Raw genomic sequence first — 66,334 nt, 5'->3', positions numbered from 1 at the left:
CTTTAAAATTGTGAATATAGAGCTTCGAAGATTATGAATGTACAGTTATGCAGTTATGAATGTACAGTTATAGAGTTATGAATCTACAGTTATGAGATTATGAATCTACAGTATGGAATTATGAATGTACAGTTATTGATCGAATTATGAACAAAGAGCTCTAACATTATGAACTTACAATTATGAACATATAGTGATAAAATTATGAACATAGAGCTCTAAAATTGTGAACATAGAGCTTCGAAAATTATGAATGTACAATTATGGAGTTATGAATATACAGTTATGGAGTTATGAATGTACAGTTATGGAGTTATGAATGTACAGTTATAGAGTTATGAACGTACAGTTATGGAGTTATGAATGTATAGTTATTAACATATAGTAATAAAATTATGAACATATACTATTACAATGAAGCGGTCTGAAATTTATAAAAAAAAAAAAAAAAAAAAGGAGATAACAGTGCCTAACGGCACTGTTACCCGTGTCCAGCAAGCATGCTGGACACGGGTCCAACGCATAACGATTGGATAGTTATGCTGTGGGCTCGTGCCCAGCGTGCTTCATGGGCACGGATAACGGTGCCGTCAGGCACCGTTATCTTCCCTCTTTTTTTTTTTCTTTTTTTTTTAAATTTAATTTCAGACCGCTTCGTTATAGGAGCATATATTCACAGCTTTGTGTTCATAATTTCATAACTGTACATTTATAATTCCATAACTGTACATTCATAATTCTATAACTGTACATTCATAATTCCGTAACTGTACATTCATAATTCAATAACTGTAAATTCATAATTTTCGAAGCTCTATGTTCATAATTGTAAGTTCATAATGTCAGAGTTCTATGTTCATAATTTCATAACTGTACATTCATAATTCCATAACTGTACATTCATAATTCCATAACTGTACATTCATAATTCCATACTGTATATTCATAATTCCATACCGAACATTCATAATTTTCGAAGCTCTATGTTCATAATTGTAAGTTCATAATTCCATAACTATACATTCATAATTCTATAACTGTACATTCATAATGTCATAACTGTATATTCATAATTTCATAACGAATATGCCGTTAACGCCGTTAACGGCGTTTCGAACAAATTTTTTTTTTTTTAGTTAAAACAGCGTCGTTTTCACGGAAAACGACGCCGTTTTAGCGCCGTGCGCACCTTGCGCACGTGCGCATAGCATAATTTGCCGTATATCCGTGTCTACCATGCATGATCCACACGATTGCAAAAACGGCGTCATTTTACTTAATAGAAAAAAATTTGATTGATGTTAGTTATGTAAACATATATTCATAATTTTATAATTTCACATTCTGAATGTATAGTTATGAAGTTATTAGTTATGGATGTGTAGTTATGCAATTCTGAATGTATAGTTATGAAGTTATGGATATGTAGTTATGCATGTAATTCTGAATGTATAGTTATGACTTATGAAATTATGGATATGTATTTATGCATGCAATTGTAAATGTATAGTTATGAAGTTATAATTTCACATTTTGAATGTATAGTTATGAAGTTATGGATGTGTAGTTATGCAATTCTGAATGTATAGTTATGAAGTTATGGATGTATAGTTCAAATTATGCACAACATAACGCCGTTAACGGCAATCGAAACTGTATTTTTTTTAAGTTGGACGTCAAAACGACGTCGTTTTTGCAACCGTGTGTACCATGCATGGAGCACACGATTGCACAGCATAACGCTCCTCTGAAGTCTATGGTACGAATAATTCAATTGTTTTTTTTACAAACAAGGAACTTTCATTAGCAACTCTCAACTCATCAACACAAACCGTCTGAAGTGTTGGATCTCCCGAATCCACCAGCCACGGCCACCCCCATATCAACGTATCTCTCCCATCTCTCACTCTCCATATCACACCCTCACGAAGAATACCTTGCCCAGCAAGGATACTACGCCATATATAACTCGGATTATGAACCAAGTTTGGCATCTAAGAAACACTCATTTGGAAAATATATTGCCTTCGGAATATTGCTAACCAAGGAATGGGGATTGGTTAAAATGTGGCACCCTTGTTTAGCCAACAAAACAATATTAAAATCATGCAACCTTTTAAAACCCATACCTCCAATACACTTCGGGACTATCAACCGTAATCAACTTAACCAGTGCATACCCCTATTCCTCGGACCACCATAAACGATTCATTATTTTCTCGAGTCACATACCATGCATGCAGTAAAAAAGCTGACATGGCAAAAATAAGCATGGTTTGAGCCGCACTCTTAAGCAACACCTCATTCCCGGCTCTAGATAAGAATTTTTGTTGACACATACTAACTCTATCCCTAACCCTTTGCTCAATATATCGGAAGAGTGATGCCTTATTACGCCCAAAAAACGAAGAAGGCTCATAAACCTTCCAAAATCTCTGGTCTACCGTACCCCAAAAATACATGCAACATGTAAACACATCACACTCTCAGTGTTACTACAAACATAATATTCGACTTGTCAAAATTAACCAAATGTCCCAAGGCATCACTATACCACTTCAAGCATTTCTTCACCTCCTATGCTTCTATATCGTTTGTCTTGAAGAAAATCAAATTGTCGTCTGCAAAGAACAAGTGTGAAACATAAGGCACCCTCCTAGCCATCCTCACACCATGAATAATCACACTGGCATCCTGCTGTTGTAGAAGCAATGACAAACAATAAACAAGTAATGTGATAAAAGATCCCTCATGCCTAATACCCCTGGTAGGCGTTACAATGCCAATTGACTCCCCATTTACTATAATGTTATACCTAACCATAGACACACATAACAACACGATATCAACCCACCAACGGGCGAACCCCAAAGATATTAACATGCCCTTCAGAAACTCCCACTACATCCTGTCATACGCCTTAGCCATATCCAATTTCAGCACTGCCCAACCCACACCCCCCGACACGCTTCCTCCTCAAAGAATGCCCAATCTCCCCTGTCACAAAAATATTATCCGAAATTAGTCTATCTGGAACAAGTCCACTTTGGGAAGAGGAAATAATTACATTGAACACCTCTTTCACATGGTTGTCTACCACCTTCGCAAGCACTTTGTATGCTACATTACACAAAGCAATCGGTCTCAAATCCGATACCTTTTCAGGGACTTTCTTTTTTGGGATCAAGACCACATTAGTATCATTCAACCCCGACGTCAAACTGCAACTAGCTATACAACCCGTCACAAACATGATAAGATCAACAACCACAATTGACCAAAAAGAAAGGATTATATGAATTATATATATTGTATTCTATTATAAAAGAACTTCACAATCAAAGAAAGAGATGTTCAAGCTTGATAATAGTATCTCTAAACGCTTCAAATACTCCATCATGGACTTTACAAATAAAAGTATACTAATTTGGACTCTACAACATACATGTACTAATAGATCCATAACATATAGTGAAATTTGACTTAGTTTAACATAGAACAATACATTATTTTCACACTTTAATTTCAACATTAAAATTTGTGTGTCTTATTTACTTTATGAATACAACCCTTCGTTGAATTAGTTCTATCAAATCTATATTTTTTCATGTTTCTCTTTAAACTTTATTACCACATTTTACTTCTAAAATATATTTAACTTTGTGTGTGCGTGATATATATATATATATATATATATATATATATATATATATATATAGAAAAGTAGAAAAGTATTCTAGTGCAAACTAGTGTTAATGTCCACACGTGCACAAACATCTTGGCCGTGCACCCTATATATATATATATATATATATATATATATATATATATATATATATATATTACATGCACTTTTTATTAACTCATATTAGGGTCAATCAATTCACGACTAGTTAAGAAAATTTTTAAAAAATAAAAAAGTTTTTAGATAATTTGACGTTAAAGATTGAGGTTAGTAGCATCAGAGTGGCTGAGTAATCCTCATCAGTCATCAATAAAGTGGTTGGCAAGCAAGGCATGTTACAGGGAGGGAGGGTTATGGGTGAAATCTTTGGATTCTAATCCCTATTCAATATTCATTATTCATATATGGGACCACACTTCTAATTATATCATCCTCTAATCTTTTGCCCATACGTTTACGCTCTATTTATGCTACATATTTGAGTGGGTGCCTATATACCATGTGCAACTCTTTCTCATTTTTACTATTTTTATTATTATTTTTTTCACAAGGAAAAATCCTGTTGCAATTATATTGTATCTCCACGGCTTCTCGGTTTGGTAAGGGCATTTTAAGAATTTATGATTATTTACTTTTAGTTATAATTGTTGTGAATTGTGACCTTTCCGTATAAATGATAGTATTGATGATCTTCTTCCCGACTACAATCAGCAACAATAATATTACGTACAAGAAAAAGACAAAGGCCCTGTTTGGTAAAATAGCTGTTAGCTGATAGCTGTTAACTGTTAGCTGATTGTGTTAATTAGAGGGTATAAATAGTTGATAATATTGGCTGATTGTAGAAAAGTGTTTGGTAAATTAGCTGTTAGCTGATAGCTGTTTGGTATAATTTCTTTTCTCAAAAAGCTAATTGAAAAAGTTGTTTGGAGTAGCTTTTTGAATTTTAGCCTTTTGGAGTTGCAAAAAGTTAATTAACCAAACATTTATTGATATTTTAACTAGGCCCTGTTTGGTAAAATGGTTGTTAGCTGATAGCTGTTAGTTGTTAGCTGATTGTGTTAATTAGAAGGTATAAATAGTTGATAACGTTAGCTGATTGTAGAAAAGTGTTTGGTAAATTAGCTGTTAGCTAATAGCTGTTTGGTATAATTTCTTTTCTCAAAAAGCTAATTGAAAAAGTTGCTTGGAATAGCTTTTTGAATTTTAGCCTTTTGGAGTTGCAAAAAGCTAATTAACCAAACATTTATATTGATATTTTAACTAAATCAAACAATTAATAGTGGTCAAATAAGCCAAATTGGCCTATAGGCCAATTTTTTACCAAACAGGGCCTTAAATCAAATAATTAATAGTGGTCAAATAAGTCAAAATTGGCATATAGGTCAATTTTTTTACCAAACAGGGCCAAAAAGAGAAGAGAGAGAATCGATAATCAATCTTTATTATTCGTTATCCAACTTTGACAGAAGGGAAAATGGTCAAATAGACCATTGAACTTTACTCAAAAGTACAATTAAATTCTTGAATTTTTAAAAAATGTAATTAAACACTTAAACTTTTTATTTTTGGGCGTCTAGACCCAGTAGCCGGTTATTCACCTGGAATAACCAGTCATTTAAGATTTCGGCGATTAAAAAAAATATGGTGGCCTTTTCAAATGGAGAAGACGACCGGCTAGTCATCTTCTCCACCGGATAAGACAACCAGTTGATCGTCTTCTCCGATTGAGAAGGCCACCTGATTATTTTTTTTTTTAAATTTTTATTCGACGAATGTCGCCGGAATGACAAGTTCAAGTGTTTAATTGCACATTTTTAAAGTATAAAGGTATAATTGCATTTTTAAGTATAGTTCAATGGTCTATTTGATCATTTTCTCCAATATATATAATGTTCTCTTAGAGTTCTAGTAAACTAAAAAGAGTATAAGGATGAAATATTTTAATTTATGAGGATAAAAAGTTCTTAGCAATGTCCATACATTTTTTTTATTTATAATTAATATATTAGATTTTAATTTTTTGTCGGAAAAATGGTTAAATAGATATTTAAATTTTATTTTAAAGTGAAATTAGGCTAATAAACTTTAAAAAAGTGCAATTAGAAATTTGAACTTGTCAAAATGATTCGAATAAGTCTGATTTACCGGTAACCGGTAAAATTATCATCGTTGATCGTCGCTGACCACTGTTCACTGCCATTAATAAAAAAAAATTCAACCACCGGTGGAGAAGATGACTGGTTCGTCATCTTCTCCGGTGGAGTAGGTGACCAATTTGGTCACATTCTCCGGTGGAGAAAAGGACCGATACTTCTCCACGAGAAGGTGACCGAATGTGGTCGACATAAATTTTTTTCAATTCAAACGGTCGTCAAAATTTTAATGACCGGTTACTTAAGATGGATAATTGGATATTGGGTTTAGATGCACCAAAATGACAAATTCAAGTGTTTAATTGCATTTTTTTTTTCAAAAAAAAAAAATCATTTTTAATAAGTTTAAAGGCATAACTAAACTTTCAAGTAAAGTGTAATAGGGCCAGTAACATTCAAAAAAAAAAAAAAAAACTTTCAAGTAAAGTTCAATGGTCTATTTGACCATTCTTTTTTTTCATTTTTTGTCTTAATTTCATATATTACTCCATGTAATGATTGAGGGAAAAACTTTGAATTTTCATTTTTTTTTCTTTTACCTATTTTATGTTGTATCTCGACTCTTGAGTTTATAATAAGAAAACAAAATTAATGGAAAAGAGAACACTTCATGCACGTAACTTCATATACTTTTTTTTTTTTTTTTGGAATAAGGATCAAATAGGCCATCGAACTACACTCGAAAATGCAATCAGACCATTGAACTCAAAAAAAGTGCAATTGGGTCCCTCAACAACACAAAATGTTACAATTAAGCCAAAAATGACTTGTTTACCTAATGAGTAGGTTACCATATTAAAATAATATTTTTTAATTTTATTTTAATAATTTAAAATAATAAAACTAAATTAAAAATTAAAAAAAATTTAAAAAAATTAAAAAAAAAAAAAGATTTTCAGTTTCGTCTCCGCTGCCGGAGACGAAGAACCAGTCTTCATCTCCGGCAGCCTGGAGACGAAGACCAGGCTGCCGGAGACGAAGATTGGTTCTTCGTCTCCGGCGGCAAACCTGTTTTTTTTTTTTTTAAATTTTATAATAAAATAAAAAAATTATTATTTTAAAGTGATAACCTCCACATCAGTAAGTTAACAAGTAAACATGTCATTTTTGGTAGAATTGCAACATTTTGCGCTGTTCAGTGGCCCAATTGCATTCTTTTTTAGTTCAGTGACCTAATTGCATTTCCTTGTGTAGTTCGATAGCCTATTTGACCCTTATTCTCTTTTTTTTTTTTTTTTTGGTCTCTTGATTATAGTGATATTTTCATTGTTGATTTTTGACTTTAATTTGTTTTCAATTTAGTTTTTAATTTAACATTTTTTAATCTTAATTAAAAATATCTTAAATATCCTTAATTTATAAAACTTTTATCAAGCTTTATCCTATTACATTTGAGGACATTTTAGACTAAAAGTAAAATATTTTAAAGTCGAAACAATTGGAAAATAAATCAAAATTGATAAACAAAAGTATAAATAATATCATTATAATCAAAGAACTAAAAGTGAAATAAACACATTGTTATATCACATTTTTTCATGTGTGTTTGCATATATCAAATATTCAAATTATCAAAAACTAGTTAATTTTATAAAATAATTCATTCTAATCTCAATCGTTTATTCAAACAATTTTGAACTTATTTATTAAGCTTTTAGTTTAATGTGTGAAAGAAAGTCTAAGACTTCCATTAACGAATTAAATATTTTAAATATGAGTTAATACCATCTGAGGTCTTTCGTGTATAGTGATTTTGCCACGTTTAGTTCTAAATTTTCAAATTGACCATCTGTGGTCCTTCGACTTTCAAATTTAACCATTCGTGGTCCAAGTTAACCACCCATGGTCATTCAAGTTTCGAAATTTAACCAGTCATGGTCCTCTTGAAAGGACCATGGTTGGTTAAAATTTAATAGTTGAAGGACCCTGGGTGGTTAACTTGGACCATGAATGGTTAAATTTGAAAGTTGAAGGACCATGAATGGTCAATTTGAAAGTTTAGGACTAAACATGGCAAAACCACTATACTCGGAGGACCTCGGATGATATTAACTCTTTTAAATATTTACAAAGTATTAGAGTAGTATAGTATCTTTGATTTACTGAAAAATTTAAAATCACTACTTGAAGATAAAGGTTGTTCCGATTAAAATAGGGCTCATGTACAATATTTAATTTTAATTTAGACATTTGACCCTATCTGTTGAGTCATTGAGGCACCCTAATTTACATCTTCCTAAATACTCTGTCGGATCGGTGTGTGTGAGGCCCTTATGGTTGGGGATTCCACCTTTAGGGAGAAGTGTCTGCCACAACTCTGAAAATATTAATGCTTCGAACCACTTGAAGGGAATCTGTCTCTATTTGAATATTATTCATGTTGATCACCTTTATCAGGGCTTCTTTGATGAAGTTGCTTCAGCCTCTCTAAGAGAGAAGATAGCACTCCATTGAATACCTTTAGCAGCGATGAACTTCCCGTTCTCATCTCTAATCACACTAGTAAATCCCATTTTAACATTGACTTTGTCAATTGCTTTGGTTTCAGTTTTCAATTTTCAGAGGACCGCGAAAGGACTATTTTGCCACTGTGGTTTCCGGTGCGCAACATTCTTGTGACTTGTGACTTTGTGTATTTCTTCAATCCCTGCACCCTAAACCTAAATCCGACGTACACCAAAATACGTGGGGTTGTTATTATGTGTCCTTTTTTGTCCACCAACAAAATTAATACACCCATTAACTTCATTAACACCTACTTCTAAACCAAATTATAATACATTAATCACTTTAAACACTTCCTAGTTCCTACTGTACAAAAGGTATTATAAATGCTCGCACGAGTTTAACTCAATGGTTCAGTAGGGAGTATTTTAGGGAAGATATACCAAGGTTCGAACCTCGGCGGCGGCAGTGTGAGGATTATGCTCAAAGTGAACAGATCTCTTGTGCGCACCGGCATTTGACCACGTCTGCTGAGTCATTGAGTCATCGTGATTTACATACTCTCAACCACTTTGTCGGGTCGGGATTCAAACTTCTGGGATAAGAAAAGTATTATACATGGTTTAATAAAAGATTAATCGAAAATAGTAAATTTTAAATAATTTGAGTAAAGGTGTAGTTAATAGATACGAACTACGAGTCTATGGTGTACGGTACTAGGTCGGTTCTGGGTTCGGATCGTGTGCCTAGCCTACTTGTTTGTTTATGTCTTTAGGCTTAGATTACGTGACAGTGGATCAGAGGTCCCCGAACTAAAGATCACTTAATGGAAAATGCCAAAATTACATTTCCCCGCAATTAATGCGGTATTTATAGATAAAGTCGGAGAACAGGTGCTGGGCCTTCGGCATGGCTAGCACATGGAGTCCATGCAGCAGTGCAGTTCGAGGTCGTAACAGGCCTAACCACGTGGAGCTAGATTCCTGGTTCCTTTAGGCGCGGTCTCCCACGTCCAGTCACGGAAACTAGTCCGGTAAGAAGTCCCGACCTCTAGGGGTCGGGGCGGAACTGCATTTACCAGTCTCTAACCCGCCTACCCCCGACTTAGCACATGCTTGGGGCTCAAGGTCGGAAAGTTACCTATTTTAGCCCGGAGGTGGTTGAGTCAGACTCTACTCGGGTCGGAGGTCTGGACCGACCGAAACACAATGAATAGCTCGTAGGGAGATAATCCTCATTAATACATTACGGGTATGAATTCTGTATCTGGTTGTTTTGATCCATGGTACATAATACAATATGGACCTGGTCCATGATATAAATTGGCAGGTTGATTACGCAACGATAGATGAAGATAGTAAAGTAGAGATTAGGATTATGAGTGGAATTTAGTGAGTATTAATGGCAAATAATGCAGACAAAAGCTAGAAAATGCAGTGAGTCAAAGGAATTAAGGAAAGGTTGGTTGAGGCTACTAATGGTAATGGGGGGAGGTACAACAGTATTAGGATCAGAATTGCCATTAATTTACCCAGTCCACTAGAGGTTACTGTATTTATTACCCACATGACTCTTAAGTGGGGTCACCACTCTGCACCAATCTCAACCATGGATGATTAAGATTAGAAACAGAAACCAACCAGGGTCACAATCCACAATTTTTTTTTTTTTTTTTTTTATGTCCACAAACACCCAAGATTTTTTTTTTTAAATTTTAATTTTATCTGCACTCCACATACACTATACAGCTATACAACCTATACTATTCTCCCAAAAATTGAATCCCCAACTCTAAAGTCTCTCACATTCTAACCTGACAGAATATGTAGAAGAGACCAAGGTTCGAACTTCGACGGCGACATGGAAATTTTGTCTAAAGTGGGCAATTTCTTGTGCGCACCGGCATTTGGTCATGTCCGCTGAACCATTGAGTCACTGTGATTTATATCCTCTCAAATGCTTTATCGGGATGGAAATAAGTAAATTACAATAACTCAACTCAGCAACAAGACCAAATGCCAATACATACAAAGAATTTATCCACTCTAAACATAATATGCATATTGTTGCTACTAAATTTGAAACATTTATCCCTTTTATCTACACTCCACATACACTATACAGCTATACAACCTATACTATTGTCCAAAAAAACTGAATCCCCACAACACTAAAGACTCATACATGACCTGACAGAATATGTAGAAGGAAGTAAATTGCTATAACTCAACGGTTCAACAGGCCAAATGTCGGTACGTACAAGAAATCTGTTCATTTTAAGCATAATTCGCATACTGCCACTATTGAATTTCAAATTTTAATACCTTCTCTCAAATATTACCTACTAAACTATTCGGTTAAGCCCGTATGGATCTATACAACGTATACTCTTCTCCCAAAATATTGAATCTCCCACCCCAAAGATCCATACACCTCAGTCCACAGAGTATTTGAGAGGATGTAAATCATGATGACTCAATAACTCAAAAGACTTGACCATTACCGTTAATGTTCGATCCCAAAATACTGTTTAATGAACCATTAAGTTAAGTTCGTGTGCCTGCTGTATATCATCAGAGTCATCCATCTACCCCTCACCCTGTTCCCTTTGGCATCATCAACTTCCCCAACCCAAATTCCAAAGTTAACCCATTCCTTCATTTCCTTCATTTCCAATTCCCTTCTTCCTTTCTCTCTCTCTCATGGTTGGTTTTCCTGTGCAATCTTAACCCTACGTCTAATTGTTCGGTGTTAAGGATTAAAAGTAAAAAGGTTGGGGGCTGAGATATCTATCTATCTATCTGGAACTTAAAGTAAAGCACCCACCTCGTTCCAGCGCTAGATGTTTGAAGAAGAAGCATGGAGGTAGGGGGTGTAGGGAGCAATAATATTGTGAAAACCCCAGAAGCTGAAACCGAGACTCCCACTCGCCTTCTCCACCATCCCAAGCCCTTATCTTTTAGCAGCAACGGTGTTCTGAAGCGTCATAATCCCCTTCACCACCACCACCACCACCACGCCGCCACCTACAAAGAATGCCTCAAGAACCACGCCGCTAGTCTGGGTGGCCACGCCGTGGACGGCTGCGGCGAGTTCATGCCCTCCCCAACCGCCTCCTCCAACCCCACCTTGCTTAAATGCGCCGCCTGTGGATGCCACCGCAATTTCCACCGCCGTGAGCCGGAGGAGACGAAACCCACACCCACTCTCGAGTACCAATCCCTCCACCGCCACCACCCTCCGCCGCCGAATCACGGCAGCCCCAATTCCCTGTCTCCGCCGCCTATTTCCTCCTCCGCCCCCCACATGCTCCTCGCTCTCAGCACCGCCTTTTCTGGCCCCCCCACAGACAGCAACACCCCAATCTCCGCTAGCGGGAGAAAGCGATTCAGAACAAAATTCACCCAAGATCAGAAACATAAAATGCTGGAATTCGCCGATAAAGTTGGGTGGAAGATTCAGAAGCGAGACGAAGAGCTTATCAACCAGTTCTGCTCCCAAGTAGGCGTGGAAAGAGGGGTTCTAAAGGTATGGATGCATAACAACAAGAACACCCATACCCTCTGCAAAACAGATCAATCTCAATCTCAATCCCAATCCAACGCCACAAACCACATTGATAACGTTAATGGTTCGGATTTTCACATCGCCAGTAGAAACCCAGAATCCCAATTCAACCTCCATCAAGAAAGCAACGGCAATGACAACCACAACCACCAGCCTCTCCGTAACAGCGAAGATACCATCGCCATTAATGGGTCATCTTCTTCTTCGTAATCTAAGCTCCTGTCAACCCGAGAATGGTAAAATTGAATAAAACGTGTTAGCTAGAATAGTCCCAGATAAAAAAAGAGAAAACACAAGACACCCAGGCTGGTATTGTTCTTGATTAGCTACAGATTATTATTATTAGTAGCAGTAGTGTTTCTTTGTTCTGCTGTATTAGTGCTCAAATTTGCTAAGGATAACAGTATAATGGAGAATTTTCTTGGTTCTGATGCGGAATTTAATTTGTTTATTTTTGTTTTTGATTCGCATCTTCATCCAATAAATTTGCATATGTGTTTTCCTTGTGTGATTATTCGAGTTTTGCCTGCAGATCAGATATGCAATCAGATTTGGTTCTGTGACTGTGCATTTAAAAAAACCAAGGAAGAAGAGAGCATAGTGATTCTTCTGATTATATTCCTGTCTCAGAAGAAGCAGCACAAAGTAGACTAAACATTCATTAAAAGTTGAAGTATAATATTCTTAATCATGTTACTTTCTTCTTAATAAATGTAATTGGTTTGTTGATTTTTTTTTTTCTTTCTTTCTTGAATTTTGTTATTGGTCTCTAAAAAAGTTGAATCCCTAATCCTGGCCCAACATAGCAGTATTTGGGATGATGCTAATCAGGTAATTCTTATATCGTGCACCAGGGCGGGCGCACAATGCATTATGCGCTCTGCACAGCGCAAAACGACGTTGTTTTGTTAAGTTGTGTGGAGAGTTGACGTGACGGAATTTGTGTATTCTGTTATACAATTATGTATATTTGAAACATGTGATTTTTTTTTTTTTTAAGAAGTTAAAGCAAACACGGGAATCAGAATTTCCAAAAAAAACAAAAAACAAAACGACATCGTTTTGGGCCAGGGCACACAATACATTTTTGTGCCTTGGTGCACAATATAATTTGCCGTAAATCAGGGTAACTCAATAACTCAGCAGACAGAACTAAATGTTGATACCCACTTTAGATATAATCTCTACATGATCGCTTACTAAACCATTAAACTAAGTCCGGTGAAATCTTTGTTATTCACTTAAATGTTTTATTGATGTTTTTGTTGTCATGTTAATCAGGGAGCAGGCGAGCAGCATAGTGTGTGTAGTACGGAGCTGTGAAAAATAAAATACACAAATTTGGGGAGTTTGCCCCCACGTCTTATATGCTCAAGTCTTGTGTAAATCACCAAAGTTTGGACTTTGGAAAATGTCATTTTTTTCACCCACTATTTTACTCCATATCTGCACATATAACATTGTATCTTCAGTTAACATATTATGTGTCTATAGTTATCATATTATGTGTATGTAGTTAATATGTTATGTGTCTTCAATTTATTTATAGATACATAAATTGTTGCCTGTCAGCATATGTCAATTGCAAACAAAGAAGGTCCACAATTTGTGTTCGATGGTATAATTTGCCCTAAGGCTTGTGTAAATCACCAAAGTTTGGACTTCAGAAATTGTCATTTTTTTTTTCACCCACTATTTTACACCAAATCCGCACATGTGATATTGTTAACTATGTTGTAAAGTTATGACATAATATTTGGTAAAATCAGTTTTGCCAATGTAGCTTTTTCTTTTTTAATTACTTTGTATTTAACTTTTAAATATTATATTGTTTACATTACAAGTTCAACTTTTAATAGGAGTAACTTATTGCATGATCTTTTTAATTTAAATCGATTATTTAAAAGTAACTTAGGTAACCTATGTTGATTTATCTCTTTGTGATCTTTTACCGACGATGATTACTAGACGAAAATTACTCAATGCACACCCTCAGTTAGTGACTGCGTACGAGTTTCCTTCGTTATTAAAAAAAAAATATGAAATGACTAAACTCTTTACGAATTAGTTACGATGTTACAATGGCTAAGTTTGTTTTTATTTTGTTTAGATGTAATTAATAGGGGTATTTCTTTTATGCAGAAAGAAAAAAGAAAAATATTATATTATTAAATGCTTTTTGTAGAAAATAATATAATATAGACAAAGTTTTGAACAAGTGCTAATTGTGGTGGATTAAGAAAACATCCCTTTCTCATAAAGTTTGAGTACTTAGCTTGCTAATAAAACAAGTTTTATGAGCTTAGTTTGTTAAAATATATGTTTACTGTTTGCATAATAATTAAACTTAGGTACGGAGTAATATAGAAATGATGAATTTGCCCAAAATAAGCCACGTTGACGATGTACAGTCCACAGAATGAAATAAGGAAGTATATTATTTGTGTATTAAATGTATATTATATAATATAATGTATATTTAGTACACGAATAATGTATTTTTATAAATATAAGATATATTTTTAATATATTAAAAATATATTATTTGTGTACTAAATTAATAATATTTGATATTACATAATGATTTTTTAAATTAGGTTTCAAGCATTCTTGGATTATTGCCGTGTTAGTGATGTTTGGTGGGATTGATTTTGGTAATATAAACCTCTATCTATTAAGTCATAATCTATGCATAAAAGAAAAGTTGGAAGAATTATCAGGAATCGAGTCTTACCAGCAGCAGTGTGGGAGCTATCTCTCAAAGTGAGGGAGGCTCCTTGTGTGCAGTAAGCAAAGGTCTAGCCTCTGTGATTCATGTTCAGTTGAGTTACCATGATTTACATGCTCGGATCAGAATTGAGTTATCATAATTTACATCCTCCCAAATACTCTGTCAGGTCGGGTGTGGAGCCCTTAGGGCGGGAGTTCAACCTTTTGGAAGAATTATACTATATACCAACATTTATTGTGATTCATTAACTATCTAATTAAAAGAATTCGTAATTTGACAATTAATCACAACACAGTATATAAGATGAGATTTTTATTGATATTTGTAACTTTATCATTGACTTAAAAAAATCAATTGTTATCCCATTAACTAGACTTCATATTACATTGTGAACCCTGATACAAAAATTATGTACATTCAGTTAACACATTTTGTATTTACAGTTAATAGTTTTTGTACATATAAACAAATAACTTGATAATTGCTCACACATCTCCCCTATACTTATATTTAGGAGTTGCCATTTGCCCCTCAAAAATGGCACCCCTTGCTTATCATTGATTTCAAATCTAATGGATGAAATTTTTTGATCTAATTTTTGATTTATTTTTTCATTTTAATTGCCCTCAATTTTTAAAGAAATAACAACTTTACCATTACTTTTTTTTGACTTCTTCCTCTTTGCCTTGATGTGATCTTTGTCTTCTTTTTTCTCCATCATTCCAACACTCCATTCTTTTTTTCTTTTTTTTTTTGAACATTTTTTTTAGAAAACCACTACATTATTCTTGCTAACATCCCCATTCTCTCCCTCAAAACCAAATATAATGTCCTCCCGCATGTTCCTAATTCAATTCTTGTATATCATGTTGGTATCTAAATAACTTAATTATGTATTCTTATTTATTTTGTCATATAACAATTATTAAAAATTATATATATTATTATTTAAAAATTAGAACACACTCGTTTTAAAAATAAAAATAAAAATTAGAACATATATAATAATTGACTGTTGGGCATGGCGTTTTGCGCAAAGCGCGTGTCCTCGACTAATAATATGATAGCTACAGGTCCAGAAACTATCAACTGCAGGTACATAACGTGTCAACTATAGATATAGAATCTGAAAGTTATTTTTAGATAATTGTTGACACATAATATGATAGATACATGTACAGAAATTATCAACTGTAAGTACCAAATGTGTTAATTCCCACCCCTATAATTACCGTGTTTTTAGACACTCATAATTTTTTAGAAAAAAAAAACTATTTATTTTCATAGATTAGTAGTGAATTGACTAATCCACATTGAGTTAATAAAGAATCTCTCTATTCAACAAAAAATATATATTAGGGAGTGAAAATTGTAGGGGTTTCAAGAATATATATATACTGGACTTACTTAATACAAGTGGTTTGAAAAGAGTGTATATTTTTAAAAGTATATACACTTTTTAAATAGAAATTATACATTTAAAAATATACACTTTATGTTAAACTGTTAAGCACATTGTGCTTAGATGTCATGTAGTGACTTCTCTCATGTGGGAGGTCATAAGATTGAGCCTCAGTGGAATCGTTGTTGTCTCTTTAAGCTTCATTAGGTTGAACAGATACTACAATGTAATAGAGTCAGTAACATTCAAAAAAAAAAAACATATTTAAGTAATACTTAATAAAGTATTATTGTTGTGTAGGACTATATTTGTTATTATACCTATTATTTTTTATCATTCTAAATTCAATCAAATAATGAAATTTGTATTCTCAATAATTTTTTTCATACCAATCAAATAATAGAATTTATTTTTTTTTAAATTTATTTTTTTATAAAATTTCAATTCCATTTATCTTTAAATATTTTCTAGCGAACTAAACGTGGTTTAATAGTAGCAGACTAGCAGCAGCTAGGAAAATAGACTCAACCAGTCAACCTCCTACTGGGACTGGGAGAAATGTTTTTAATTGGTAATATCACTTTCCTTTCAAGTGAAGGAGTTATTAAGTCTTTGGTAATTATTAGAAGGTGACGAGAGATCACATGTCTTGTCCATCAACCACTGGGAAGGTACCTAGATTTAATTTATTATTTTATCTCATTAACTAATCGTTTTGAAGGTACCACTGGCTTGATTTTTTTGTTGATTTTTTTTTTTTTTTTTCAATACATGAAGGAGAGAGAAGAAATTAAAGAAGAGAAAAATGAAAAAAGAAGAAGCAGACAAAAAATAAAATAAATAAATAAATAAATAAATAAATATCAAATAGGCCATCTAACTACACACCAAATTGCAATTAAGTTATTGAATTCAAAAAAATTATAATTGGATCCCTGAATAACACAAATTCTTACAATTTAACTTAAAATGACCTTTTTACCTCTTAATATGTTGACATGTCAGTTCCTTTATTTAAAAATAATTTTTAATTAAATAATTATTTTAAAATTAAAAAAAAAAAAACAGCTGGAGATCCTCCGTCTCCCGGTAGCCACGGAGAAGCTATTCCATGGCTGGTCGGAGACGAAGGGGTCCCCTTTGTCTCCATGGTTGGACAGAGAGGAATAGGCATGCAAAGCAGAGGACTCTGAGGGATGCAAAGACCATAATCCATAGTACCCTTTACATACATTAGCACACGCTTCAACTGTACCCCGTGTGCTGTAGATGAAGAGTGCATGTGCTGACACAACTGGTGCACTGCAAAGAACAAGTAACGCCTATTAACTGTCAAATACTTTAGAGCACCTACTAAGCTCCTATACTCTGTAGGATTCTCATATGATGAGTTGACGATAAAGAAGTTGGAGCAATCGCAGAAAGATCACCAGTCGTAACGGTGCGCTCGGAGGATGCATCAGAACCGCCACCGTGGGAAGCCATCACCAAAAATAAACCAGACTAGTTGATACCAGATGAATGTTTAGGGTTGAAGTAACGTGTGTATTGAATGAATAATAATCATTGATAACACAATAGTCCTATACATATAGTATAGAAGTAAAACTACACTAAGACACAACTTATAGAGTCCTAATAAAGATTGACAAGTGCTGAGAGATAAAATTGTTAAATAGAGACGGATAAACTCAATAAGGGGGCGTTTGGTTCAGGTTATATAACATAACCAAGGGAATGTGACATTCTAAAGCTCACATTCCTATGTTTGGTTCACATTATCTCAGGGAATCTAACATTCCCTCCACATAGGATTTTGAAGGGAATGTGATTCTCTTCAAAATCTTAGGTAATGTAAGATAATCTTGGTTATGTTAGTTTATTATTATTATATATATATATATATATATATATATATATATATATATATATATATATATATATATATATATAAAATTATTTTTGTAATTATATATATTTTTATTTTTATTATGTTATGTTAGCATATAAAATAATTTTGTTTCTCAAGTTCAAGATTTTAGTTAATATTTTAAAATCATGTAATTATATATGATACCGTTATCTTATTTATTTATTTTAATTTTTAAATTTATTAAAATATATAAAAATATGTTAAGGATATTATAGTGTGTATAAAAGATAACCCTAAACCAAACATGATTATATTACATACCCCAATTTTAACCAAACATAGGAATCTAACATTCCCAACAATCTAACATTCCCTAAGGTAATCTGACATTCCGTGAACCAAACGAGCCCTAAAGGGTCAAATCTAATATCCTACTTCTAAAAAATGAGGTAGTAAAAATTCACATATTTGTATCTGATAAAAAAAAATTATGGACCACGTGGTGGGATGAAGCATATGCTTCATTTATAAATATAAAAATTGACCCTTAATTAGCTTGGAAAATCGAAATCTGATTGCTGGGTTAAGACACTACAGGACCACCGTACCCTATCGCATACAAAAAGGGCATATGTGATATATGCCATTTTCAAATCTCTTGCATCTTCCTACCCTGCATACGTTTTCACTTTCCCATTAGTCATTACATAATCGAACATTATTATTGAATGGAATTTATAACCACAACCTAAGGGAATGATCTATTAAATTGAATGGAATTATCCGAACCACCTCTCACGTCATCATCATCACTCTTATTTATATTTCATCATTCGCGCATTTAATTTATTTCAACTTCTAATTATAATCCCACTTTTTTTAAACTATACCAATAAATATTACTTTGTTCCCTTCCAAAATTTTTTCCTCCTAAAATCTTTCCTGACATAACTTATAACCGATGTTATAAATTAGTTTACCCCACTAATTTATTATCAAAGACTAAATCAATCAATAGAAAAGTACATTATATTGTTAATGAGAAATTAGTTAACAAGTGGAGGCGTTATTACTAATGGTACCCGGGTTGGACTTCCATTTGGAGGATTATGAGTTCAAGCCTCAGTGGAGGCGTTATTGGTTCTTTGTGTTTCAGTAGGTTGAGAAAGTATATGAACACATACTACAATACAATTACTAAAGTCTATTCCTTCAGCCAACCAAACTATAGAATACAATTCTTATTCTATTCTTTATGTATTCCATTCCCAAAGCCAACCAAACTATAGAATACAATTCTTATTCTATTCTTTATGTATTCCATTCCCTGTGGAATGACATTCCTATTCCCTTCAAATTCATTCCGTGAACCAAACATACTGTTTAAGTTTTAACAACTATTCACATTAAGCACAAACCCACGCACATTAAGCACAAAACTCACGCACATTACGCACAAGACTCACGCACCTTATATACAAAACTTACGCACATTAATCACAAAATCATTCACCTTAATTTTGACCTAGATGCAAAAATTATAAAATTGCCACCGTGTTTTTTTTTTTTAAATTTTGGTAATCTTGGACATTGATTGAAGCGAGATGAATGGCTCAGATTAAATCGCACAACCGCACCTGAAGCGCTCACCCGCACGAGATGAATGGCTCAGATTAAACCGCACAACCGCGCCTGCAGCGCTCCCTTACCTTTTGTTACAATTTCACATTTAGTCCCAAACTATTAAATTTAGGACACTTTGTTCTTTTGGTACCTTTTTTCAACGAAGCTCTATTTTAGGCAAGGGTAATTTGGTCTCATTGTCATTTTTAAAAAAAATCTTTTCTAGTTTTGTTCATCTATTTTGCCTGTTCAGCCCCAAAACCACCTTAATCCCAGTCAACAGAAAGAATCGATAGAAACCTGGCGAGAACAGGAGCGGATTCTCATACCCCTAATTCATGTTTGAGCTCAGTCCAAGCATGGTGAAAGACAAAGTTGTGGTGTACGTAAACTCTCTCTTGAACTTAGAGTTTCCAGAAGAAAAGCAAAAGCTCAACGAAGGGGAAGTTGTTAGCTTGATCAATAAATTTTTTAAGGGCAGAACTGATACAACTGCCATCGCGTTGTAGAGGATCATGGCGAATCTAGTTAACAATCCGTTAATTCAAGAAAAGCTCTACCAAGAAATATCCCCCGCCATAGGGCCACAAGAAATTCCACGAAGCCCCTTTGAGTGGAAAGCTTCTAACATTTCTCAAGTTGAGTATGTCTGAAATTTGGACATGAACACTTTGAATCTCGATGATTCAAGTTGAATCTTTGAATGTTGGATATAGCTGAGTAAGCTCGTTTATTGATAAGTTGTAGATGTAGAGGTGGATGGAAAATAGGTTGGGAAATGTGGTTTTTCAGGAATGTCGTTCTCAAAGGATGGACACTTGGAATTGAATGGTGTGTGGTTAAGCACAAGCGTACATTTGTGATAGAAAGCTAGGCAAGATCATGGTAACAAGAGCAAGGAATAAAGTGTAGAGTGCAATGTAAAGTAAATTGTGCAAGCAAGTAAACTAAAGTAAACAATGTGATTATGGGGTGAATTGGATTGACATTCCCTTGGTCATATGCAATGAAGAAACCTTTGTGAGATCAAATTGAAGCTATATGTTGATTTGTGATCTTTGTGAGGTGATTGCTATTGCCATAACCATTCTAGGTATTGATGGCTTATCATGGTGTAACAGAGCACCCAAGTGATAATGTTACACCTATGAGACATTTTAACAAATACTTTTTCTACACCTCATTCCAGACTTTGTCCTCTCGGATCTAAGGTGGGAAATGAAATGGAAGGAGCTGAGGCTAGAATGTGCCTCAATCTCTTGTAAGCACACTCATCCCTAGGCTAATTGCATGATGTGCACACTCCTCATACAAGAGTCCCTACAAATTCCACTTCCAATAAAGTATTAACACATAGTCAATTCTACCTCAATCAATTCATACACAATCACAAGAGAATATAATCCAATTCACAAAGCAATTTTAGCCAAGAATGGTCTAGATTGAAAGTCAACAACAATTGAGCTTAGCAATAGAGATGGATGATGAAATTAAAGAGAGAAATGCAGGAATTATACTTAGCTCAAATGCAATTCACAATCAATCCACAAGATTTATCCTATCAAGCAAGAGGAGATCCAAGGATTGAAGAAAAGTTGTCAATTCCTTTTGAACCCTAGAAAATATATTCTCTCTCAATTGGAGAGAGTTTGAAACTTGGTCTAGAAGTGAGAGAAAGTAACTCTAAACTAATGGAATGATCCCCAAAATAAATCTCGTCAATCTCTATTTATAACCGCGATCTAGAGCCGCCACGAACCCTGCATGGTCGTGGTAGCTGCCACGATCATGCCCCTGTCGTGCAACTGTTGGCCTCCTTGTGTACGAGGGCATGAACGGGCATACAACCACTCGTACAGCTCCCAGATTTTCATGTTTTTCTTCACTTGCCCTTTTCTTGCCTCTAAATGCCTTACAACCACTCAAATGCCCTGAAAATGCAAAAGTGTTCCAATGTTAGTCCACAAATGCAACTTATATGAAAATAAATCAATTAAGCATACAATTCAACCCAAAAAGACTCACACAAGGCAATAATGACCACTAAAACACCCTGCAAAATAAAGCATAATTGACACTCATCATTTATCTCTCTAGAACGCTGAATATTCAAGAATACAAAAGTTATTCTTCAAGCTTTAAGCAACAAGTGCATTTGAGGGATTTGAAAACCTTCAAATATGCCCATTAGTGATTTTGGTAGGTGAGCAACTATGTCCCAAAGTTGTCATCTCTTAAAAATAGCTGTAAAGTTCTTCTTGAATGCATGTTTTCTTTTTACAAAAAAATGTGCTTTATTATTATTTAAAAAAAAAAAATCTTTTTGCCTTATTGTCAGGATATTGTGGATCTTTCTTGATAGTTGTGTCCAATGACCATTTTTTTTTTCAGTAGATCCATGATTGTTATCGGTAGACATTCTCCAACATTCTAGTACTTTAGCTCTTCTAGAAATTTGGGAATACTTTAGTTTTTCTTTGTTATTATTGACTTTAAGGTATGTTTCGTTGTTCCAAACTTATACTTACTTTGTTGAGATACCGTTGGTAGATCTCATTCGCTCCATATATATAGCTCTGCTAGTAGACTTTAACTCATCATGAACAAGGTCTTTCGAAACTCCTCCCCTACCGAAGCTTTAAGGTTATCGTTGTTTTAGGTCTACTGAGCATTATATTCATATCTACTGTTTCTTTTTAGACCGTCTAAGAGCTAGTTCAGCCAAAAAAACTAAGTTTTCTATTGTTTGATTTAAGCTTTGCTAATTTACTTCAATTAGACTTCTAGCCTTGCCAATGTAGGGTTTGCTAATTTTGGAGCTATGATGAATTGTAAGCTCTTCCGAGAATGATCAAGATTTTCCATTTTAAAGCTTTATTGTTTTACTTCAATCAATAAGCTCTTTGCTACATGTATCTCAAGTGTTTTAGGGTCATATGAACTAATGTCTTCCATTTTACACCTTTGCCATTAGTATATCTTTCGACTTGACCTTACTAAATCCTATTTTGGCTATTACAAATAATATTAAAAATTTTTAAATAATTTTGGAGTTCTTATTTGTCTATACAAAATGCTTAATATTATCGATCAAAATCTATCTAAACAGTCATTCATAAGAATATTAACCCAATAATTTATTGTTAATATAATATTATAATAATAAGAATATTAACCTAATAATTTATTTTTTATTATTATTGGGGATTTAGGAAAGATTAACCCAAAATGTATATGTGTTGTTTTAGTTTTTAGTAGTTTGGAGTAATGCTGAGTTATCAAATAATATTTTTGGTATTTTGATTAACGACAAAATGTTAAAATGGTGAATTTGTTGAAATTTTGACCAATTTGTCAATAATCAAACAACGCCATTATCTAATAATAGTTATGACATTTAACAAATTAAGATATTAAAGTTCTTTGGAAAGTAGGAAAATTATTTCTGGAAAATGAGTTATTTTTTATTATTTTTTTTTTATTTTTAATGTTCGGCTGCACAACAGAAAATTTATATTATTATTATTATTATTATTATTATTATTATTATTATTATGTAATATGTAATAATAAAATAAAATAACAATAATAATAATACTAATAAATAATACAATAATAATCAAAATAAAACTATACACAAAATAAAATTAAAATTAAAAAAAAAAAGATGCAAAGGGGAACCACGGGCTCCCCTTTGTAAATGATGTGGGATCATTTTGATACCACATCAAAAATGTTTGGAAAGAGGAGCTATTGAGCTCCTCTATATAAGAGGAGCAATGCTCCTCTTCCAAACATAATTGATTGCCCATCAACGTGGGCAAATATTGAGACGTCAAAAGGCTATTATTTAAGAAGCCTTTGCTTAATGACTTCTTATTTTAATTTTTTTTTAAAATTTTTTTTTAATGTTTGGCTGCACAACAGAAAATTGTCTTAAAAAAATTATATTATTATTATTATTATTATTATTATTATGTAATATTGTAATAATAAAATAAAATTTACAATAATAATAATATTAATAATAATATAATAATAATCAAAACAAAACAATATATAAAATAAAATTAAAATTTAAAAAAAAAAAGAAAAAAGAAAAGATGGAGCCCTTTGTAAATGTGGGGGATCATTTTGATCCCACATAAAAAAAAAAATGTTTGGAAGGAGGAGCTCTTGAGGCTATATAAGAGGAGCAATGCTCCTCTTCCAAACATATTGCTCATCTTCCAAACATAATTGCTTGCCTATCAACGTGGACAAGTATTGATAAACAAAAAGGCTCTTATTTAAGAAGTCTTAGCTTAAGCTTCTTGTTTTAGTTTTTTTTTTTATTATTTATAAATAATTATTTATTAGGGGTGTCTGGGAAATATTAACTCAAAATGTATATGTGTTATTTTAGTTTTTAGCAGTTTGGAGCAAATTGGTCAGTTATTAAATAATATTTTTGGTATATTGATTAAAGATGAAATGCTAAAATGACGAATTTGATAAAATTTTGACGAATTTGTCAATAATCAAACAAGGCCATTATCTAATAACTATTATGACATTTAAAAAAATTAATTGTATAGATATTAAAGTTCGTTTGGAAAGTAGAAAAATAATTTTTGGAAAATGAGTTATTATTCAGAAAATATTTTTCTTTTTAATGTTTGGCTGCACAGTAAAAATGCTCTAAAAGAAAATTTATATTATTATTATTATTATTATTATTATTATTATTATTATTATTATGCAATAATGTAACACTAAAATAAAATTACAATAAAAATAATATTAATAATATAATAATTAATCAAAACAAAACTATATACTAATTGACTGAAAATATAAAAGGAAATGATATTAATAATTTACTGCGAATAAAAAAATGATTCATAATTGACTAAAATGAAAAAAGAAATTGTCAGATCATTACGTTTTAATTAAAATGGAACATAAATTAAAAATTAGACGAAATATTGCAATAAAAATATTCTACATCATCAATTAAAAATGGAACAAAACTTAGGTAAAAATATCACTGCATCTAATTTCTAATTGACTGAAAATAAAAAAGAATATTTGGCTAAAAATGAATCTGATATTACCAAATATAAAAGGATCACTAATTGATTGATCTACCATTATATATTTCACCTGAGTCACATATTGTGATGGACGGACTGTGTTAGCTCTAGATGAAGATGGACATGATTGTGTTGCTACTACCAATGTTATCTACAAAGAGGTTTCAATAATGTGTAAATACCATATGTGATATTATTTATTTTTAAATGACAAAATTGTTATTTATCTAGACAAAAAATATATTTTCCATACAAATGAATTAGGATGTGAATTCATTCTTATAACTGAGCTGTTAGAGAACGTGCACATTTGCCTAATTTAAAAAAAATACTAAACAATGATAAATAAAATCTCCGAAGTTACAGCACCGCATGCGTACATCTACACATTAGCTATCAATTTGAGCAATTATTTGCTCAAATTCAAGCAATGATAACATAAAAACACATGAACGATCCAAACTATACATTCAATTGCAGTATGTAATATTTGTTGTTCTAATTTAAATAATTATATATTGATCCAAATATTTTTAATATATTATAACAAATACATTCTGTGCATCACACGGGTGAAAATACTAGTTAATATCAAAAGGGTAGTCTCTTGCTTCAATTAGCATATAACCCGTAAGCAAAGTGTTGTTTTATGACACAATTAAGGCTAGAGTTAGCATCTAAAGCTACGCGGTTTCCTTTCATATCTCATTGTATTAAACTTTTTGATATCAAACTCTTACATTCAACGACTTCAATGTTCTAGCGGGACCTATCCCATTATAAAAATCTTTCTGTGTTTTAGAAATACACGTTCCAAATTATACTTATAAACGTAAGTAGATGGCACCATTATTTTATATGATGCAGATAGAGCATTAAGAAGGGACATACATATCATATCATGTCCGAAAACAACTAAACGGGGAAGGGAAAAAGAAAGTGGTGTGAGTGAGGATTAGGTTTAGTTACTAATTATCGGAAACAAGGACGAATATCATTGTTCCCAAAACGATGGGTCAACGTCAGAGGACAAGAAGCTAAAACACATTGAGCTGTTAAACGTTAATGTTGTCGATGGGTTAGGTCTAGATGAGATGGAATTGGCTTTACATGGTTTGAGCCACAACCAAAGTTTTACTCTCTCTTCTTTCTTCGTTGCCTTTTTGAGTGATGGGAAAATGCACAGACCAAAAACATCAAGAAAGTTGACAATTAAGATAGCCACCACCTAGGAGTCCTCGTGACCACAAGAGAGTAACAAAAGGTCGGAATATATGATAATGTTAATTCTTAATCACAATGGAAAAATTGTATTGGTAATATAAGTTGTATTAAGGGTGTGTTTGTTTCGCACTTGGAATCGGAATCGGAATGGAATGAGAATTAAATACTTAGCAATGATAATGAGTTTCGGTGAAAGTATTTTGAATGTTTGGTAGTAGGGCAGAATTAGAATGATTACCAATACTATTGTTTGGTTATGTATGATCCTATAATGGGAATAAATTTTTTAAAAATACAAGAACAAAAAATCAAGACAATTTATTCTAATATAAAGACATCAAAACACCAATATTGATGGTTTTATTGGGACCATATCCACCATAAACCGGGTATAGAAATATAGAACGGGGGTAGGCAAAGAATAGCTTTATGATCCTGGGCGCCCCCAAAATAATACGTACAAGCCTAGAATGGCAACCCACGGAGTGGCCGCTCTATAGCTACTAATAGGAATCGAACCCAGGTAGCTGGGTTAAAATTATAAACTAAAGACCACTAGATTGTAATGCTTGTCTTGTTTTTGTTGCGTGCCCATTGCTAAGGATCCAGGACCCCTATTTATAGCATACCCCTCCTCCATTTATCGCTACGCAAGCGGGTACGTTTGCCGTAGCGCCACACCAAACCATCCGCACCACGCGGCCCTAGCAACGCACACCGCCCCGCACCCTCTCGGGAAAGAGGGGGGGGGGGGGCACCACCCCGCCGCCGACCCGGTGGTCAAAGGGCTGCCAACCCGAAAATGTCGGAACAAATATAAGCTGTCGCGCTATGGTACATAATTGTTGTCGTGGGCTGGTGGGTTGAGGTGCACTTGGTTATGCCAGATATCCTGGGTTTAATCCCTTCTGGCAGCCTCTTTCCTTCCATTTTACTCCAGCCAAGTGCCAACCCCATCCTTCACTAGGCACCGCCGGCACGACGGGCCGCGCACCGCTCCCGCCGGGAATCCGGTCGGCTACCTAGCCGGTCAGTTACCGGCCGGAAACTTATTCTCTCTCCTCTTTTGGACCACTATACCCCCTTGTCTTCTCAACCCAATAGGACTTGGGCCAACTTCCTTCCCTCACCACCCCCGTTTGGGTCAAATACTTTGCTAATAAAATGGACCCCAGGGTCCCATATCCCCATCAAATATGAACAAAAAAATTTTTTTTAAAAAATCTTAAAGCGTTAATCCAAACTTAAAAATCAAATTACCAATTAGGAGGGGGAATAATGAATGAAACTCTTATTTTATTAGGGAATTAATTTTCTAATTAATGGGGTAATCAAATCCTATAGTATTGCCTTAAAAACAAATAAAATCTCATAGTAGTGCTCTAGAAAACTGTCAACCAAATAATAGCAATAACTTTGATTCTCATTCCTGATAGTTAAACCCATGAACCAAACACACCCTAATTGTTTGTTATTTGTGTTGTTCCTTTATACTTTATTTTCAATTTTATCTTTTAACATTAATCCTTAACTGAAATTAAAAATTTATTAGTTGTATGAGTAGTACTAAATACTTTCTTTGGTGCTCTTTGTGTTGTACATTTATGGTGTGTTTGGTTCGTACAAGGGAATCCGAACCGGAATGAGAATCAAATACTTGGTAATGGTAATGGGTTTTGGTGAAAGTATTTTGCATGTTTGGTAGCATGGTGAAATTGAAATGATTACCAATATTGATGTTTGGTTATGTATGACCCTATAATGAGAATAAAGGTTTTAAAAATACAAAAATAAAAAATTAAGACGATTGATCTTAATATAATGACATCCAAAGCACCAGTATATATGAACAAAAAAAATAAAACAAAAATCTAAAAGCACTAATTCGTACTTAAAAATCATATTATCAATAAGATGAAATGATACTCCTTTTTAATTAGGGAATAAAGTTTTTAATGGAACGGATGAACAAATTCCATAGTTGTGTTTTAAAAAGTTGTCAACCAAACATTAACTATACCTATTCTTAGTGTTTAAACCCATGAACCAAACATACCCTTATATTTTTTTACGAAGTTAACATTCAATATATATATATATTTTTTTGTTTTTGTTAGTTATAACCTCACTATGTAAAATACAAACACATGATTACAATATTACATATGTATATATGTAGTTTCTATAAATATATTTTTAATTTTACAACACTTTTATATTGTTTCAATAACTATAGTTTAATTTAGTAATAATTTTTAAGAGGGGCAACCCCAAAATACTTACGGGTTGTTTGGTTGGGAGGAAGGAATTAGGAAGCAAAGGAATTGTAATTCGGTGAGAAAAGAATAAGGTAGGAATAATGTAGGAATTCAAATTACATTGTTTGGTAGGGAAGAATAGAATTATTGGGGATGAGAAGGAAAAAGTAGTATAAAGACTAAAATGTCCTTGTGTAATAATAATAATAACAATTAACAAGGGTGTTTTTATCATTTCACACACTTTTTTCTTTCCCAAAAGCATTGAATTGCAATTCATGGGGTTACCCCATGAATTGCAATTCCCTCCAACCAAACACTGTAATTGAAGCCTTCGTTGAATTGCAATTCAATTACAACTAAACTACATCCAACCAAACACCCCCTTAGTTAATTAGTCCTAACTTCCCATGTTCTAGGGAAACCAACAGCGTCCACCAATAATATGACTTTCAAAGACTCTGGAGGTTACGTTCCTCAACTATGGTTAGAAAAATAGCATTAAAATGACATTTTAAGTGGCTATTTTGTGGTACAATTATTAATGGGGTTCATCATCAATTTGGGTCGGGTCAAAGTGGATTTGGATTCTTCGTAGTGAGACGAAGAGATTGTTATATTGTACGCTCAAAACGGATAATGGGTGAATGAGAAATTGAGTCTCAAAGTAGACCCATTAAGTTGAAAAAATGAAGGGAAAAAGATGAGTTGTTGTCCCACATTGGTTTGGGAAGTCGATTTGCACCACTATTTATACAAGAGTCTTTTTAAGGCTTAGTGAATTGTATAGCATAGATGTTCCCTTTCGCGCGCAGGAGGTGCAAATCAAATCCCAAACTAAGCATTTGTTCTGGACTGTTGTGAGATTCAATTCATTTCTGTTACGGAATTAATTTTGTATTAATTTCAATTTTAAATTTTGAATTAAATCTCAAATAATGGTTGTTATTTCAGATGTTACAAAACGTGTATTGAATGCCACCATGAATGCTATTAAGAACTCCATCTCCTATATAAGCTTGTGTAGGGGTAGTAGGTTTATGTGAACAAGAGACACAACACACACAACAAATTTTCTTCTCTTCAAAACTCTGCTCCTACTCCGCTCTTGTCTTCTGTGTTCTGTCCATGCTCTAGTTCGCCAGCTTCACTCGTTTGGGTGCTCAAACATTGAACCTAAGTACGTTTTATTCTGGAAACCTAGGCTATAACGCTCCTAGCACTTTTGAGAGGTAGCAAATAAGATTTTAAGAAAATAGTGTTTCTCTCGACTCGTACTAACCATCTTTCCTTCATCTTCGTTTCTTTTGGTTAGAATTATAATCTAGCAAATTTTCTTCTCTTCAAAACTCTGCTCCTACTCCGCTCTTGTCTTTTTCTGTCCATGCTCTAGTTTGCCAGCTTCACTCGTTTGGGTGCTCAAACATTGAACCTTAGTACGTTTTATTCTAGAAACCTAGGCTATAACGCTCCTAGCACTTTTGAGAGGTAGCAAATAAGATTTTAAGAAAATAGTGTTTCTTTCGACTCGTACTAACCATCTTTCCTTCATTTTCGTTTCTTTTGGTTGGAATTATAATATTATAATCTGGAGGATTATAAGTTACATACATACATACATATATATATATATATATATATATATATATATATATATATATATATGTATGTATGTATGTATGTATGTATGTATGTATGTATGTATGTATGTATGTATGTATGTATGTATGTATGTATGTATGTACGTACGTACGTACATACATACATACATACATACATACATACATACATACATACATACATATATATATATATATATATATATATATATATATATATATATATAGGGAAGGGATCAGGTGCAGGTGGTGCTTCCCTTGCGGTTGTGCGGGTGGACTCATATTAAGCATTACACGGGCGCACTTTAAGTACAAAACAGACGCACATTAAACATACAAACAAATTAAAATACATTCAGAACACAAATTCATGCACCTTAAGCACAAAACTCACGCACATGAAGCACAAAAACACACGCACCTTAAGTTTTAACAACTCACATTAAGTACACACTCACGCCCATTAAGTACAAGACTCACGCACCTTAAGTACAAGACTCACGCACCTTGAGCACAAAACTCACGCACTTTAAGCACAAAACTCATGCACTTTAAAATTTCAATTCACATTAAGTACACACTCACGCACATTAAGCACACAACTAACGCACCTTAGGCACAAGACTCACGCACCTTAAGTACAAAACTCATGCACATTAAGCACAAACCTCACTCACCTGAAACACAAGACTCACGCACATTAAGTACAAAATTCGCGCACATTAATCACCCGCACAACCGCACGGGAAGTATTCACCCGCATTGGAACTTAAACATATATATATATATATATATATATATATATATATATATATATATATATATATATATATATATATATATATATATATATATATATATATATATATATATATATATATATATATATATATAGCGTAGGGTTCCAGTGAGAACATGTACTTAGATGAGAACATTAGAACACATCATGTGCATCCATCTAATATTTTGTAATGGTATAGATTAGATTAAGTGTGTGCGAACGCGCATTAAATGTGTGCGAGCACACTTAATCGCGTTTGCACACATTTAATTCGCATTCCCACACACTTAATCTAATATATACCATTAAAAAATATTAGATGGATGCACACGATTTGTTCTCACGTTCTAACCTAAGCAAATGTTCTCATATGATCTTTTATATATATATATATATATATATATATATATATATATATATATATATATATATATTTATTTATTTATTTATTTATTTATTTATTTATTTATATTCGTGTGGATATATATAAATATTATTTTGTGATTAAATCGACTTGGTTTTATTTTTTCCTACAACTATTCTCAGGTCGCTTTTGATATCGTGGGTAAGCCCAGCCATAGTATCAATTGCTTTGTTATGTTATCTTAAATCGAGTTGGTTCAATTTTTTCCTACAACAAGGCCGGTTTTTAATTTTGTGTGGCCCTGTTCTTAAAATAAATGAGGCTCTATCAAAAGTTTAATTTTTTTCTAATAATAATAAAAGGATTTTTTAAAAAAATGAAAGATGTCAAAAGCTAGAATCGAACCTTAGACCTCCCAAAAAAAAACACAATAATCACATGTTTCTACCATTCCTCTATGTAATCTTTCAAAATTAATTGTAATTTTTATGTCTTATAATATCTTAACTAGTTAAATAAAAATTAAATATTGAGCCCTCTAAAATTTGGGGCCCTGTGCTGTTGGGCTGCTTGCACAGCCCAAAATCCGGCCATGTCCTACAACTATCTCTCAAACTTGCATATTTGTTTCAATACACTAATAAAGCGTAATTTTTATTTAATAAATACTATGTGTTTATTTTAATATGATTTTCTTATATGTAAATTTAACATCTATTTTTTTTTTTTTTGAATGCTACTGACTCTATTACATTGTAGTATCTATTCAAATATACTTTCTCAACCTAATGAAGCACAAAGAGTCAACAACGCCTCCACTGAGGCTCGATCTCATAACTTCCCACATGGGAGAGGTCACTACATGCCATCTGAGCACAAGGTGCTTGGCTAACATCTATTTATTTTAACTTAATTTTTAAATTAAAAACTCACTTCTTATTAATTTTTTAAAGAAATTTATTTTTCATTTGTATCTTATTTGATGTAGAATACATGCATCATTGGTTTATTGTCAGAAAAATATTTCAATCGGTTTCATTTATTATTTTATTGGTGTTAAAATCAAATTATAATAAAAAAAATTATAAGAAAAATCAATTGCATTTGCTAAAAACTAAATCTAATGTTTTTGAAATACAATAGCTACTAGGTTCAATGCAATTTTTTAAAAATTATGCTAAATATTAATATTTTTATCATTAAAAAGTAAAATTTTATCTTCTAATATTTATCAGATTTATGTGTTTCTTTTTTATTTCAATCGTTTAATTTTACTAACTTTTTATTTTTCATTGAACATTATTCAATCGCACATAGTGCGTTTTTACAACTAGTAACAAAATAAAAATCCACAGTATACCAACTTTAATTAAACTTGAACTAATCGATCAAATAAAAAAAGTTTAATTAATCAGTTAGTGAACTTTTCAGTTTTGAAAAAGAAAAAAAAAAACTATTTTGTATTTTAACGAATTCCAGTTATCGATTAATTTTGTTTGAAAGTTTTGGTTAATTGAATTAAACAAAATTTTGACTGAATTATCAAAATTTGTTACATCCTTTATAATTCTATATATATAATTTGATAATCTATATTCACTACAACAAATCAAATTTTTAGCGACACATATTTAGCGGCGGTTATATATATAACAGCCGCTAAATGAATATTTTGCGACAGTTAGAAAAATCGCCACTAAAGTTATACTAAAACTCACAAAATATTAATTTATTTTTAATTTAATGTGTATTTTACCGGCAGTTCTTTAAATCGCCGCTAAAACTTAACTAAAACAATTGTAATTCTAGTCCTCCGTCTACTCTAGTTCTTAAAATAAAACTAAAATCCCAAAATCAAATCTGAATTCCATGTGTTAACGGCTAAAGATTAAAAGCCATGTAGAATAATCTTTTTTGAAAGCCATGTAGAATAATCTATTTACTAACAAAGTACAATCACCTAGAAACAAATTCATTTGTAATTATTTACTATTGGGTCCAATTAAGTGAAATTAATTTTACATTTGTTGCTTTTTTTTTTTTTTTTTTTTTGAGGAAACATTTGTTGCTATTTGGTTCAATTTAATTGTCTTTAATTATATTATTTATTATTATTTTAAAAAAATTCATATTAATATAAAGAAGTGATAAGATAATTAATCTTAAAAAGTAAGGTTAATATTTTTCGTATATAATATTTTAAAAAAGATAACGTGGATTAGCTAGTTACCGCCCATATAGCTAAATCCGCATGCCCATGTTTACTGCTGGGAATAAATTAATTAATTAATATTAACAAAAGTTTGAGCGGAAAAATTGAAGATGAGAATTTTTAATTTTATTAATAATATGTAGTATAGTATAGGTATATAGAAGTATAGATATAGATTCTAAGAAATTATAGATATTAAACTACTATTAAAATATTTTACAAAAATCAAATCTACTATATTGTATAAACAAATCTTATACGTCTACTAATAATGTAAATACTATATATATGTGTGAATAATAATACCAACTCATAAAATTTTTAATTAATGGCCCAATATATATACAGATTTTATTTTTAATAATAATAATGAGTAATAATGAGAAATTACTATTTTATGACTAAAAGCATATGGGGTTTCTGTAATCTGTATAGGATAGGCAATAAAAAGCTTCAAACAGTTTTCTATATTTGACTATAAAAGTAACTACTATGTACTACGGGACGTTATGCCATGGAACCGTGTTCACCATTCATGGTGAACACGGTTCCAATGGTGTTAGTATATCATTTTTTTTTTCTTAATTAATTGCGTGACTTTTCTTCTTTATTTTCACATTTTGCGGTTTCACTTTAATTTGAGGTGAACAAAGATTTCGGACATTCATAAATTATGAATTGATGCCTGCACATTCACTTTGGAACCATGCCTACACATTCCCGTCCGAAATCACGGAAATTCATAAATTATGAATCCATGCCTGCACATTCACTTTGGAATCATGCCTACACATTCACTTTGGAACCATGAGATTATGAATTTTCTGTTATAAGATTATGAATTTTCTGTTATGAAATTATGAATTTTCAGTTATGAGATCATGAATTTTCTGTTATGCGATTATGAATTTTCTGTTATGAGATTATGAATTTTCATTACATTCATAATTTCGGACATTCATAAATTATGAATTCATGCCTGCACATTCACTTTGGAACCATGCCTACATATTCCCGTCCGAAATCACGGACATTCATAAATTATGAATCCATGCATGCACATTCACTTTGGAACCATGCCTACACATTCACTGATTCACTTTGGAACCATGCCTACACATTCACTGATTCACTTTGGAACCATGAGATTATGAATTTTCTGTTATAAGATTATGAATTTTCTGTTATAAGATTATGAATTTTCTGTTATGAGATTATGAATTTTCAGTTGTGAGATTATGAATTTTCTGTTATGCTATTATGAATTTTCTGTTATAAGATTATGAATTTTCATAAAATTCATAATCTCATAACAGAAAATTCATAATATGATCAAACGCGCTGTTCCTTCCGATCTTTAGCCTCCTCTTTGGCTATGGTGTTTACCCGGGAAGACGAACCGGAATCGCGTCTGTTAACCGCTCGGGTGTAACACTTCCGGGCGGATTGGACATCGCCACGGACTACACCGACCCCATTGGGGGTGGGGAATTTCATGCACAGGTGAGGCATTGAAATTATCCCACCGATCTTCATAATGGCGGGTCGGCCCAAGATAATGTTGTGGACGCAGTGGAGGTTGACCACAACGAATTCTAGCTCCGTCTTGATCGACTTCGGGGTTGTGCCGATCTCGACTGGGAGCGTTATCTTTCCCTCGGGGTAAATAAGAGCCCCGGTAAAGCCAGACAGTGGTACACCGACCGGAGTCAGCTCCTTCCTGTCTAGTCCAAGCTTTTCAAACACGTCCAAATAAATGACGTTCACACTGCTGCCAGTGTCGACCATAACCCTTTGGACATCCGTTCCTTTCACATCAATTATGACCACGAGCGCCTCCATGCCGTGGTCGCCGCTGCTGCGTTGATCTTCCAGGGTGAAGGTTATGGGCTCCATCTTTTGCCTCTTCCCGGTCTCCCGGGAATCCACTATGGCGACCGGGCAATTACTCCGCGGTCGGGAAACATCTTCTAATCCACCGAAAATAACGTGGATGGTCGGCTTTCCTGCTGGTCGGCTGCTAGATGGAGGGTCAGGGTCCCGTCGGTCATCGCGACGATCATCTCTTCGATCGTCTCTTCGGTCCTGACCTGACCGATCCGAGCGGTGATGGGAGCGCCGCTGATCTCTCCGATCGGTATTCCTCTTGGGGTCTTCTCTCCTCCCCACACACTTGTCCAACTTCCCAAGATTGAGCAAATCCTCCAATAGTTGGCGCAAGTGGGTACACTCTTCAGTGTCATGGCCAGCACATCGGTGGTAAGCGCAATGTTTACTCTTATCAGGGCCATCTCGATCGGGATGGGGAAGCTTGATGAGATTGCAAGACTGGGCATACTGCATGGCCTCCGCTGCAGATCAGTTCAAGGCCGTAAACTCGCCAGGCCTGGTGCGGGATCGGGGATGGTCATCACCCGATCGGTGTTCCGCCCGGCCGGCCGATTTACGGGACGAAGACCCGACCTCTTGCGAGCGCTTTACGGCGTTCGCCTCGCCAGCATTGGCATAATCCGTGACCCTTCGAAGGGCCTCCTCATAAGTAGCCGGGGGATGTAAAATAAAATCTTGATATAAATACCCCGCCCGGAGAGAGATGTGTAGCATGTGGGTGGCAGTCGCATCGTCCATGGGCTCGACCTCCCCGACCGCCGCTTTCCATTTGATGAGGAAATCGGTCAAGCTCTCGCCTTCAAGTTGCTTGGCCTTCTCCAGATACATATAAGACTTCCTCACCACTTTGGAAGTAATGAATTTCCTCACGAACTTGATTGCCAAGGTGTCGAACCTGTCGATCGAACCCGGCTGCAAAGTTCGGAACCATTCCGCCGCCCGACCGGTAAGCGTGGAATAGAAATCCCTACACATTAAGGCGTCTGAGACGCCCTTCAGAGTCATATTGCTGTAGAAGTCGTTGACGTGAGCCTCGGGGTCTGTCCGGCCATCATAAGTTTTCTCTCCGGAGACCTTTAAATCAAGCGGGTAGGGCTCAGCCATCACCGCCGCTGTGAAAGGCGTCTGGTGTAGGGTCGGTTGGTCGACCGGGGGTGCTGCAGGGTGCGCATTTCTGAATTGCGCGAACTCCGCCTGGAGGTTATAGAGTAATTCTCGGGTCTCGTTGAGCTCGGCGGCCTGAGCAGCTTGGGCTGTATCCCGAGCGCGTCGCCGTCGGTGAGACCTCGACCCGCTATACCCTGATGAGGCTTCCTGGCTGGCCTCCTGCATCTGCACGTCTTCTTGCTGGCAGTTCGGGTCTTGGGGTCCCAAACGCTGACGCATCTCCGGTCGAAGACGATCAAAAGCTGCCGCTCGGGCAGTTTCTTCGGGGTCCTCCGCTTGGACAGGAACCTCGGCTGCTTGCTGGGCCTGCCCTGGTGCCTCCATCGCATCAGCACCCCCCGACCCCAACTGCAAATGAGCTGAGCGTCGAGCCCTGGAAGCGGACCGACGCTGCGGCTCTACCTGTGCGGTCGGGTGAACTGGAGGGGCGGCGGCTGGAGCCGTGTAAGCAGGCGTAAATGGTGGATACCCAACCGGGGGAGTATAGTACATCGGTTGGCCAGGCCAATACCCGTACGACGGAGGTGGGACCGGGTATGGATATTGGCCGGGGTACATCACCGGCTGTTGCTGATATGGCTGACCGGGTGTTGGGTATCCCGGTTGAATGTAGTTCACCGGTTGTTGGGCAACCGGGTATGTGTTAGACGGATGCGGCGGTGAGAGATTAAGATTCAGTTCCACCGTCTGACCTTGCTGTTGGGTGGCATGGTGCCCAGATGAACTCGCTGCGTCCGCCTGGTCGTCGGCGAAGTTGTTGTGAGCCCACGGATACATGATTGCGAAGAGATCGGGTGCTCGTCAAGACGTTGCTTTTTCGCACGGGTCCCCACGGACGGCGTCAAAATGATACTGCTAATTCTACGTAAGCAATATAAAATAAACCCGAGACCAATTAAAGCAAGTAAAAGACTTTCTTGATCACGGTAAAGGCCCTAAGTACAATCTACTTGGTTGCTCTGAGTGCCGACTGACTGCGGTCGGGATTCTCTAGTAACAACCTATCGATCGTCCAAAAGTCCTCTACACTGTAGCTACTGTGGGTATTTATAGCCGCTGTGCCTTGGACAAGAATCCGGTCGTTCGGCATGTTCTCCACGTAGCCACCACGTGTCATCCTCCCGGGTGCCCTATCTGTCGCCACAGAGAGCCGCCACGTGTCCTTTATCAGCTCCCTCGCCAAAGGGCTACCGCTCGGTGGTCGACACTACCGCTCGGGCCATTCCCGGTCGCTTCCCGACCGGGTTCTTCATAAAAAGCCCGACCTGCTACCTGCAAAGACAAAAAGACAAAGACAAAGGCACCTCGGTCGTGGTAGAGCTATGGCGGTCGGGATATTCCCTACCATTAAGCAATACTTAATAGTTGATGGACTAAAATGGATATTGACTCTGTTTTAAAGTATTGACACATTTCATTAGTAACATTTTTTTTTTGAATGTTATTGGCTCTATTATAATGTAGTATCTGTTCATATACTTTCTCAACCTACTGTAACAAATTTATTACACTTTTTTTTTAATGAATCAAATGTTATGTCAAAAAGAGTAAAAAGGAAAATACATGTAGGAGCACTTTTTTTTTTTTGTTAGTTCATAACTACTTTCTAAACCTACTGAAGCACAGAGTCAATACCACCCCACTGAAGTTCGAACTTATGACCTTCATTTGAAAGAATCACTTCGTGCCACTAGACTATAAGGTCATTGGCATATGAGCACATATAATATTACTAAGCAATTATAATAATTAAAAAAAAAAAAGTAAAAATGCCCATTTGAATGAGTTTATCGTTCGGAAATAATGTTGGGCTGGATTGTCTAGACAAGAATTTTAAACATTGCCCATATATATATATATATATATATATATATATATATATATATATATATATATATATCTAAATCTAAAAACATAATAAGTGTGAATGAAAGTTATACCCCTAATTTATGTCCGTTTTTTCCGTTAAGTTTTTTTGTACATTATGCTATAAAGGTTGTACATTAAAATATTTTGGACAAACATACCCCTACCGTTATAACTTTCGTTATCTTTTCCACTATTATTACCATGCACATGCATTCACCATATATTTTCTTATCTTCTTCATTAATAATAATATATAAACATTATATATTTGAGTTATATGTTAATTATTACATAAAATATAAATATCAAATTTATAAAAATGATTTACATCATCATCATCATTATTATTATTATTATTATTATTATTATTATTATTTAAAATAATTTAAATATCTAAAATTTTAATAAATTTAAAATTTTAATAAAATGTATTAGTATTGGGTACCTATTTTTTGCGCATCGCGCATAAAAATATACTAGTATATATATATATATATATATATATATATATATATATATATATATATATATGGGCTAGAATAAAAGGTTGTTGTTCCTTCTAGTGGAGCAAGGCCTGTCAAAGTGAAAAATTCTAGACTAGAGTTGGAATCATGCAATGCAATCCGGCCACTTCATAAACGAATTGGTATACCATGGACCATTGTTGATATTGTACTATGAACTCTAATACAAAAAGATTGTACCTTCAGTTAACACATTTTATACCTACAGTTAACCGTTTCTGTATATGTAAACAAATAAGTTGATAATTGCTTAAACATAATATGATAGTTACAGCCTACAGGTACAAAAACTATCACCTGTAGGTACAGAATGTGTCAACTATATAGATACATAATCTGACTTGATAATTGCTGACACATAATATGATAGCTACAGGTACATAAAGTATCAACTGCAGGTACAGAATGTGTTAACTATAGATACAGAATCTGAAGTTTATTTTTGGACCAAGGTCTACAATGCAGTGTAAACCTTGGTCCATGGTATAATTTGCCGTTCACAAACCATGGCTTTAGTTCTCAGGCAAATTAATGTATGTTGCATTGGGTTACGTGAAAAAAAAGTTACACGAAACGACGTCATTTTTGGACCGTAGTTCACACAACTGTGTGGACCAACTATTGCAATACTCAACTATCATACAAATCATCATATCGCTGAGATTTTAACTTGTCTCTTTATTTAAGTTATGATTATCAATTGCCAAGCACATATATTGTGCTTAGATGACATGTTTTGACCTTTCTCATGTGGGAGGTCATAAGATCGAGCCGTAATGAAGGCGTTGTTGACCTTTTGTGCTTCATTAGGTTGAGAAAGTAATGTTTGAATAGATACAACAATATAATACAGTCGGCATTAAAAAAAAAGTTACAATTATTAATTATTGTAATCATATTTGAAATTGTATTTTAAAGTATAAATAAAACTATAATTAATTAAAAGAGTTCATTGTGTGTTTTTTGTCCACGTACTATCTAATATTTCAAAGTTCACAATAGCAAGCTTATCTAGATCAGACCTTCTAAAATAAAAACTAAACCAAATCAAACAATCCCAAAACCACTCCACCAATACAAGATCAGACCCAAGCCCACAGAAAATGTTAGACTAAAGTTGGCAAATTATATCGTGCAACAGGGCGTCCTAGCCAAAACGACGTTGTTTTGAATTATTATTATTTTTTCTTTTAGAAATTCCGTTTCTCCTTTTTGACGTTTTTTAAAAAATAAAAATCTCCTGTTTTGAATGTACATAAACTCATAACAGAATACATATAAACTCTTAACAGAATATACAAACTTTTAACATAATATACATAAACTCTTAACATAATACACATAAACTTTTAATATAATACATATAAAATCATAACATAAAAACGACGTCGTTTTGAACAAGGCGCACAATGCATCAGTGCACGATATAACGATTGACTAAAGTTAACCACATTTGGGTTGGCAGAATTGAAGCACGTCGTCCGGTAATATGAGGGTGACACAATATAATGACCATGCATAGAAAGTAGTGAAGAGTGCATGCATGCATATACATATTACGGTGTAACATATATATATATATATATATATATATATATATATATATATATAAAAGTTCCGGATCAGGTGAAGACCTATCTTTAGGTAATGACTAATTCTTATCATCCATTTAGAGTGATTTAAAGGCTATGACAAAACAAAAAGTTAAAAACTGACTTCACAACAAAGTGAACTTGATGCACAACAATCATACTATTAATGCTTAAAAAATTGGGACCAAATGTACAACAAATTGACCACAAATGCAGAACAAATTGAGATTGAATGCCCAAAAAACTGAGAAAAAATGCACAACAAATTGAGTACGAAAAATTAAATTCATTGCATAGAATAATATCACAATCATTAGCTTAATTAAATGAAAAGATCACATAAGTCCTCAGATCCTCACTTAAAGATAGGTCCTCATTTGATCCTTAGTATATACTCCGTATCAGAGCCGGTTTCTAGATTTTGGTGGCCCCGTTCTTGTAAATGAATGAGGCCCTACCAAAAGCCTAATTTTTAAAACTAATACCGTAATTTTTTCTAATAATAATAATAATAATAATAATAATAATAATAAGGTAAAATGGAATGTGCGCAAGGAAAAGATTTGCTTTTACCATCTCTTCATGTGCAATCCTCTATGATTAAATGCAAATAAAAAATTTTGTATTTAATTCCTAACTAGTTAAGTAAAAATTAAATTTTGAGCCCCTAAAATTTGGGGGTCTGTGCTATTGGGCTGCTTGCACAGCCCAAAATCCGGCCCTGCTCCGTATATATATATATATATATATGTGTGTGTGTGTGTGTGTGTGTGTGTGTGTGTGTGTGTGTGTGTGTGTGTGTGTGTGTGCGCGCGCGCGTGCGCATGCGTGTTAATGATCCTTAAGAACGGTACCATATGAGAGAAATAAAAACTAATCTCAACTTTACATCTGTAAAAATTCGACGGATCTAATCAGATTAAAAAAACGCGATGACATTTTCGTAATTATCATCAACTTAACTATGCAAACTTGGACACTTAAATATGAAATCTTTAACAACTAAATATGCCTGGTAAATTTTATAATAAAATAAACAAAAAAGTTAAATTTTAAATCTAAACTACAAATGCTAGACCTTAAGCAGTTAAAAGTGAACCACTAAACCAAATAAAACAAAAAACTCAGTCATAACTCTAAAATCAAAACTCTAAGTGCAATGCATTTTTGCAAGTGCAATCTTTTAATACTAAATATGCAAAATGTTAATACTAAATGTGCAACCTTGAAAAATCTAAGAATTACAGATTTTAGTGTTCAAGTTTGTATCGTAAAGTTGGTAATAATTACGAAAATGTCATCATATTTTTTTTTTAATTTGATATGATCCATCCCATTTTTCCAAATGTAAGGCTCAGATTAATTAATTATTATCTATCTCCTAAAGACTTGTTCTCATTTGATCCCCACACACATATATTCCACCTGGCCTGTTGTATACACAAACTTTGGTGATGAAGATGCTGTATTACTTCCATGTCTGCACATAAAAACAAATAGCAGCTTGATAACATTTAATTTGTTTCACCTGGACTTTCACATTCTCTGGGGATGGGATTGGTACGTACGTGTAGTTGGACGACCTAACAAAACATGGGCACAATATAATGGAAACCAGGATAATATATATATATATATATATATATATATATATATATATATATATATATATATATATATAGGGCCTGGTTTAGGTGCATCAGACTCCTCCCTCGTGGAGGTACAGCCGTTTGTGGTGCACTACGGGCTAATCTTGAGACTCCTCCCTCGTGGAGGTGCAGCCGTTTGTGGTGCACTACAGGCTAATCTTGTGCACCATCAAATGTTGGTACTGTGGTGACATTTTAGTATTTTCGTTGATATCCTGGTGCATTTAGTTATGCGTGACCAATATTTGGCGGTGCATCACAGACCACTCCTAGCTAAGTGCATCACATACGGGCACAAGAGGAGTTTGTCGCACCTAATCCCGGAATATATATATATATATACTTATAACTTACTGTAAGAAATGAAACAATATATATGGAATAGGGTGGGTGCAGGCTGACATATAGTAGATGAGAAGGAGATTTGACGTGTACCAGATTACAATTAACACATACCTAATAAGTTGCTCTGGATCGATCTCCATATATATATATATATATATATAATACCTAACATATATAGTAGCGGGGCGGGTGTGAGTGTGCATGAACGAACATTCACATGCCCAACATCAAACGACACGCTTCTGGTACCGCGCATCTTCTGAGTGGCCATCGTCTTCTCTGTTCGGCACTGCAACTCTTCCTCGCCCTCACTTTGATCCTTAAAACATATGTTGGGCAGATGACGCTGACACTCTCATCTCATCTCATCTCATCTCCCGCACACCACAAACCACATCGTCATTCTGGTACCGCATTGTACGTGTCTGTGTTTGTGGCCCAGATCGCATCTGTTCGGCATCCTCAGCCTCTACAATTTTACGCCCACCAAATATACCACCCTCCTGCCTTCTGTGCTTTTTGCTTGGTCTAGGATTATTCATATTTCTATCCAGCTTTACTACTTTTTGCATCTGTGCCATACCAGTTTCCAGCAGTAAAGATGTCTATAGTCATTTAAGTAATAAATTAAAGACACAAATAGCTCTAGTAATTAATGTATGCATATATAAAGGTAAGCAATTATGTGTAATTGCAACAATTAGTTAGTTATGCTCGGTAACCATCACTGCTGAAAATTGTGGAATTTCCGACCACCTGAAAAGCTTGTCCGGAAAAACCTTTATAGCTATTTCCGACCACTTTTTTACTTTAGATTTAATTTAAGATCACTTTCATGGTGGAATTTCCAGTAGTCATAAAAGTTTTAAGTTCAACCCTCAAAGAGATTGGGTTGAGTTGGCTAGCCCTGCGCGGGCATGCATAATATATGTATTATATATCTGGTGGCCTGGGTGATCTGATGATCTATAAATCAAATCAATACAATTTTCTTGGACACTAAACATCATATCACAATGTAATGCTATTTTCTCTCTTCAATTTACCATATTGTCTCTGCTTTACACATCAAATTTTGCATGATATGAGGCTCTGATCTGATATAGATGACTGCCCACAACATTAATTATTAATTATATATTCTCCAACATATATCCACCTTAATTTAAGGAAGATGTTCACAACATTTAGCTATGTGGCAACCAATGTGCTCCCATGTAAGTGATCATTGAAGACAAGGAAATCCTTAGAGTCAATTCGTAAATGCGGCTATGATAGCTGCTAATAATAATTAAGTAAATACACATACACAATATAAGAGTACTTAAAAAGAATGAGAAGTATACCTAAAAAAACATCATGAATGACCCAACACTCAAGGGATCTGTCTGTTAAGAAAGCATCACATCCATTGTATAATATAAGATTTTGTATTTATATATATATATATCAAACCCCAAAACATTACAACAACGTAACATAGTCTTCTGATCTCCAAAGCCACATATATAAGTATATATATATGAGTTTAACCAGACACCCAAAACCGAAAAAATCTTGTAGCTAATACTACAGCCACAAATACATACACACTAACACACATAAACTTACTATATATATATATATATATATATATATATATATATATATATATATATCATATCTACGCTGCATTTGAAGAGGAGACGTCGTTGAGGACTTCATTAGCTTGAACTTCCCTCCTGTGGAAGTTGCGGTGGCAGCCGCAGGCGGCGCACGTGAGGGCGGCGGCGCCGCTCCCTTCTTCCCCGCTCGGCATGAACTCCCGGCAGCCGTCCACCGCGTACCCCCCTACGCTGGCGGCGTGGTTCTTCTGGCACTCCCCGTACCGGATTGTCCTCGCCGCGAACGACGACGAATTTGCAGAGCTCTGCGAAGATTCCCCTCTCCTCACAACCACTTTGTGCCTTTTCATTTCTTGATGAGTTGTTATGTTATGGAAGGATGATGATGATGATGTTGATGAGATGAGAGGATTGAGAAGAGAAGATTTCGTCCAGGTCATTTCTCTGGGGAAACCCTAACCCTAGGAGCCCTTATTTATAAGCAATTTTCTTTTCGACTTACGCCCAGTATAACACATATAAAAGGTAATGCATACAGACCACACAATTCTCCACCGAAATGGTCAAACAATCTTACTACATTACCCTCTTAAATTTACCTTCTAATTTTAATCTTTTAATACTATCACGTTCAAAAATAAATCAAAAGGAGAAAATATCATTTTTTGTCTAACAAATGTTTAAATAAAATAGTAATATACCTACGAGCTCTTAGGACATCCTCAATAGTTGGTGTTTTGCACAAATTTTAAGATGTCAAGTAGGAGAGAAGGATTGAGGAAAAAAAAAAAAAAAGAAAAGAAAAAAAGCTACAGTAACATGTCCGGATGGGCGCTGTTGTTGCGCCTCACGTGAAAAATGGCATCCCTTTTCAAATTTTGGTGGGGTCCATGTCAGAGACAAAAAACTACTCTTTGTAGGATGCTCTCACCTCTTCTCTCTCTCTCTCTCTTTTACTTCAGTTAAATTTTTCTAAAAAATCTGAACAAACACCACTATTGTGGTTGCTCTTAATTACTACTTCATGCTGATGTGTCATTTTTAATTTGATTGATCTAAAAAAAATAATATTGGACCATTGTTTTTTATTCATTCATTTTTTTTATCCAATAAATAAAATTTGTACACGTGACTGGAATAATATACGTTATACTCCCTAGGAGTACATCTATCATTTTTCTATACATATTTAGATTGATTTAATGCATCATCGGACGTTACCATGTTAATATTATTAGCATAAGTATATTACCATCGGGATATTAATAATAAATTGCATGTGTAATTAGGTAAGTGTATATTAAGTTACTAAAAATGTTCGAATTATTCGGCAAAACAAATAATACATGTTTAACTATAATGATTTATTACAGGTCATCTCAATTTTTTTTTTTTTTTTTTTTTGAAAAAGGTCATCTCAAATTTTTTTGCATGGAAAAAACTCATTTGTGTAAAATTGTACAATTTGTCTCAATTTTTACTTCGTACCGTGACAATTAATTTGTAATATATGTGTGTGTGTGTATATATATATATATATATATATATATATATATATATATATATATATATATCAAATAATATTTGCTTATAAGATAGAAACTAAGCATGTGGCAACATTTGTGTGGAGTTATATATAACAGACATTCCAAATTTTACTCCATTTATATGAAGTTATAATACACCTATCAATTTTAATGTTCAAACTTCAAAGATATTTTGTTTTTTCTTTTAATTTGGTCCCACCCAAATGACCCAATTCAATCACTTTAGGACATGAAAATATTAGTCCATTTTGTGGTTTATTGCAAATTATTGTGTGGATAATAACAAAAAAGTACATTTTTAATATATTAAAAGTATATTTTTTGTATATTGAATGTACATTATATAAAATAATGTATTTTCAGTACTTAAATAATGTACGTTTTTTTAAATATAATGTACATTTTAATATACTAAAAGTGCATTATTTGATAGTTTGATTTAGACAGCTTGTTCACACAATAATGATGGGTGACTTATGGGAAGAGTAAAAGTAGGACGGGTGTGGTCCGGTCGTTGTGAATTGATTGCCTAACTTCCCTAAGATGGTTTAGCTAAGCATAATTAAAAAGGGGGATTTGATTAGTGATTACATTACATGCATGCATGAGGGCTAATGCTAAAATAATTAGGGAGCTTTTGGGTGGGTGGACAGTCTGCATTACATACATCCTTATTGTTTTGCTTTAGATAATCAGAATTACCACATAATAATAATTATCTCGCTAGCTTTTCCATAAAGGAGCGCACGTTAAATTTGTGGACCTTATTCACTCACTCTTTATGTACGTACGAATAGTCGAATATTATTATATGGAGTTTACTTCATTTTTAGTAATACTTTTCTTGATTTTTATATATCTTTTACTTTTTATTTTTAAAAGGATGAAATTACATTTCAAACATTTTAGATTAAAATTAGAATGTATTTTAATTACAGCGCAGCTGAAGGGTCTGAAGTAAGTATTGTATTTTATAAATTTGTATATTAAAAGGGCAATTATATCGTGGACTAGGACCTACACATCATTGTGGACTCTGAATCAAAACGACGTCGTTCGATATGTAAGTTTTAACAGATTTCGTAACTTTCTATTTCTCATGTACAGAAATGCATAATATGATACACAAAAACACATAACACGATATACATATTTTATATTTTACTTATTCTCATATCTGATTTGTATAAATAATTTATGTCATATAGCCATATAGGCACATAATTGCATAATGTAAGACATAAATTCGTAAAATAAGACATACAATGTGTTTTGTGTTATACAACTACTAATCAATTTCATGTTTAGAATCCTTATGCTTAATGTACAGAATTTCGTAACATAATGTACAGAAACGCATAACACGAGATACATACACATGTTTTCTATTTTACTTATTCCCAGATATGATTTATGTAAATAATTAATGTCATATAGGCACATAATTGCATAATAAAAGACATAAATTCGTAAAATAAGACATACAATGTGTTTTGTGTTATACAACTACTAATCAATTTCATATACATAATCCTTATGCTTAATGTACAGAAGCGCATAACACAATGCACAGAAACGCATAACACAATACACAGAAACATGCTTTACAATATTAAAATAACGCGAACTGAAAAACAAATCTCTGTTAAAATTAAAGTTCAAAATGACGTCGTGTGTGTGTATATATGTATATATATATATATATACATACATATGTGTGTGTGTGTGTGTATATATATATATATATATATATATATATATATATATATATATATATATATATATATATATATATATATATATATATATATATATATATATAATTCCAGTAAATTGCCATTTAGAATTCTTGAATCTGTAATCGTCTAAGTATTATAAACCTTAGTAGTAAAATAACATAGTTGATTATAAATTAGATTTTCAATCTTATGTTATGGAGATGTATAATCTAGTTTAAATAGACCGAGTTTGCGAGTCATATATATATATATATATATATATATATATATATATATATATATATATATATATATATATATATATATATATATATATATATATATATATATATATATATATATATATATCTACTATACTAATAAGAGCCCAAGAGAGTTAGGCCTATAATGGGTAGAAAAAATGGCGGTCACAGATTTTAATCAAATGAATGGCTCAGATTGATTAAAAGATTGATAAGATTTAAATTTTACACTAAAATTTCCTAAAATACCCACACACCGTTACTAATTTCGTTAAAATTTTAAGAATTACCGTTTGTTTACCGTTAACTTACTCATTGATTTCAATAATAAAAAAAAAGGTCTTAGGTTCGAACCTCATCCCAATCAAAGTTGGCATAATTAGTACTCTATTTTACTCTTATTAAATTATATAAATAATAATTTAGTAGCTACAACAAAAAATTATAGATATGCATTTCTTTAATTTAGAATTATGTGTCCACAATGCCTTTATTCAAAAAAAAATTATTCATTATCAATAAATTAAATAAGAGAAATAATTGTATTAGTTATATTGTCTTTATTTTTCTACAATATAAAAATTCTTTATATTCAAATTTATTAATTGATTATATTCGCTACATTGTCCTTACAATGTCTTAATTCAGTAAAAAAAAAATTATTCATTATCAATAAATTAATTAAGAGAAATATTTTCATTAGTTATATTGTCTTTATTATCTATTATCTTTTTTGTGCACTATTTTTCTAATTAAATATCAAAGTAATAATACAAAATAATGCTATATATTTATTTACCAAGTATTTTATTAATACCATGAAAAAATTTAAAAAATATAATTAATAAAGCCAACCATATTAACTACTTGAGAGATTTTGTGACAAAGAGAGTATTCAAATCACACAACAAATTGAAGTGAGAACTACCTCGCAATGTCATTGTTTGACAATCAGCAGTTAGCGATTAGCGTTAGCGGATTATACTAGCGGATTTGACCAGCAAATTTATTTAATTATTAACATTGGGTAGAAAAAATGACCGCCAAATTATTAAATCAAATGAATGGTTCATATTGTTCAGGTTTTAATTTTTTTCTTAATTTTTCCGTTAATTCACCGTTAGTCTAATTCTAATATTAAAGTCTAATATAGAATTATAACTACACCATTAATCTAATTCTAATATTAAAGTCTTAATAGAACTTAACCACAAATCCTAATGTCGGAATCTCCTCAAACAATATTAGTATATATTTAATATTTTATGCCCTAATTTTTATTTGTTCTCCCTTATGTCTCGTATTTGGTTTCAACCATACCTATACAATTATTTTATTGACAATTATAATCAATCTTGACTATATTATCTTGCATTTGTAAACTTAGAATTACTTATTTAACCCGCACCGGCTTAGCTCAATGGTTTAATGGGTAGTATTTGGGAGAAGAGACCAAGTTTTGAACCTCGGCGGCGGCAGTGCGGGAATTATGTCCAAAGTAGGTAGATTCCTTGTGCGTATCAGCATTTACAACCTCCCACAATGCTCTGTCGGGTCGGAGTGTGGGGGGCCCTTGGGGTTGGAGACTCAACCTTTGGGAAAAGAATTACCTATTTAAATACGCAAATTCAACCTTCAATTATATATGCATGAACAATTTCAATATAATCATGCCTTAATATACTTTAAAATACTTATTTAAAAAAAAAAGCATTGGGCATTATCCCAATCGCGCAATGCGCGTAAAAAACTAGTATATATATATATATATATATATATATATATATATATATATATATATATATATATATATATATACACACACACACACTTTAGTGTCTTATCTCAAATACTACCTATTGAACCAATAAGCTAAGCCCGGACTATTTTTGAACATTAAGTACATGATGAATTCTTGCCTGCAAACTTAAGTGAATTGGATTTTATTATACTTATTTAGGGTGTGTTTGGTTCACACATAAGAATCGGAATCGAAATGGGTATCAAATACTTGGTAATGGTAATGGGTTTTGGTGAAAGTATTTAACATGTTTGGCAGTAAGGTGGGATGAGAATGGTTACTAATAATAGTGCTTGAGAATGAATAAGAGAATGAAACCCTTATTTCATTTGGGTATGAGTTTTTCAATTGATGAGGTATTCGAAACTCATAGTAGTGTTTTAAAAACATATCAACCAAACAACAACAATCACTTTCATACTCATTCTTATGGGCAAAATCTACCAACCAATAGTGAATTTAAAAGAACCTAACTTTTTTTTTTTTTTTTAATTATAAAAATCATTCACCAAATGTCAATATTGTTAATGACTAATCATTATTTTTATTGAATAATTATAACGCTAACTCTAGCTAGCTTATAGGCCCCAAAGTTAAAAGTATGAATTCCCAATGTAACTGAAGTGGAAGCCAAAGAAGAAAAGGGTAGTCAGAATGATGCAAATGACATATGTTATTCATCAAGTGGGTGCCGAGTCAATAAGCTAACAAAACTACATATAAATATTATTAGGTTTAATTTAGTAGTATTTTTATGGAATAAGTAAGATTTTGTAATTAAATAATTTAGAGATTATATTGTTATTGTTTGCAGGAACCGTGGGAGCTGCCGGACACCATTCTTTCAAGCTTGCTGTTGAAAGAGGGAATGAGTTGTGTGTGTTGTCACTTGCTTGAATGTCGGACTCAGGCTCTCAATGAAAGCACCAATGACGGTAAATATGTTACCGGATAATATTATTATGTAACTGAGACAATGTAAGTTGTGTTGCAATAGGTTTGAGTACAAGATAGTGGGCGTATCTTAGTACAAGAGTATTGAGTGTGTCCCCCTCCTCATCCAAGAATCATCTACTTATAACAATATAATGGTAACAATTATAATAATAGGCAGTAATGACCTTCTAATAAGTGAAACGGCTCACTTCCACAAGTGCAGGTCTCCTCAGCAACTGCTCTTTGATGAGGCGGTAACGTAACAGCTAACATAATGAGGAGTTGGGCCATTATTTCCTTGTCTTGAATGAGCGGGGTAGTAAATGACTTCTGGTCGTTGGAGTTTTGCCGGTTGGGTTTCCACGGGGGGCCTGGTCAGGTGCCTGTTGACAACCCGGGTCGGGTGCTAGCACCATTACTCTGTCATGATGAAAGCTATATTTATAGTTAATCAAATATAAAAGTCATCTAAAAAATTCCTACCGAAAATCTTCAATGAAGAAATTAATCAACCCTTGCGGGTTTCGATTGACTTCGATAACTTTTGGCTCAGTAATGGAAACTACATGGTTAATCAAATCAGCAAGGAACAACCAAACTACTTTAAGTTGACGATCAGGAATGTATTTTTAGTATATCAAAAATAAATTCAAAAAACACCTAATATAGAACGAAATTATAACAAAAGTTTAATTTACCAATTAGCTGAGTGCTATCAACACTCCGGGAGCCTTCAACGACCCAAAATCATTGAGTTTAAACATATGTTTGTGAAAATCATATTCAATTTGATCCGTCACGCTAACCAAAAGTGTCGTTGTTCGCTTTCATAATGTACTTGTTCTCGCATGACTTAAACCTCATGCGAGACGTTCACACAACAAAATAGTGAATATCATATATAGATTTTCCATTCCTTCAAGTGTTTGTTGAATTTTTCGACAAACTCTTTGAGAATTTGTCAATGGATGCAAGTTCCACAAGTAAAGTATGTTGAAAAGTTATTGCACAATCATATTTTGAAAGTGAATTATTAATATTCAACATTAAGTGTATGCTTATTCTGTTTTATTTTATCATATTACAGGTTATGTACGACCTACAAACATACATACATACATACACACACACACACACACACACACACACACACACACACACACACACATATATATATATATATATATATATATATATATATATATATATATATAGTGAAAGGTTCCAGTGCGGTTGTGCAGTTGATTAATATGCGTGAGATTTGTACTCAATGTGCGTGAGTCTTGTGCTTAATGTGCCTGACATTTGTACTTAATGTGCGTGAATGTGTAATATTAATGTGCGTCAGTTTTGTACTTGAGGTGTGTGAGTCTTGTGCCTAAGGTGCGTGAGTTGTGTGCTTAATGTGCGTGGGTGAATGTTAGATATACAATAGTCTAACTATAATAAACCATAGTATACGAGAAACCTGACCTCGTATGATAGTGGAAGCATAGCCGTGTTGATCTCCAGTCATAGTTGATGTTCCTGTTGTGTTGCCTCTTAACGGTAGACCGTTAGCCATGTTTTGCCTCAAACCTGACTCAGAACCCAAGATGGTGTATTGGTATCTACTGAGCAGTCTGAGTACCGTAACTGAATGTGCTAACATCAATCATCATGTATCCCATCAATCCAGGATTATATTAGGCACAGAGTCTGGTTGACTAACAACTTCTAGTTATTCAGTTCAACCATACCACTTAATAAGCCTAGTCAACTTGCACCACTTAACTAAGGCCCTAATATATAATATACAATATATATTATTAGGAAAAATCTTACATGTTCTTCATCCACTGCTGTGAAAATTATGCGCATCCACTTCTGCATTTTCTTCTTGTTTTTGTTTCGAAGTGGTGGAGGAATGAATTTTGTCTTGTTTTGCTTTGCATACTGAAGGGCCTTTTGAGTTTTCTTACCACCCTCCTCAGTCTTCTTTGTTTCAGCTTCATTCACATTGTCTTTTATGCTCTTACAGATTGAAACATTTTCGTTCTCATTAGCAGGCCACCACCCTTTTTTCTTTCCTTCTTTCTCAATCTTTTCTCTCTCTCCTGTACAGATAAAACATAAAATCAGAACAGCCATATGTGCGTTTACATATATCCATCCATTCACACACAATCAGAAAAGCTTCACCCACCTTCTCTTTCTGTTTTGCTTCCTTCTGAGCTCGTAATTCTGAACTCAACTCACGCACATTAAGCACAAACCTCACGCACATTAAGCACAATACCCAGACACATTAAGTACAAAACTCACACACATTAACATTAGACATGCACGCGTACAAATCTCAAGCACATTAAGCACAAGACTCACGTACATTAAATATAAAATTTACGCACATTATTCAACCGCACGGGAAGCCACAAATGCACATGATCCCTTCCATATATATATATATATATATATATATATATATATATATATATATATATATATATATATATATACGCGCATGTGTGTAAAGAATATTTTGGTATTATAATTTAAAAGCAATTCCCGATAGCATGAGAATAGCTAATGTCAAGCCCCTTTAAGAATGGTTATTTCTCCACAAGGTAATATCTCATTGTCAGGAATGTTATTTCCAAGACAAACAATGTAATAAGATTATTCACAGGAACATTATTTTATTACTAACTCATTCTATGAACAAAACATGTTATAAGTGTGATGCTCTCTCAAGTCGAGACGTGGGAGACCTTTGGGGTTGGGGATTCAACCTTTTAAAAACAATGTTATAATCGGAGCACAAATTATATTATATTAGATTATTAGTGAGGTTAAGCATGGTAGTGAAGCAATTATGATAGTTATGCGTTGAGCCATTCTCGAGGTGGTAGTTAAGTAGAGAGATTAGTGATGTTAGTTCTTGAGTTATGGACAGCTATTATCAGGCTTTTGAGATGAACAAATTGATTATGACTAATTAGGCAATATAATTTGTTTCTCACCAACCCAACCCATTCTTTAATTAGCTTTACAAATGGGACCACTAACAAATTTAATCAAGAATCTTATAAAGCTAATTATTCAGTCTACTAATATATGATTTTCATGTTAAATAGTTAGTTGTGAAATCTAATATTTCCAAGTACTGTCTGATGCTTATTGAATGGAATCATTTCTAATAAAATTTGTAAGTGTTTGTTGTCATGTCACACATTAGTTATGAGTAAATGTCAAGTACTAAATTTATATAATATTTGATTTAGTTATACATTACTTTGAGATCAGAGATATTTTATTTTTAAATGACTCTTATCTTTTTTTTTTTTTTAAATGTTTGGACGAGAATGAATTGATCCATGCAGTTTAAATCATATTAGTAAGACATTGAATCACGGGTTATAATAATGGAAGATGAAATAGAAATGTTTACTTTAATGAGGAAAGTTGGTATTGATTTATGAAAGTTGACAAGTGGAGGTGGAGTCTCTCTTCTTATCCTTCCATTATATATATTGTGATTGGAACTGGAAATTGCCCATTCACCCGTACGCATCCTTTCCGTGTGTATATATTTTTGCTATAACTTTTTTTTTTATTAGATCACAAAGTCTTTGAGTATGCTCTAATTATAAGACTTATATTTAAGTTCGTATCATATATACTTAAACTAATCTTTATTCGTAGTGGACTGGCATAATTGAAGGATAAAGTGATGACATATATACTTAGACTAATTTTCATTCGTTTTTTTGTGATTTCAACTTTGGATGGGTAACTTGTTTTTTCCGTTTTAGAACGGTTCTTTTATTTTATTTTATTATTATTTGGTGGCCAGTTTAATGTATTCAAATACAATAATAACACATTAGAATATTAGATTTACATTTATTAAACTGATCAGATTATGATTTTTTTTTTTTATGTAATCAATCATATATTAATTAATATTACTAGTACAATATCATGCATTACACAATTGAGTAAACACCCACTAAGAGAAAAAATTAATAAAATTATAAATAAAAGGGAAATAAAAATAATAATTAATACATTATCAATAACAAAACCTGAATTATCAGTTTTACCCTTCATTTTAACACACACCTAACACCAAAACTAACGAATGACCATTTTGGCTTAAAATTCAATCGTCAGAGGATCACTTTGGATGTAATTAAAAGTCAATGAACCAATTTGAGAAAAGGTCATAGTTAGAGGACCATTTTGAGAATTAACACTAGGCCGGATCTTGAAAATAACTTTTGCATCGTAAAGGAAAATAACAAAGGGATAAGTGTCAAATAAGCCATTAACTATTCATGAAAGTATAGTTAAGCATTTGAATTAGAAAACGCTTCAATTAGACACATGAACTTACAAATTAAAGAAGTATAATTAACCACATTTGACATGTTATTCGAAGTAATCTCCAAGTTAAAGGTGATTGAAGTGCTATATCAATATGTTTTGATGAATTGAGTGCCCAATTCACATAATAATAATAATAATAATAATAATAATAATAATAATAATAATAATAATAATAATAATTATTATTATTATTATTATTATTATTATTATTATTATTATTATTATTATTATTATTATTATTATTATCATTATTATTATTATTATTGAAAATTAATATATATATATATATATATATATATATATATATATATATATATATATATATATATATATATAAATTAGTGGTTTAAATTTTACTATTATTGATAATAATAATGTATTAAAAAAAATTAAAGAGCTTGCGGTCAAGCTTTAAATTTTTGATAATAATAATTATTATAAAAATTTAATTTAATTTTTTTTTTTTAAAAAACTTGGTTGTCAACCATCATGGCATCGACATCAAGGCTTTATTCAAAAGAAAAAAAATATATTAATTCGCAGGTTTAATTTTGGGAGTAATTCTAAGAGTAATTCGTAAAAAAAATAGAAATTTCGCACTTTGCATGTCTAGGTGTAAAGTGATGTCAATATTAAAATTACTGAATTGTCCCTCTATTTAACACCAAATGGATGGAAAAACAGAAGACTAAATTGAGCAAAAATACAAAAGTCTGGAATTAGATTACAAAAATAACAGTTTTAAGAAAAGTGTACGTGATTCACAATCTAGCCTTGGATTTTTGTTGGTTATTTAAATTGAATTTTTGAGGAATTTTATTTCAAAATTTGTGACTGATCAATTGATAATTCGCTGGATTCCACTAACTTTCAAGACAGCAATGTCACAAATGACATCAATGTGAATGAGGCAAATATTGCATATTCAAATACTTGAACCTTGGCCAACATTGGCATATATGTAAGGGTTTATCCCTATGATGCAAGTAATCGTTACGATACCAAGTTGTTTGGCTAAGAAGCTGGAGAAATTCAATGGTTTGAATTTTAAAATGGTGGAAGCAAAAACGATGTTTTACTTAACGACTTTTGAACTTGTGAGATTCTTAACTGAGATGGTTCTAAATCTGAAGGAACTTGAGTCTAATGGGCAGATTGTTAGCATAGTGGAAGTTTGGAAACATTTTTATTTCTTATGCTGAAACTATGTTTTGAACAAGCTAAATGAAACACTGTACAATGTTCATTGCATATTGAAGACAACTAAGGAGTTGTGGAAATAATCCTTAGACTAAAAGTATAAGAGTGAAGATGACGGGGCAAAGAAATTTATTCTCGACCAATTCATTGATTACAAGATGGTAGATTTTAAAACTGTCTTGAATCAGGTTGAAGAGATCCAGACGATCTTTAATGAGATACAAAACAAATGAATGGTTATGCATGAAATCTTTTAAGACTCAGTTTGGAAAGCAGGAAAATGACTTCCGGAAAATGTTTTTTAGAAAATGAAACATTTTCCTTTCCGGTGTTTGGCTACATAACAGAAAACTGCATTTGATACTTTTAATAAAATCCTTCCGTGAATAACACTCTTTTGATATATATATATATATATATATATATATAGAATAATGCTCAAATGTGGCAGTGTGGTTATATTTGAACCGTTGCATCAAGGCAATCTAACGGCAGAGGCGTATTTTCAAAAATAAGGAAGAGTTGTTCGCGTTTTGGTAAGTGGGGGTAGTTATGTAATTTCATTTACATGGTTACGGGAATGTATATAAGGTAATTTCTATTCTATTCTGTTCTATATATGTAAACTCGGAGAGAATCGGCAACTTGGTGAAGAGAAGATCAAGATAGCGATCACATCGCAATTTCGGGAAGTTCAAGATCGCGATCGGTTCGCAAATCGGAGAAGGTCGCCGGAGATCAGTTGGTAGGGCAATCTGAGTATACCGGGCAGTTTGTGCGATGGAGAATGGTATGTATTGATGTATTGACGTTTGTAGTTTTATTTTGATCATAATAATATGCGTTTGTTATGTCATGGATGTGTTATATCGGTTTTATATGGATTGATATTGTTCTTGGGGGTGAGATAAGTCGATGTTGCTGTACGACGTTGTGCGTTAATGCGTGAATACAGTGCGAAATTTGAATCATCGTGGTGCATATTAATGTAGTATAGCGTTTTTTTATCTGGTTTGATATTTTTCTGGTGGTGAGATAAGTCACTGTTGTTGTTACAATGTTGTGTGTTATTGTGTTAATATAGTGTGAAAGTTGCATGATTGTGGTGCATATTAAGTAGTATAGTATTTTATGTGTTTTGTAGTTACCAAATGTCATGCATTGGTTATTTTAGTGTGTTATTATATATACATAGTGTGCAGCTATTATTATGGACCCGGTGGGCTTCGTTTGTGATAAAGATACGTCAATTGATGCCGGTGTAGAAGGCAGTGGTGGTGTATGCAATACAGAGCATTCCACTGATGGTGGTCATATTGATGGTTGCGTAGAAGGAAGTGGGAGTCAGTGTGATGAAGGGAATTCAACTGATGTTGCTGTAGAGACTAGTGGTCAGGGTGCCAGTGAACACTGTTTGACTGATGTTGAGGCGGAAGACAATGCATGTGTTTTGGAAACGTCTCCTGGGTTGACTAAGTATTGTCGTCCAGTTTGCACTGATAGTTTGAAGCCTATGGTGGGGCAAACGTTTGATTCATTGGATTGTGCTATTGTTTTTTATAAACAGTATGCTGGGTATGTTGGTTTTGATTGTAGAAAGGGTACAATTCGGAGGAGGAGGGATGGTGTTGTTGTGGAGAGACAGGTATTTTGTAGCCGAGAGGGGTTTAAACAGAGTATTTATAGTACTCAATCTACGTGTGTTGGTGATGGTAAGCCTATTGTTGTGAAGAGACGGAGGGTGACAAATAGGGTTGGCTGCAAGGCTAGAGTGGTGTTTAAGCGTAAGTCTAATGGACTGTTTGTTGTGCATTTTTTGGAGGAACGACACACTCATGTGATGTGTTCAATTATTGCTAAGCAGTTTTTAAAGGTGAATCGTAGTCTTGATACTGGCCATCAAATGTTCATTGCAAGTTGTGTTCGGGCAAATATTGGGTATGTTCGATCGTATAAGCTGTTTAAGGAGATTGTTGGTGAGTATTCCAATGTTGGGGCTACTGGGGTGGATTTTAAGAATTTCAAGCGTGATTTGATGGCATACATATTGAATGGTGATGCTCAACTATTCATAGATACGCTTTTTAAAAGGCGTGAATTGTGTGAGGCTTTCGAGTTTGAATATGACGTTGATGATGTTGATCAGTTTACAAGGGTTTTTTGGGCAGATGCAGTATCAAGGAAGAACTTTGCATTGTTTGGTGATGTTGTTTTATTCGATGCTACATACCGATCTAACAGGTTAGTAATTTATAGTTATTGTGTATTATGTATAATATATTGGTGCATATTTTGATTTCAAATAGTGTGTTTTGTTATATTTAGTATATTCAGTAGTTATTGGGTTGTGCATTATGTAGGTATAATTTGGTGTTTGTCCCATTTACTGGAATTGATAACCATAAGAGATCCATCACATTTGGTGCTGGTTTACTTACGAGGGAAGACGTAGACTCATATGTTTGGCTTTTGGAGAGATTTAAGAAAACCATGCGTCATGAACCTATTTGTGTCGTTACTGACCAAGATCCAGCTATCAAGATTGCAGTTGCTCGTGTGTTTGGTACATCAAAACATAGATTCTGCATGTGGCATATAATGTGCAAGGTTGGCGAGAAGGTTGGACCGGTTTTAGCTAAGGACGAGGTGTTTAGGAGGAAGTTGAATGGCATTGTTTGGAACAAATCTATAGATTCCAAAACTTTTGAGGATTTATGGAGTCGTATTATAGAGGAATATGGTTTGGGTGATAATGGTTGGTTTCGTTACTTGTTTGAGTCTCGTACATTTTGGGCATCTCCATACTTTCATGATGAGTTTATGTCGGGATTTGTTAGGACAACATCTCGATCAGAGTCTCAAAATAGTTTTTTTGGCAGTTTCTCCAATGGTCATTCCAGTTTGGTTGAGTTTTTGGTGCATTTTGATAGTGCTATTAGTGCACAACGACATGCCCAAGCAAAATTGACTGCTGACTCTGAATCATGCTTTCCTGTTTTGAAGACTCCATTGGCGCTGGAGAAACATGCAATGGATGTCTATACCATTTCTGTATTTTATGATGTGCAAGTAGAGATTTCTGAAGGTTGTTTTTCTTGTCGAGTGGTGTCTTTGTGTGAGTGCGAGGGTAAGGTGTGCTATGGGATAAAAGATGGTGACAAGAAGGCATGGTCTGTGGAGTTTTTGTTGGCTGACTGTAGTGCTATATGTTCATGCAAGATGTTTGAGCGGATGGGGTTGGTGTGTAGGCATATTTTTTTTGTGTTTAAAGATCATGGACTTGAGAGAATTCCTTCTATGTATTTGGTGTCTCGGTGGACAAAAGGTGCTAGTTTGAAGCCAATATTTGATATTGATGATACGGTTGTTGACCAATCGGCTAAAGTGGACAATGTTAGGGTGCTTACTAATCTAATGTGGTCTGAAATTTATGCTTGCGTGGGATTGGCTGATGGTAATGTAGAACGGTTGGAAAAACTAAGACGTGTTATTTGTGAGCAAAGGGAGTTTTTTATCAAAGATGGGTGTGAGGATAACAATGGGGTAGCTGGTAGCAGCAAAGAAAGTGTGATTAAATCATTTTGTGGTGATGTGTCTCAGGGGTCAACAGTGGAGGTGCGTGATCCAATTAAAGCTAAGAACAAGGGCGGCGGGAAGCGGATGAAGAGTGCAAGGGAGAAAGCTGTGAATAAGTGCGTAAAGCAATCAAGGAAATGCCATACTTGTGATGAATATGGCCATAATAGTAGGACGTGCCCATTAAATGGCTAGAGTTTTGTGTTGTTTTCTTAGTTGGTTTGTATTGTGGAATTTGATGTTTTTACAGTTGTGTAGACATTTTATAACACAAAGAATTCGGATTTTGTAGACATTGTGGAATTGTGCGTTTTACAATACATAACGGTGCGTTTTGACACACAATTTGGTGTATTTTATAGTGTATTCTGAATTACATGTGTGATTGTGGTGTGTTTTATATGTGTGATTGGTGTATTTAAAGGTATGCAGATGATTCATAACACAGAATCAGATTTTTTGGAGTGTGGTTGGTATTGTGCATTTTATAATAGACAGTGGTGCGTTTTCAGTCATATAGTGGTGCATATTTATATATATTCAACCATGTATTATGGTTTTGAATGTAGTGTATATTACAGTCAGAATAGTGTATACTGAATCATGTAAATTGATTATAATAAATATCAATGGTGTGTGTTTACTTGTGTGGTTGGTGTATTTTACAGGTATGCAGACGTTTTATAACACAGAAATATTTGTGCATGTTAGAATATATCATGGTGCGTTTTACTATAGCATATGGTGCATTGTTATAGCGCAAAAAGAGCACATGTAGTTGTCAGATTAGATGTCTGGCATCACAAAAATTAACTGCTGGTCATCAAAAACCACAAAAAAACATGTCAAGTCAGAGATATTCACAGTGTCTTTCTTCCACATTAATGTCATGCTCAAAGCCGGAACTCTGCTGCCTGCTGAATGTTTCTATGTTTGTGTTCATTTAAGTCTGACATGATTAGGGCAGCCATGTATCGAACTCGTAGCTTGTTCAACTGGTCCTTGTTGTCCTTCTGAAGTCCACACTGCCACTGATCATATGTCTGCCCTCGGAAAGTCTCTAAATGTCGCATGAGAAAGATCCCACAATCTACCTTGTTGTGTGCATCTCTCCAAGGCATTTTCATTATCTTAGATTTCACCTTGTTCACTTTCTCAGCCTTGTATGAGGATTTCAGGTCAGACAAGAACCTTGACAAGAATTTTTGCTGCATCAAGTAATACAGTCTGAGCATTTTTTGTTGTAGTTGTGCAGTAATTATATGTAATCAGACAGGGTTTAGTGCGTTACCATATTTGCAAGCACAGTCCCATACTTGTTTTCTTTCTTCACAGTGACAGAAGAGTTGTCAAAAATGTCAAATCTTTCCATTAGTGGGCAAATGGAAAGCAGGTAGTAGTGGTTGCATGATACAATTGGAAACAAAAACTGTTATAGAAAAAAGATATGTTTTTTACGGGGGTTAGTACGAATCTTGGTAATGCACCACAAATAGATAAACAGTAGGATGCATCAAATGTATATTAACATCTTACGTATAGAATGTTGTTCCACCTAACGTCGCCAGCGATGAGTTTGTCTTCAAGGTACTTTGATTTGAATCTTGCAAATCTAACGTCCTCATCTCCCTGTGGGTCCACAACGGTGTACAACTGCAAATTGTAAGGGTATTTTTGTTAGAACTGTAAGCTGGTTAAAGTTGAAGCTAGGTTTATATGTTCAACTCACTGTTGTCCATAACGAAGCAATGAACTTCGTACATCCTCTTTCTGACTCACGGATGTTGATTATGGCTGCCCAAGCATCAATTATAGAGACTGGGATCTGTGAATCTGGCCTCATTGACAGCATATCTTTCCAATGGATTACCCTTCCTTCATACTTGAACAGTTCTTGGGTCCTATTGAAAACAAAAGAAATATGTTAGGTATAAAACACAATCAGTCACTAATCATTTAGTATAAACACACCAATAGTTAACATAATATACACTAATATCACATAGAATAGCACATCAATGTGCATAGGATATTTATACACCAACATCATTATATAATGCACCAAATATTTATAAACAACACACCATTGTTTCTAGAATGTGTTGTGCTTACAGATTTGGATTAGGATTTTCCAACACCCACTGCCTGATAGCTTCCTCTGTTGCAGATAATGGTGTGTCAATGTCAAGCACGTATGTGATCGGTCTTCGTGCAATTGGGCTGTGCACTCTAGCTGGGCATTTTCCCTTGTCTGCTGGTTGGGGTGGGGGGGGGGGGGTGGACTCGATGCAGGGGCTGGCTGCCCTTGGCATTCTGGTGTGACCTGTAATATTTAAAGGTGAGAGCATCAGGTTTTATAGTGTGTTAATGTTGGATTTATTATAGTTTATTACCTCAGTATTAGTGTCAGCTGCGTGAGTCTCATGCAAGGCCTGTTTATGGTGGTCAGAGAGGGGTTCTTGTTGAGCTGTCTCAGGGCATTCTTGGTGTCTGTTTGCTGCTTGATCATCATCCACACCCAACTGAACTTCAGCAGGCTCATCAGCTTCGTTAACATCCTGGTAGTCATGTGCAATTTCACTCACATCTGCCCAGCTTTTGTTTGGTTCATCCTGTGACAATCCCAAGCTGAAAGAGGGTATATCATTTAGGAAGTTCCTTTTGTTCACCGCACGTACAATCTCATCAACTGCTTTCAGAAACTCAGGGTCACTCCAGTAGGCGTCTTCGCTTTGGGTAAATGTCATTTGTCCATCTTCCTGTGCTTTGAATCCTAGCATTTGTCTAGAAGACTCAAAAACTTGCTTGAATGTATGATGTTCCAAAACAGCAGCAGGTGCATTTTCAATCAGTCTGGATATTCTCAGCAAACTTGTTGCAATTGTCCTTGTGTTGCTAGTAATCTCATCAACAAACTCCTGCATATGCACATCAAGGATATAATAAAACACACCAATGTATATCAAAATATGCACTAAATACTATTAAGAAGCACACCATTATAGTACATTATCTTATTCACACAAACTGATTAAGGTACCGCATTGTAAGATGCACAACAGTCAATAGGTTTAAAAACAGTAAAAGAGATATAAGGGAGTACACCATGAATGTGACTCAAGTGGTCTGTTTTACCTGTAACGCAGTGGGAAGTGGTGCATTACTTTCAATAGCCAGTGGTTGGGGTCGAACATCAGATTGTATCAATGGGGGGGGGGGACTTCCTTCTTTGAACGGTGTGCTGTCCAATGGCAAGGCATCTTCAAGACGGCCATATCCAAAGCCACCAGATTTTATCTCTGCTTGTTCTCGTTGACGGAGCAGCTTAAATGTCCAGCTCTTCATGGCAGGGAAGCTTCTTGGGACTGTCCTCCGGTAGAGCACCACACGGTCAACATAGAATATCTGCATTTTGCATTTTAGAGTATTAATTGATCGGTGGGTAATAAATTAGATGCATCTTGCTGGTAGTATATTTACCATCAGGAAAATAATTGGTCCTCCGTATCTCCCATCAACACTGTCCAGCCATGACTGCTTGCTGGTGATGAGCGAATTGATGAGCATTCTACACCAATTTAGATTCTTGATGTTGTCAACATTTTGGAAGTTATCAATGTAGCTTTGGTTGACATAACCATTGACTTGGGGCTCAACCAATACACTCATTACAAGCAGTGCAAACTGCCTTTTGAACCAAGGATCAGTAGCATTTAGTCTCAACATATGCTCAGACATAATATGGGGGGTGATGTGGCCGTTAGTCTTTCCAAACATTGCTCTCCAGCCAGCCAATAGTGTAGACACTTCCTTGGATGCCCTTTTAACAATTTCAATGCCTCCCATCGGCAGCCCCATTGTGGCAGCAACATCATGTTCTGTGATGGGTAGTCGTTCACCAGTTGGCAGGTTTAACGTGTTGCTCCTAGCGTCATAGTTTTGAACAAGCCAGAGCCCCAACTTCCTTGGGACATTGGTAATATTCAGGTCAAGAAGTCTCCCTAGTCCAATATCTTCTACACTTCTGCGTTGGGGATCAGTTAGGTCTGCAATTGGGTTCATTAATTGGGTGGGAAGGGGTCGTATCTTCAGGCCAGCTTCTTTGTCTTCAACATCCAGTACATCTTCCTCATCATTTGAGCTGGACTCATCTTGATTTTGTTGCTCGGAATCTTCATTTTGCAGCTCAACCTCGATTCTATCAATGAAGTCAAGGGCTTGTTGCCTCCTTATTTGTTTTGCTGCCGGGGGATCTTCTAGTTCTAATGTTTTCCTCTTGGTGTCTGCATGATATAAGCTCAATGTTGAAAAATACACCAATATCAAACTAAAACACACAACAATGTTTTTCACTCTATTCAAGTGATGCAGTCCAAAATACACTATTACTTATTGAAATATACACTACAATCAACAACACAAGCACAAGAAATAATACACCAATATAAAACTAAAACACACAACAATGTTTTTTATTATATTCAAGTGATGTAGTCCAGAATACACTATTACTTAGTGAAATATACACTATTACTTAGTGAAATATACACCAATATCAAAATAAAACACACAACAATGTTAGTTACCATACTCAACTTAGGTAGGTCAGAATACACCAGTAGGTATTGAAATGTACACTACAGTCAACACACAAGCACAATCAAAAAATACACCAATATCAAAGAAAAACACACAACAATGTTGGTTACAATACTCAACTGAGGTATGTCAGAATACACCAGTAGGTATTGAAATGTACACTACAGTCAACACACAAGCACAACGAAAAAATACACCAATATCAAAGAAAAACACACAACAATGTTGGTTACAATACTCAACTGAGGTATGTCAGAATACACCAGTAGGTATTGAAATGTACACTACAGTCAACACACAAGCACAATGAAAAAATACACCATTACACCAGTATTTATTGAAATATATTACACGATGCCATTGACAATGCACAGAACAAAAACGATATGGACGAGTGGAAGCATGTAGGGCACTGAAAATACTCTAATTACCTATTTAGTATACACCGATCATCAATTAAAACACACAAAAAGGTCTATTTCGAGTATATATTACAGAATGCAGTGAGTTCATACCCATGCGCGCCGGTTCCTTGCCCTTTTTCACCATTATTCGCCGTCTTTCGTGGAGTAAGGAGAGTACGTCGTCGCCGAGAGAGTGAGAGAAGTGGAGCGGTTCTCTTGTGCTTTGGGATTATGAATCGATATGACTTGTAGAAGGAAGCTTCACACAGTGTTTGAATAGAATGAAATGACAGATCTACCCCTCTCTACTACGCTATAGATAAATAGGCGCGCCATAAAATTATAATCTTGTCCGTTGGATTGAAATGATCAGACGGCTCTTATTTGACCACACTGCCACACCTAATGTATATGCCATATGTGATCACTCCTCTATATATATATATATATATATATATTAACATTTAAAAAAAATTAACTTTTGCTTAAATTTCTAAATACGAAAAAATTAATATTATTTGTAAACTTTATTTATTTTTTTTAATTTTGATTTTTTTTTAAAAAAGTCTGCGGACCGGCCCATAAGGCCCGTCAACCCGCATGGAGCGGGCTATGGTTGCATGAAACCTAGCTTGCAGGTTTAGTGGGCCTACTCGCAAAAGCTCAGAAAAAATTAGGCCCGAAAAACTTTACATGCGCATCCCTTGAAAAATGACTTCCCCCAAAAAAAAAGGGGAAGTCATTTTCCCCCAAAACATACCTATTTTCCTTTGACTAAGGAATCATTTTCCCCCCTCTTGCCAAACACTGGAAACTCAGAAAACATTTTCCAGAAGTCATTTTCTGGGTTTCCAAACGCACCCTAAGTGGTTGGTATCTATAATCCACTTGTTGGCTCTAGGTGTGGAAGAACTTCAAGAACTACCAGAAATATAAGAGGAAGGATATGAATTTGGAGTAGTTGATCATTTGACTCAGAATTGCAGAGAAAAACTATAAAGGTGATGGGAAAATTTCCATCTCTAGTGGTGCTAAGGCTAATGTGGTGGAGCACGACAAAAACCCCAAGAACGATATGATAAGCAAAATATTAGTCCTAAAGGTGACGTTTCCAAGAAGAAATTTCATAAAAAAGCATTTTAATTTTGGCAAATTGGGCCAGAAGTCTAGTGTTGGAAGGCACCTGAGAAGAAGAATAATAATTCTCAAGAAAAATGTGGTGGAAAGCAATCACAAGATATAAGAAGAGATTAATCCCTTGGCCATGGTGATCGTGATAAACTTTGTTGGTCCAAAAAAAAAAAAACGATTGGTTCATTAACATCGGTGCAATCTGGCACATATGTTCCAAACGTGAGTTGTTTACCATCCTCAAGACTATTAATGGTGAGAAGGTGTGGTTAGGTAATTCTGCCCAGTCTGTAGTTAGAGACATAAGTAAGTTTGTTCTAAAGATGACCTTTGGGAAGGAGCTGATTTTGAACAACATGTTTTATGTGCCAGAAGTACGCATGAACTTGGTTTCTGGTTCATTGTTAAACAAGCATGATTTTTGGATGGTATTTGAGTTAGACAAAGTAGTTTTCTCTAAGTCTTTTATAAGAATGAAGTGAAAAAACAAACTTAATCGAAAAATTAATTTAGGCGGTTAGAAGTGATCAATGTGGTAAGTATGAAACACTAATTACTCAATTACTGATTAATGCATACAAAATGGTATCATACATGACTATATGTATCCTTATTCACCTCAATCAAATAGTGTTGCTAAACGTAAAAATCATGCACATATTGAAAGAGATGAGGAATGTGATGTTGAAAAGTTCAAGTTTGTCCCGAAAATGTCGGCCGAGACTATTTTATCAAGTAATTAGCTTTTAAAAGAGGTACCCTTTGGGTGAAACTATTCTATCAAGTAATTACATTTTAAACGAGGTACCCTGCAAGAAATTCGGTAAGACTCCTTACTAGTCGTGGGAAGGTAAGAGACCTTCCTATCAATACTTGAAAGTGTGAACGTGTCTAGCAAAAGTTGCAATGCTAACAACAAAGAAAAAAAAAAAAAAAACAGGTCATAAAACAGTGGATTGTATTTTTATTGGCTATGCAAGTAACAATAGTACTTATAAATTCTTAGCGCATGAGTCCTATAATCCAGACATACATAAGAACACGTTAATTGAATTGGGAAATGCATCATTCTTTAAAGATGTATTTTCGTGTAGGTCTAACGAAGGATCTAGATTGTCAAAATGTACATTCAA

General features: G+C 34.1%; 1 protein-coding gene and 2 long non-coding RNA genes across 3 annotated transcripts; 1 reads left to right on the top strand and 2 right to left on the bottom strand.

Annotated features, from left to right (window-relative positions):
* The first annotated feature begins 10,901 nt into the window (after positions 1–10,901).
* LOC109153614 (zinc-finger homeodomain protein 9-like) lies at positions 10,902–12,288 on the top strand. The gene has a single exon (XM_019301468.1). The coding sequence runs from the start codon at positions 11,146–11,148 to the stop codon at positions 12,061–12,063; it is 918 nt and encodes a 305-aa protein (XP_019157013.1). The 5' UTR covers positions 10,902–11,145; the 3' UTR covers positions 12,064–12,288.
* Positions 12,289–14,965: 2,677 nt separating this feature from the next.
* Positions 14,966–38,955, bottom strand: LOC109153618. The gene is made up of 3 exons (XR_002049551.1): positions 38,822–38,955; positions 35,474–35,478; positions 14,966–15,068 (listed from the first exon to the last, which is right to left on the bottom strand). It is a non-coding gene; the product is annotated as an uncharacterized LOC109153618 (long non-coding RNA).
* A 1,530-nt stretch (positions 38,956–40,485) lies between these two features.
* LOC109153617 lies at positions 40,486–63,628 on the bottom strand. Its single transcript, XR_002049550.1, has 4 exons — positions 63,618–63,628; positions 51,885–51,888; positions 44,782–44,787; positions 40,486–40,553 (listed from the first exon to the last, which is right to left on the bottom strand). It is a non-coding gene; the product is annotated as an uncharacterized LOC109153617 (long non-coding RNA).
* Between the last annotated feature and the right edge of the window lie 2,706 nt (positions 63,629–66,334).

The sequence above is a fragment of the Ipomoea nil genome, unplaced genomic scaffold, assembly GCF_001879475.1.
Source record: "Ipomoea nil cultivar Tokyo-kokei standard unplaced genomic scaffold, Asagao_1.1 scaffold2516, whole genome shotgun sequence".
Classification (NCBI taxonomy): Eukaryota; Viridiplantae; Streptophyta; class Magnoliopsida; order Solanales; family Convolvulaceae; genus Ipomoea; species Ipomoea nil.
The sequence above is the reverse complement of the archived record's forward strand: the minus strand, read 5'-3'. Positions and strand labels throughout refer to the sequence as shown.

Coding starts and splice junctions, on each gene's coding strand:
- LOC109153614 (XM_019301468.1), top strand. CDS start 11,146: ATGGAGGTAGGGGGTGTAGGGAGCAATAATATTGTGAAAACCCCAGAA.